Source organism: Phocoena phocoena, chromosome 21 (genome assembly GCF_963924675.1).
Source record: "Phocoena phocoena chromosome 21, mPhoPho1.1, whole genome shotgun sequence".
NCBI classification, from domain to species: Eukaryota; Metazoa; Chordata; class Mammalia; order Artiodactyla; family Phocoenidae; genus Phocoena; species Phocoena phocoena.
The window spans coordinates 7,081,209-7,150,174 of NC_089239.1; the positions used below are offsets into that span (position 1 = coordinate 7,081,209).

General features: G+C 54.5%; 2 protein-coding genes across 2 annotated transcripts; one reads left to right on the forward strand and one right to left on the reverse strand.

Moving 5' to 3' along the window:
* Positions 1 to 8,992: 8,992 nt before the first annotated feature.
* On the forward strand, positions 8,993 to 13,673 carry BRF2 (BRF2 RNA polymerase III transcription initiation factor subunit). The gene is made up of 4 exons (XM_065899917.1): positions 8,993 to 9,242; positions 9,960 to 10,019; positions 11,164 to 11,485; positions 12,317 to 13,673. The coding sequence occupies exons 1-4, from the start codon at positions 9,089 to 9,091 to the stop codon at positions 13,053 to 13,055; spliced, it is 1,275 nt and encodes a 424-aa protein (XP_065755989.1). The 5' UTR covers positions 8,993 to 9,088; the 3' UTR covers positions 13,056 to 13,673.
* A 1,616-nt stretch (positions 13,674 to 15,289) lies between these two features.
* On the reverse strand, positions 15,290 to 47,895 carry ADGRA2 (adhesion G protein-coupled receptor A2). Its single transcript, XM_065899921.1, has 19 exons — positions 47,633 to 47,895; positions 35,423 to 35,494; positions 25,570 to 25,641; positions 25,238 to 25,309; positions 25,033 to 25,104; positions 24,566 to 24,729; positions 23,955 to 24,168; positions 23,178 to 23,342; positions 22,392 to 22,590; positions 21,770 to 21,919; positions 21,481 to 21,642; positions 20,573 to 20,797; positions 20,173 to 20,389; positions 19,391 to 19,599; positions 18,485 to 18,612; positions 18,085 to 18,208; positions 17,516 to 17,661; positions 16,796 to 16,885; positions 15,290 to 16,562 (listed from the first exon to the last, which is right to left on the reverse strand). Exons 1-19 carry the CDS (start codon positions 47,893 to 47,895, stop codon positions 15,290 to 15,292), a joined length of 4,017 nt encoding a protein of 1,338 aa, XP_065755993.1.
* Between the last annotated feature and the right edge of the window lie 21,071 nt (positions 47,896 to 68,966).

Genomic DNA, 68,966 nt, shown 5'->3' on the forward strand with positions numbered 1-68,966 from the left:
TATTGGAATTGGAATGTTTTCTGTATTACTCATTTTTTTCTCCCAGTTGTGACAGAATCTCATCAAATCCCAACATCTCTCCTGGGAGGAGAATGTCACAGGTCAAGTGGGTGGGCAGGGGTTGAGATGAGAGCGGTTATTAAATGGAACGCTCTTCTGTGTTCATTCTTGTTATATTGAAGTTAAGAGGCAAGGTGATTGGCAGCGGAATCCCTTTTCAGGATCACGTTTGCTGCCACATTAAGTTAATATCAGAGCACTTTAATCTGAAGGATGATACTGTAACTTGATTTAGCTAATTTGCTTTGAATTATCGATAGCTCTTTTATTTAATACCCTCCTACAGTACTGGGGACCACTGTAAACTTCTCAGATGACTTGTATTTTTGTAGCGCTATGAGATTTACGTGCATCCCTGTAAAGAGAACTGGATATTCGCTGGAACTCTGCAAATGCACGTGTATATATTTGTTCTGCAATGTGTTTTACTTGATGTCAATGTACTTTGATGGTGATGCCCACGTGCACTGGGTGGCGGTAGCGCTGAGTGGTTTCACCTCGGAAGAGCCGCTGCGGAGACCTGCATGCTTCCCGAGAGCTGGTTGTTGTGGAAAGATCTGCTGCTAGGACCTCGGGGATGGGAGCCGGTCTCTGTTTGAGAGGAACGTCTGGGTGGAGGAGCAAATTCCTCTGCTCTGTATGCCACTCGAGAACTCTGGAGAATGAAGGACAATCTACTTCAAGGGTGTCTGGTTTCTACCACTGCTGGGAAAAAAATTCCACAGGTAGCATGCCTGCACCTCTCAAGGTCACCGGTTAACACCTGTCCTTGAGGACTCTGCTGTGAGGGAGAACTCAGCTAGGAAAGCTGGAGCCTGCTCTGAGCTGTTGGCAGGGGCAGGTGGACCGGAGGGCTGGAGCTCCTGCAGCCGGCGTGGGTCTGAGGGCTTACACCCAGCCGTCTGTACCAGGAGAGCCTGAATTAGCCTCTAGCTGCTGAAAGTGCTCACCAAACTGACGGGCCCTAGGAGGAGGCCGTGCTCTGCAGAAGCAGGAGCAGCTCTTTCTTGGCCTTGCCCGGCTGACCCCCCAGAAGACCAGTCAGTACTTCAGGGAAGCATCCGATGAAATACCAAACACCTTGCGATGAACTTCAGTGGGAGGTCAGCGTCCGGAAAAAAATGTCAACCCTTTGCCCGGGTGTTTCATATCATCTCAGTCCTTGGACTTTGACAGATGTCCTGCCCACCCCTTTCATTTCCTGTGTGTCGGCCTCCCCGGGTAACAGAATGGAGGGGCAGGAAGGTCTGTCCTTTGCCACACGAACGGCGTTGACCCTGAGTGGAGGGTGCGTGCGTGGGTGAGTGGGATACGTGTGTGGTTCCCAGCTCTGCTAACAGTGGGGGCGCGGAAGGGCACAGAGGGAGGAGAGTCCACGACACTCAGCCACCTGCCGGATTGAAGGCCAGAGGCAACCTGGTGTTAAATTAGGCACGGTCTCCCCTCCCTGTGCCCCTTCTTTTTTAGAACTGCTAACTAATGGTCCCTCAAGGCTGAAGGATCTGTTGCCTTAGGTGAGTGGAGAGCTTAACCTCCACACCAGCCTCAACCCTGTGGTTTCTCAGTATCTATCATGTGAGCTGCTAACTTGACCTCTTCCTCCCTCTGACTTGAAAGTTCACCCAGCATCTCTGGATTACAGAATTCTTATTTCCTGCTTTGTTACTTCGGGAATTTTGAACTTCTTTGCTTTTATTTTTAAGAAGTAACCTAAAATTTCCTACAACACTAAATAAAATGGCACTACCTTTCAAAGATTTGTGTCTGTGGTGTCGTACGGGTGCAATAAGAATTTCTTCTGTCTTCTTGGAAAACCTTTCTTGGGGGCGTGACCGGCGTCTCTCACCCCATGAGGGGTCTCTTGCCTGGGTTCCTGCTGCTGCCACGCTGTCTGATGCCCAGGGATCCCAATGCCTTTTCTCCTCCAGAGGTTGGGACATCTCTGACCCTTCCCTATGACATACCCCATATTTTGGCCTGGAAGGGACTATGGTGTTTACCAGATGAAGATCATTTGAATTTCCTGACCCTAGTGCTACAGGCTGCCACCTTTTCCTTGGCAGTGGTCGCCTTCAGCTAATCACATGAACAAAGACACTTTATTGATTCCCTCCCCCATGCCAGCCCCTGCCTCCTCACCCCTGCCCCACTGATTTCCCAGAGAGTGACATCTTGACCTTTGGAGCATGAGTTGAATTCACACTGGGTTCAGGAATGCCCAGATCAGTAGCAGATCTAGGTTCCTGGTTCCATCACCTGAGTTCATTCATTTCTGAGTCGAGGGAATTCTGGCTGTAAAGGCCTCTCCTCCTGAGCTCGTTCTACCAATCTCCCACTCTTTCCTGATGAGGTGAGAGGTCGGCCTGCCTCAACCAAGGGTCCCAACCTCTCAAAAGGGAGGAGATGCTCTTTCTTAGAGATGAAAGTCACACTGTAGAGGCACAGAGGCAGGCAGCACCCGTGAAGCCCCTGGGTGGGCTGGGGGGAGCTACCTGAAGGCCTCCCTGGTTTGGGTGAGGGGCCTGGTTACCCAGCCAGATGTGGACGGCAGGGCCACCACGTACAGTGATACAAAAGCGGCTTCTCTTGACACAACAGCCTCCCAGGTTTGCTTCAAACAAATAGAAAGCCCTCCAAGGAGAGTCTCTAAGGAAGGAATGTTTACACAAATGACCCCCAACTCTCCCCCAAGATTCATTTCCCTTGCTTTTGGAGGGGGCACCCTGCCCACCTCCCCATGGAAAGTGTCATTTACAGGGTACAGTTACCACCGTGACCATGGCCAAAGCGCTGGCAGCACGCGCTCCCCTAGCCCTTGGACCCCATCTCGAAGCCGATGGAGCCCGTGCCCTGGCCTTCTCTTTGGGGGTGTCATCTTTTGGCTTCTGCAGGCTTCCCCTCCTGGGGAGGCAGGTGCGATCACTTCCCATTTAAGTTCAAAGCTGGCTTAGCTGAACTCTGTGGGACCAGCGGATCCCAAAGCCACAGAATCTCCTGAGGGAGGATGTCCTCATTTAGCCTTTCGACGTTTGACCCTTACACACCTGTATCCCAAGCCCTGGAAATAGTCACCCTGGTGACACTGACAAGCCCTCAGAGCTGTGAGAAAGCTGCTTCATTCTTGCTTTATCAACTGCTCACTTCAGGCTGAAACTTGGTCGCAAAAGGAAGGCCTGTTTATTGAGTTCCTGCTCATTCACTAAGCGCTGCTGAGTACTATTTCCAATTCTCAAGGTAGATAATATCTCCATTACGCAGATGAGGAAATGGAGACTTTCAGAGGCATCAGAACTTAAGTTTGCCTGGGGTCCCACAGCAGGTAAAGAAAGGATTTGCACTCCTCACCTGTGCGACCTGGGGTTCTAGAACAAGCGTCAACAAACTATGGCTTCGCTTTTGTTCATGTAACCCTCAAGCCAAGGAATTTTTCCTGGGAGTTCCCTGGCAGTCCAGGAGTTAGGACTCTGCGCTTTCACTGCTGCGGCACCGGGTTCAATCCCTGGTCAGGGAACTAAGACCTCACAAGCCTCCCACAAGCCATGTGCGGTACGGCCAAAACAAACAAAAAAAAACACGATGATTTTTCCTTTTTTTTAAAAAATGTGGGATGAACAAGTGGCCGGAATGATGACCACAGTCAACAACACCTCACTGAACACTGGAGATTTTTACAGTTAAAGAATCAAAATAATATTTCATGACACATGGAAATTACATGAGATTCAAATTTCATTGTCTACACAACTTTATTGGAATACAGCAGTGCTCATTTAGGTAATTGTCTACGGCTGTTTCCACGTTGCAACGGCAGACCTGAGTGCTTAAAACAAAGACCTTCTCGCCCACCAAATCTAAATATTTGCTCTCTGGCCCTTCACAGGAAAAGTTTGCCGGCCCCCAGTCTAGGCCCCCAGACTAGGAGGCCCCAGTCTCCTCTAGCCTTGGGGGCGGAGGAGATAATATTCTGAATGACTTGACATCCTGGAGGATGGGCAGGGAAAACGGAGGGCCTCAAGACGAGGCCTGATGAGCCATGGCTCCGAGGAGGGAAGGTCCCTCTGAGGCGACTGTGTTTGTGTTCTAGGCCTGTGACCTCCTTCTCCGAGTTACCATGTGCCTTCGTTCCTGGGAGATCAGGAAACCGAACACAGCGATCCTCAGCCCAGGGGAGGGAACGTGTATTGGGGTCACACAATAAACAACAGGAAAGGGGAAAGTGAATATGAATGAGGGCAGGGACTTGGCACAAGGGTTTAGGAAGTACTGGCCGTGCCCTGTACTGAGGCTGTTGTCACCCTTGTGTGCCAGAGAAGAATCATTGTCTACTGAAGAGCTGAGGTGATGGGGACCCAGTCAGAAAGGCTCCAAGACTCATTGTGACGAGGAGAAGGGCGTCCTCTGGGCTCAGAGTGAAACTGGGTTAGAGTCATCTGAGCTGGAAGGAGCCCAGGGGGAGGCCCTGAGGGCAGCCCAACTCCCACTGGTTGCTCGCTCCAGATTAGAAATGATCCCATCTCTGAGGAATCCCGTCTGTGTTGCTTCTGACCGGCCCTCCCAGGACGGGTGTCCACCAGAGCTGGACAGCCTTTCCGGAGCGTAGCAGGCACTCCCAGGACACGGGGATGAGAAAGCCAGGTCATTCCCAGGGAGACTTGTAACAAAGACAGGTAGATCCCTAACACATTCGCACATGTCACCAAGGGACGGCTGGCCTGGGGCTTCCTTCAGGCCCTCAGTGCCCTCCTCTCTGGCCTCTTCTCTAGAAAGAGCTCTGGCCTTAAGGTCAGTATTTCACATCTGGACCACGTCTGAGGCATCCTTTCCAATGGCCGTCCCTCCCCAGTAGCTTTCTGCTCTAATCCAGCCCATCCTGGGCACTCAGCATTCCAAAAGCCTATGTGCCAGGAACCATGTGGGCTCCAGCCTTACAGACAAGGAGCATGGCTCCAGCTTCACAGGCTCAGGGAGGAGTAGGGGAGAGAGGTTGGAGGAATAGCTGTTAAACAGATCATCATGGGCTTCCCTGGTGGTGCAGTGGTTAAGAATCTGCCTGCCAATGCAGGAGACACGGGTTCGAGCCCTGGTCTGGGAAGATCCCACATGCCGCGGAGCAACTAAGCCCGTGCGCCACAACTACTGAGCCTGCGCTCTAGAGCCAGCGAGCCACAACTACTGAGCCCGTGAGCCACAACTACTGAAGCCCGTGCACCTAGAGCCTGTGCTCCGCAACAAGAGAAGCCACCGCAGTGAGAAGCCTGCGCACCGCAACGAAGAGTAGCCCCCTCTCACCGCAAATAGAGAAAGCCCACGCGCAGCGCCGAAGATCCAATGCAGCCAAAAATAAATAAATAAATATCCCTTAAAAAAACCCCAAAAAGAACAGATCATCACTATCACTGAATGATGGTAACTCTTGGTAGAGTCTGTAGCAGCAGGAAAGGCACCAAGGCTGATGTATCTGTCCTGATTTCCCAGAGGAAGGCAAATAAATTTCCTAAATAAACAGATTTCTTCCTGAGAACGTGAACCCCAGACTTGCATGTCTTAGTGGAGCGCGCCATCTTCTGGCCTGGGTCCTGCCCACCTCCTAGCCTGTCTGTGTCTGAGGGCGAGGCTCTCTTACACTATCACATACCTGTGGCTGGAAGAGAATCACCCCTCCACCCCTAGAGTTGCTGGTAGGAGAATCATAAAGCTGCTCTTCCACTTTACTGTGAGTAGTGTTGGGGAAAGCAGAATTCCAGGGGTTCTGTCATAGGTAGATGACTCTGTAGTAAAATCCCACTTTAAAAAAGTGCAGTGCAGTTCAAGATCTGTGCAAAATTGGGGATGAGAGGAGTCTGATGCTGTTCTGTATGGTAATGTAAAGAACTACTCCCAAAGAGACACATGTATATGTATAACTGAATCACTTTGCTGTACACCTGAAACTATCACAACATTGTTAATCAACTCTACTCCAATATAAAATAAAAACTTAAAAAAAAAAAGAAACCTACTCCTGGCCTTCCCTGGTGGCGCAGTGGTTAAGAATCCACCTGACAACGCAGGGGACACGGGTTTGAGCCCTGGTCCGGGAAGATCCCACATGCCGCGGAGCAACTAAGCCCACGCGCCACAACTACTGAGCCTGTGCTCTACAGCCCACGAGCCACAACTACTGAGCCCGTGAGCCACAACTACTGAAGCCTGCGCGCCTAGAACCCGTGCTTTGCAACAAGAGAAGCCACCGCAGTGAGAAGCCCACACACCGCAACGAAGAGTGGCCCCCGCTCGCCACAACTAGAGAAAGCCCGCGCGCAGCAACGAAGACCCAACGCAGCCAAAAAATAAAGTAATTAAAAACAAAAAACACCTACTCCCAGTGCCAGTTATGTTGCTTTTAGGGACCTGTTTCCCGTCCCCAGTAAGGATGTCGACTGCACTGTCTGAAACTAACAGATGTCTCTGAGAGCTGTGTGTGCACACATGAGCACACAAGTGTGTCCCCAGTATTGATCTGCTGGACAACCAGAAATAAATCCTGTCATACCTTACAGTAGTGGGGAAGTCTAGGAAAGAGGGAACTTGGGGCACCAAAGCCCACTCAAGCCCTCGCATGGCGTGGGGCTAAAGTGAGTAATTCACACCTTGGGGAATGGACTGTTAGAGATTATTGCATCACTTGGTTGGGGGAGGGGGTGGATCCCTCCAGTGGGACCAAGCCCTGTGGTAGCGGTTGAGATTTCTCTAGGAGAGCGGTTCTCTTGCTCTGAGAAAGCAGTCTCTGGGGGACCGGATGGGACCCTTAGATGTGGCTATTGAGGAGAGAGGCTTGAGGAGAGTGTGGGAAAGAAGGCGCTGACACCTTTTGAAGGTGTTTTTGTTTGGTTTGATTGGTTTTTAATGCTTTCCTCTTGACTGTGAGGGGAATCTTATGAAAGTTCCCATCTCACTAATATGTTTTCATTTATATTATAATCACATTCAGTTCTTCAACCCTTCAGTATAGCCCATTAACCATCTCATGTGATGCTGATGTGGAAAATGAAAAAATGGAAGTCTAGCTGCTCTGTGTTCACTGGTCAGCTAATACCTGGAATCCTGACAGTTCACTGAGGTCCAGGGTGCCAGAAGTTCTGTTGTGCAGTAGGAAGGGAGGGGAGGGTTTGGAGTAGCCGTGAGCAGAGCGGAGGGACTTGTGAGCCAGAGGGGCTGAACGGACAATTCTTGAAAGGTACAGCATCTCTCCCCCAATTTATATTAGAGGGAAATGGCATTTGAAGCAGAGAAGGCTGCTGCGTGGATTACAGACAAGAGGCAATCTTATTTTGGTCAGAGATGCTCTTGTTCTGCACTGTGGTCCAGAGAACTCACAGTCTCTTAAGGCATAGAGTCCTCTGTACCTGACCACTGGTTCAAAAGAAACTATAGCTCTGCCTGATCAGAGCCCTTTATTTTTGAGGCTCAGATCCTCTGTTTGAGGACGCACTGGGTACATGGTCATTATGTTGCCTCATCTCTTCATACTAATAAGTACCGTTTTTCTGTTGAAAACTTTTCATCTCTAGGATGCATACTTTATTGGTCTTCTAAAGAAGACAGCTGTGACCTGTGTCTTAATCCTCAAGGGAGCATCCCTATCTGTTAAGGGGCTGACAAGACACCCTTTTTCCTCAATTCAGTCTGGGCAGGAGCTGTCCAGTCATTTTCTGTTCTCAGTGGGAAGTGCTCACCGTTCACCCCCAAGTCCCTGTGCACAGTTGAAATTGAGCCCACAACAGCTCCCAAGATCTGCTAATGCCGGACCTGCCTGAAATTCTCCACCACCAGACTGAGAAGCAGAAATTCCTCACCTAATTTCAGTACTGGCTATGATGACTTCCATCTGTTGTCTTGGAGTCAGAAGGGACTGGCCTTTGTTTCTTTGTCATTTAACTCAATTTTCTTATTTTTCAGACACAACTGATTCTAAAACTTTCAAGTGTTAAAACCTTTTGTTTTGTTTTGTTTTGCCACACCATGCAGCTTGTGGAATCTTACTTCCCCAACCAGGGATTGAACCCAGGCCCTCGGCAGTGAAAGCATGGAGTCCTAACCACTGGACCACCGGGGAATTCCCAAAACCTGTATTCTTGATGAGTGCAATTAGGATTTACTTATGAGAAAGCACACTCTCTTTCGTCATGTTTAATTTATATTCAAACATGACATACAAAATCTCTCATGTGTAAGCTTGCTAGAGGCACTCTTTTGCTCAAGATTCTTTTATCTATACTATCCCATGCTAGGAACTTTGGAGCTAGAATCTTGGAGCATCTTAAAGGTCAGGTTTAAAAACATCCGAATCTGCTTGAACCCTTCAGATTGCCAAGAGTCTCACCACCGCATATTCTTTCTCTCCAACTCCCTTAGACATTCCTTGCCTAGCCTCTGAAAGCATCCGAGGTTGCCACTCTGGATTTTAATTCAACTCCTTCATTCTACAGTGGAGGAAAATAGACTGCAAATAGAGGAAACAACTTGCTTGAGGGGAAGCCACTCTGGAAAGAGCACGATTTCCTGCTCTCTTGATACAGTACTCTCCCTTTTAGACACAGATTTTGTACTATGGCCAAAATCAACATCCGTCACCAAAGAGAAAAGGAGAATCTGCGATTCCCCTAGCGCTTTAGAAAGAAGAGTTGTTTGCGGATGGCAACAATATCTTGTCTGTTATCCGTGTCCATGCAGGTAGAACGCTCACTCAAATGCAATCCTCAGTCGGGCCCACCTCAAAGTAACTACAGATTGCGGGGAAGTCGAAGACACAGTCCAGAACAGGAACCTCCTCTCATAGATCACGTTTCTACCCGAGCCAAAGAGGAACGGACCGGAAGTGCCGCGCAGCCGCGGAGGAAATACCTATAGTACAGCTGTTACGCTGGCCGGAAGGGAAAGGTGCAGACCTTACAAGGCTCCGCTCCTACTTCCTGTTTCCGCACAGTTGCTGCTGTCGACGTGAGGGGCGGGTGTTGGAAAGCTTCCTCGGCTTTGGACGGGTTGTGAGATGCCGGGCGGAGGCCGGTGTCCCGATTGCGGCTCCACTGAGCTCGTGGAAGACTCGCACTATTCGCAGAACCAGCTGGTGTGCTCCGACTGCGGCTGTGTGGTCACCGAGGGAGTCCTTACTACCACCTTCACTGACGAGGGCAACCTCCGAGGTACCTCTGCGGGCTTTTCCGGGGCCGTGGGTACAGCCTGGGGCTGTGGAGGGATTGACGTCAGAGTCTTCTTATCTCCTGCCGTCTCCCTGTCACGTGCACCCTTAAATATGAGAGAAAACAGCCTAAAGTGGATGAGCGAGCTGCAGAAGGTCAGGGACTGCCATTTATCTGTGTTTTTCTAGCACCATATCTGGTATATGTAGTAGGTATTAACAGATGTTGAATAAATGAAACAGAAACAAAGTTCCACTCAGTTTACCTAGTCTGGGCATGGTCGAAGAATTGTATTGATAGATCAATTCTTTACGAATACAGAAAATACTGTTATCCCGAAGTAGTTTTGAGCACTAATTGGCAAAAGCATCTTTTTTTTTTTTTTTCTTTACTTTGCTTTCCAAGTCCCTACGCAATGCAGCTCTCAGAATCTGCAGGCAGGAGAATTGCCTGAACTGGATGTACAGGAGGGACAGCTGGAAATTTGGAACACTTGGAGTTGCTTTAGGGCAGTCCTAGTCCTCTTTAGTCTCTGTGTGTTTGGTATTGCTTGTGGTCATGGAAAACCAGGTGGACCTTTAACTTGCACAGATGGGCACCTTCTGTGAGACGAGGAGCGGGTGCACGATGACTGGGATTCTGCTCCCCGGTTTTGTGTGGTGGGAGGGCAGGGATTTGGTGAATAGAGGCTAAACAAGCTATTTGTTCATTATCTTACAGAAGTAACATATTCCCGAAGCACAGGGAAAAACGAACAAGTTAGTCGCAGCCAGCAACGAGGTGAGTATCAACCTTTTATGACACAGTGGCTTTAAAGAAAATTCTCCTGATGGTCTAGCCCAGTGGTCCCCAACCTTTTTGGCACCAGGGACCAGTTTCGTGGAAGACAGTTTTTCCCCGGACTGGGTTGGGGGGAGATGGTTTAGGTAGTAATGCGAGCGATTGGGAGTGGCAGATGGAGCTTCGCTGGCTCCCCTGCCGCTCACTTCCTGCTGTGCCACCCGGTTCCTAACAGGCTGAGGACCGGTAGTGGTTGGTCCGGGGGTTGGGGACCCCTGTCTAGCCCATCTGCTTGTCTTTCCTGTTTTCAGCATTATTGGGTAAGGTAGAAAAGAAGAGAATGGTGATTAGAAATAAAGGATGGAGATGGTTCTAAGACAGGTGGCAGTTAGGTGGAAGGTTTACGTTTGCTTGGGGGGTATGTCTGAGGTAGACTCAAGGAACCCACCTCAAACTTGGGCTTGGCCACAAATCAAACCAGCCTCCAGAAGATGGGGCACTGAAGTGTGACTTCCTTTCATAAATGTCTTTGTGCCTTTTGAATGACCTCACCAAGTGTCACTCTTGTCATTGTAGAGAGGTCCATTATTTGTGCTTCTGGTATCTGAGGCGAGTTGAACAGAAATTGCTAGGAGCTGCATGGTGGCTTCTTTGACCCCTCTATGTACAGTATCGTGTCATCTGCAAACAGTGACAGTTTTACTTCTTTCTTTCCAATTTAGATTCCTTTTATTTCTTTTTTGTCTCTGATTGCCATGGCTAGGACTTCCAAAACTATGTTGAGGAAAAATGGCGAGAGTGGACATCCTTGTCTTGTTTTCAGCTTTCCACCATTGAGTATGATGTTAGCTGTGGGTTTGTCATATATGGCCTTTATTATGTTGACGTATGTTCTCTCTATGCCCACTTTCTGGAGAGTTTTTCTCATAAATGGATGTTGAATTTTATCAAAAGCTTTTTCTGCATCTATTGAGATGATCGTACGGTTTTTATTTTTCAATTTGTTGATGTGGTGTATCACACCGATTGATTTGCAGATATTGAAAAATCCTTGCATCCCTGGGGTAAATCCCACTTGATCGTGGTGTATGATCCTTTTAAGGTGCTGTTGGGGCCCCTCTAACTCCTGCTGTGGGTTTCTTAGGTCTCTGCCGAGTGAGAGACCTCTGTCGAGTTCTGCAGCTGCCACCAACATTTGAGGACACGGCAGTTGCCTACTACCAACAGGCATACCAGCACTCTGGCATCCGTGCTGCCAGGCTGCAGAAGAAGGAGGTGTTGGTCGGGTGCTGTGTCTTAATCACCTGCCGGCAGCGCAACTGGCCCCTGACCATGGGAACCATCTGCACCCTGCTGTATGCAGATTTGGATGTGTTTTCTGGCACCTACCTGCAGATGGTGAAGCTCCTGGGGCTGGATGTGCCATCTCTGTGCTTGGTGGACCTGGTGAAGACCTACTGTAGCAGGTACCTGCCTAGTGGGAGACATGCGGATGGGATGGGTTTAGACCTGAATCCTTTTACCTCTGGCTGGCTGTTTTTGACCAAAGCCCATCTACAAGGATGTGGGAGAAAAAAGTCTTCTCCCTTTCCTGTGCCTAGCACTCACTAATCAGGTTAATCCTGTTTTACATTTCTGGAATGTTACAATTTTCAAATCCCTTTGCCCTTAGAGCAACCTAATGATGTAGGACGGAAGGTGTTAGCCTTGACACGGGGCTCCTGGGTTCCACCACTCATGTTGTGTGTGGCCTACTTGGCTAGATGGAACAGCCCTGCCTCGACAGGATCATGTGTGATTAGAGCTGAAAGGATATTAGCAACTGAGGGAGCTGGAGTTAGAAGCCAGTTTTTTTGATTTTTTTTAAATGAGTAGCTGTGTTCTTTTTTTCTGACAAATATGGTAGAAAGCAAAGACTATTGGTGTGAAACAGTCTTGGGTGTGAAGCTTGGTGACGTCCAAGCTGGATGACTGTGGGAAAGTTTTGTGTCTGTGAATGCACGTGACAGGCTGTGGAGTAGTAGATTAAAGGAGAACTTTTGTGAAGCCCTCAGAATGGTGGCTGATGGGGTGGGGGGAGGGGCATCGTCAAGAAATGTTAGCTCCCGTCTGCATTCTCCTGCCCTTTACCTCTTCAGCGGGAGACTCACCCTGTCTTCTCTCGGTACCTGGATAAACTTGCTGCCCAGCAGGCTTGAGTGTTCCCGGGAGGATAGCATAGCTTGCCCATCTTCTGCGCTTTGAAAGAGCGGTCCTCCAGAGGTATTGAGATCAGACCCTCATTTTGGTTATTTCAGCTTCAAACTGTTTGAAGCCTCCCCGTCTGTGCCAGCCAAGTACGTGGAAGACAAGGAGAAGATGCTATCGCGAACGCTGCAGTTGGTGGAGCTGGCAGATGAGACGTGGCTGGTGACCGGGCGGCATCCCTTGCCTGTCATCACCGCTGCCACTTTCCTGGCTTGGCAGTCGCTGCGGCCTTCAGATCGGCTGACGTGTTCCCTTGCCCGATTTTGTAAATTGGCGAGCGTGGACCTGCCCTACCCCGCTTCCTCCCGCCTGCAGGAGCTGCTGGCTGTGCTGCTGCGGCTGGCCGGGCAGCTGGCCTGGTTGCAGGTCCTGAAGCTTGACAAGCGGTCTGTGGTCGCGCACGTCGGCGACCTTCTCCAGCACCGCCACATGTTGGTCCGCAAGGCCCTTCGAGACGGAACAGCAGAGCCAGACGCACTGGACGCCCGGGAGAAGGGGCTGCAGGGGCCGGGCCAGGGGCAAGGATGGGGAAAAGAGGACCGGGGCGATGGCTCCGTTGATTTGCCCGCAGGGAAGCGGCCAGCGAGCCCCACCCTCCTCCTCCCACCCTGCATGTTGAAGCCCCCAAAGCGGATCTGTCCCACACCCCCTGTCTGCACGGTCACTGGAGATGAGGACATTTCTGATAGTGAGATCGAGCAGTATTTGCGTTCCCCTCAGGAAGTTAGGGACTTCCAGAGAGCCCAGGCCGCTAGACAGGCTGCCACGAGTGTCCCTAACCCTCCCTGATGCACAGCCGGGGTCTGCGGGGTGGGGGGGCGCGGGCGCTTAACCCCACCTGACGGCGGCTTGCTAACAGGCCCGATGTAGCCAGAGAAATCAGTGTATACAAGTCTTTAGGTATCTCCCTTCTCATTTAAGGAACCCAAGAGGGGCTCTGCAGTTATTGGACCCCAGGTCCCAGAGTCGAAGTCAGAAGGAACACGGGGACGCCTGGGTTGGAAAGCCCCATCCCTCGGTCCCAGACAGTGGTCGCACATACTCCTGTTCTGTGGGCTGGCTTTCTCTTGGACTGTTGGGAAAGTGCCAGGTGCTCTCCTGCTCTCGCTTCAGGTTGGATACACCGCAGCTGCAGGGCTGGCGGGGCCTCCCTGTTGGTGTGGAGCAGTGCGCATTCCGGATGGTATCAGCCCTCAGAGGATGGAACTGGGCAGCCCTTGGCCCTGCGTCCATTCACAGGCCTTAGTGGGTTCGTGTGTACAGTGTCAGAGATCCTCTCCCTCCTAACAAAAGGACCGGGGCTGGAGTAAGCTCATAGCTCAAAGGGCTTTGCAAAATTTTAATATATTAAAACAAGAGGCATCTGCTAGAAAACATTCTATTGTATAAAACCCGAGCTTTTAAAAACATGTTTTCTTTGGCACTTTTCATCCCCTCCCTCCCCTTTCCCCAGCGTATTGCAAAAAGCTCTCCAGTGCTAAGGCATTGGCGGGGTATGTAAACAGCAGCCAGCATAAGTGGAAGAATAATACGAAGCTTTTTTTTTTTGGCCTTTTTTTTTTTCTGTCTATATTGTCTGTGCGGCAAAAGCATAAATAACAGGATGCATCCCAAGGCGTGTGGGTTTTCTCCCTTCCCCTCTGTCTTCTCTTGCCTTGGTGATCAGGCTGGGGTGATACGGAGACGGGGCCGGGTTTCCCTGTGGCTTTTCATGAGGCCCAGGGTTCCCTCCACTCGCACTGCATCCTGTAACCAAAGGCTGGTGGTTGCTTTTTAGGTTGGGAGAAGTATGCGTGCTGGTGTTTAAAAGCAGTGAAGGTGCGGACCCCAGGTGAGCTGCAGGCCTCCCCCGGCCCCACTACCCTGGGGACTTGGCTTGGGCTTACGGGAGGCAGGAACCTGGTTTGATGTTTTGGAGGTTTCTCCCTAATATGGAGCTGGAGATCAGATCATTGGAACGGTTCTCCTCTATGGCCTCACGTGGCAGGGGGAGTGCGCTTTGTCAGTCCCTCGGTGTGGAGGGCCGAGACTGGGGATATGGGCCTGTGATTGGACAGTAAGTGCTTCTCCAGCACCACCTGCAGCCTGGCGGTGGCGCCCCTCTTCAGAGCGTTTTGTTGTTTTTGTTTTTTTATAGGATTAGGTTTAAGGCAGGACTAACTTCAGCTCCAGATCTTAGCACTAACTCTGCTTCCCTCACATCATCTCCAGGCATCTGTCAGGCAGCTTCTTAGGTGTAGGGCCTGGGCTTTGTCCTGAAGTGCCACCTCTGAGCCCTGCCGTGTGGTGTGTGTCCCAGTCCTGTGGTAATGGCCTCCAGCCCTGATGGTGCACCTTTCCACCTGCCCCCCTCCCAGAGGGCTGGTTGATCCCTGCAGCTGCCTTTCACCCTGCCCCACCTTCTCCTTTTGCATAGTTGATCCGAAAAGCAGCACCTTGTTTCCTCCCACTGGTCCTGGTCACCTGGCTCATCTGCTAGGCTGGCTCCCTAGTTAGCCAGAACTGGGTGGGGGAGAGGCCCTAGGATCTGGGCACGGGTGGGTGACTAAGAGGAGGGCAGTGAGGCGAGAACACCTTACTCAGGCCCCCATCGCCCGTGTGTTCCGGGTAAGGCTGATGGCCGCCCGTGAGCGGGGCGGGGGGTGCGGGGAGTACCTTAGGAGAAGCCCGCCTGAGCTGTGCTGTCCCTGCCGCCCTTGCTCACTCCGCAGCCCCACAGGACCTTTCCCCCGAGCCTGGACGGCAGGGGCTGCCGAAACCAGCCTGCGCTGGGACGGAAACGTATCCCGTCTGCGGTTCGGGGATTGTCTGTCGCTACCCCAGAGGGATGGCCCTCTTCGCGTTGGCGGGCCTGTGCCTGTCCTTTCCCCAGCCTCCGGGACTAAAGCTGGCGAGCCCGGGCGCAGCGAGGCACCTCTACCTCAATCCTGGGGACGTACCGATCGACGTCTCTGAGGGCCCCCGAGAAGCGGGGTCTCCTGCGCGCGCGGCCCTCCCGTCCTGAAGCGGCGCCCGCCCCCAGCCTAGACGGTGGTCTCGCTCTTCCAGAGCCCCGTCTTCATGCAGCCGCCGCCGCCGGCCGCCTCGGCGCCGCTCAAGGTGACGTCGTCGTACTTGCCACCCTTGGGGGCGCCGTTCAGGCTGGCAGCGTTGAGCGGGTACGAGCGGCGCTGGCTCTCCTTCTCCAGCGCGCCGCCCCCGCCGCCCTTGAGGTGGTCGCGGCCGGCGCTGCGGCGCTGGCCTGGCCGGCCGGCCTCGGGGAGCGGCGCGGCGCTCGTGTCGCTGCCCTCCGACGGCGTGAGCGTGCTCTCGCCCTCGAGCCGGGGGCCGGCGCCCGGGCTGTTGCGGCTGCTGCCCGGGTAGCTGTCGGACGGGCTGTTGTGCGGGCTGCCACTCTCGCCCGACGGCAACTCGGCCGCCCCGGCCGCGCCCCCGCGCGGCGCCCTGAGCCGGTTCCTGCCGCCGGCCTCGCCCGCGCGATGCCCCTTGGCCCGGCTCTTGTGGCCCCGGCGGCCGTGGTGCGAGTTGTTCGGGTGGCGCGGGCCGAGGCTCCCCCGGGGGCCCGGCGTCTCGGGCTCCGCCTCCCCGCGGGCCGCCACCCCCGCCTCGCACGCCTGGCTCTGCGCCAGCTGCAGGTTGGTGAGCTTGCAGGGGCCCGGGGGCGGGGCGGGGCCGCTGCTGCCGCTCGGGGACGACTTGAGGGACGCGGGCCCCTCTGCGAACGCCGGGGACCCGTCCTCTGGGGCGGCGGGCGCGGCCCGCGGGGAGGCTCGGGAGGCCGAGGCGGGGGGACGGCACGCGCGCCAGGAGGCCCTGACGTCCCTGCGCCTGGCACAGTGATGGGTGAAGACGAAGAGGCCCAGGGCGGAGGCCGCCACTCCGTACAGACAGCTGCACACCACCCGGGGCAGCCAGCGCTGGGACACACTCAGAGCCCCGCAGGCCCACATGGCCAGGTAGAGGAAATGCGTGGTCACCAGCGCCCCCAGCTGGGCTCCTGGAGAATAGAGACCGTCACCCTCCTCCGGGGGCCCAGGCGTCACCACCCCTGCGCTCCCAGCGGCCAGAAGGGAACCCGAGTCACTCAGGAGGGGGCCGCTGCTCCTGAGCCTGGTGGAACTCCTCAGCTCCTCCCCTGGCTCCAGGGAGACCCTGCTGGTGCCCCCCTTTGGGCTCTGTGCCAGAGGACCCCGTAAGCGCAGCGCCGCGCACAGGAAATAGATCCAGGTGATGAGCAGAATCAAAGCCACGGGGATGTAGAAGGCTCCTAGGCTTGGGCGCCACACTAGCCAGCAGCTGAGGGGAGACACAGGCGGCACGCGTGAGGTGGGGCGCGGAGGCTGGGTGGGCGGGAAGGGAGGGTATGGTGAGTGGAGAGGCGGAAGCGGCTCAGTCAGCATGCAGGGCTTGGGGCTGGGTGACGGGCTGGGCGGGTGTTTGGTGCCGCCGCTTTGGAGTAGGAGGCATGGGGCAGGGCGAGGCATCCGGGGCAGGGCGGGGAGGTTGGGGCAGGCGGGCCGTGCACTCACTAGGGGCTGTGGTCCCGGTAGTTGTGGATGTTGACAGCGGCTGTGATGCCACAGATAATGAGTGGGATCCCTCCCGCGATCAAATAGAACCTGGAGAGGAATGGGTTTGGGGGTCAGAGAGTTGGGGAACAAGGAGGGGGCCAGGTGCTCAGAACCCTGACCTTGGGGTCTCTGTCCTATCCTCTTTCCCCTAGAAATTATGTCAGAGTTTGTTTGCCAGGGATGCATTGCCTCTCCAGGGCAGGTCAGTAGGTCCCTAAGGGATTTAGCCAAGACTGTTCTAAGGGACAGTGGCCAGAATTGCTTTCTGTCACCCTAAACAGTGCAGAAGCCAGGGGTGCCACTTGGGTTCCCAGGATCCCTGCCCAATGCTCTTTGAGGTCGCTCCCTTCCTGGCCTTGTCATGCCTGAAAACCCCAAGGATGCACCCCCTCCATGGCACTGGGCAACCTAGTGCCACCCAGGGCCTTGCCTCTTCTGCCTTTTATTTTTTTTGGCTGAGGGATCTTAGTTCCCTGACCAGGGATTGAACCCCGGGCCCACTGCAGTGGAAGCACTGAGTCCTCACCACTGGGCCCCCGGGGAACTCCCCACCTCTTCTGTCTTGGGAGTGTGATCTCCCAGGACCTTGGACCCCTGGGACAGCATCCACCCTGGGAGAACAGCTTTTGGTGTCCTCCCCCGACACCTGAGCCCTTCCCCCCTGCAGAGCTGACATACCGGAGCATGGGTCGGGGGGCAGGCAGGGCAGCATCCCCTTCTTGTGGAGGTGGTGCCCTCCAGGTAAGCTCCTTGTGGAGGACACGGGCCTTCACCCCCATCCAGAGCAGTGTGGACAGTGAAGAGTAGTGCAGGGTGATGCCCACCTATAGGGTCAAGGCACTGAGGCTGGGGGACTGGCCGTCCCAGAGCCTCAGCCCCGCAGTGCTCTCCCGTGCCTCCCTTGTGCCCAGCCTCCAGCTCCACCCAGAACCTCCCCAGGGTTCTGTCCCTGCCAGTACCCTCTCTACTTCCAGCCCAGGGTTCTCCCCCGTGCCAGGGACTCTCCATGACCCTGTCATCGCTGCCTGGCTCGTCCCCGACCTCTCTTCCATCGCAGGATCCCACTCTCCACTTTGTCCTGTCTCTTAGTTGCTCTGCTTCTTACCTCCCCTACTCTCATGCCCACCTCGCCCACAAGGCTGGACACGAAGAGCAGAGCCCCCTTCCTCCCGTGCGCCTCCCTCCTGTACCCCAGGCTGCTGTCTCCGATCCTGGAGACCCCCCACCCCAGCCCTTCTCCTGCTTACCGCCTGGCAGACCATCTGGTAGTTGGTGAGTGTGATGCCTCCCGCGAAGACGGCGGAGGTCATGGCCATGTGGAAGCACAGGTTCAGCAGCATGTGCCAGCCCTTCCGGGACACGCGGACGGAGCTGCCCCAGAAACAGTCTTTAACAAATGGGCCACCCGACCCAAGTCAGGCCCACGGGGGTCTCAAGGCCACTGGGAGAGTCAACGAGGAGAAGGCAGACATCTGTATGCACGCGTGGGCGTGAATGGGATGGACACCTTAACCCCCAAACGCATTTTCCAGTTGCAGAACCTTTGAAGGAAAGGCTAGGCAAGAGCCTGGGAAAGGAACACCCACTTTCGCCTTGCCAGTACTTAGTAACACCCAGCATGCCCTCCCTTCCCGCAGGAGCTCTCACCTGTGGTGGAGGATGTAGGTGATGATGGTGGAGAAGAGGCAGAGCAGCAGCAGGGCCGTGCAGGGGTACACGACAGGGTGCAGGCCTGCCCCTGAGCCCTCCACCTCCCTGGGGAAGGCGCGCAGCTCCTGGAAAGAGCAGAGAGAAGTGAGTAAGGGGAAGCCGGGAGCTGAGAGGCCGCCCTGTGGAGTCCTGGCCGGTCCCCCAGGCCAATTTTCCTCTTCCCAAGCCCAGTCAGCTTTGGGCCCCAGCTTTGGCCTTTGGTCCATCTGGGTAGCAAAGATGTAGGCACCGTGACACCCTCTCTTAGAAAGTCGGCCTGGGTGGCGTTAATGATCTGCCTTTCTGGGAACTTTCCAGGTTCCCAGCCTGAGAATCAGAGAGGAGGGAAGAGGGGCAGGTTCTGTCTATCATACAGCCGCACGCCTGCTCAGGATCTGGAAAAGCAGGCTGTGAAGTGTGGTGCGGGCACGGGCGCTGGGCAGGGGTGAGCGAGGAGGGTGACTGGGAAGGAGAAGCGTTCCCAGATTTTTTTTCACTTTAACGATCTGGGTGTCAGAAAGTGCAGGATGTGGAGACCAGGCTGGGTGGTCTCTGATCCATCTCTCTCAGTATGGGAGTAGAGGCAGGACCTCTCTTTTTTTTTTTTTTTGCTCTGGGGCTGCTATTATGGGGATGACCTGATAGAGGGCCTGAGGACCTGCCTGTCTTCTGAAAGATGAAGAGGTATGGGGGAGACCAGAGGGCCATTTATTTCCCTGCGAGTCCTGACCGTTACGAGGCCCGATAAGGCCTCTGTTTTTTCAGGATTTCTGTGGCCCCAGGCGCTCAGAGTGCCCCTGGTCCCCCCCACCGGCGCCCCTTCTGCGTTCCCCTGCCCTCCACCCCCGTGCCCGCTACCCTCACCATGAGCACGGCCACGTTGCCCAGGTGCTGGCACTGCAGGGAGCTGACGTGGGGCTGGCTGGAGCGGAGCTGGCAGCCCTCAGAGCTCCAGCCCCCGGGCCCCCCCGGCCCCTCCTGGCTCCACCAAGCGGCCACGGGCTCGGCCCCCTCAGCCCAATGCCGCAGCGAAACGGCCACCGGCTCAGTCAGGTTTCCCACGCTGCAGCCACCTACAGGGGAGGGGGTCCACTCAGGCTCAGTCAGGGCGTGCGCTGGGCTTGGGGAATAGAGTTAGATGCCAAGTGCGGGCCTGCCCCCCAGGGCCTCAGCCTAACTGGGAGACACAAGGATGAATCAAAATAAAGGCACCTGGAGGTGGTGGCCCACCTAAGTGCCAAATGAGTCGTGGCGACATGCCCAGGAAGGGAGGACTCTGCGGTCCAGGACGAGAAGGTGGAAGGTGACGTGGAGGGAGTGGAAGCCCGGATGAAGGGAGGATTCAGGAGGGCACCCTGAGGGGGAAGTTGGCACCAGGTGACGAAGGGGGACGGAAGGAGGCCCAGGTGGGTGGAGGGTTCATGTTATAGCCCTTTGGAAATCTGATGTATCTGGGCTGTGAAACCCAGGGTCTCTTGAGCCTTTTCCCCACCAGTTCATTCCTTCACGGGACATCCCTGCCCCGCACCGCCCGAGGAAATGGTGCAGGGCCACCGCCCCCGGCCACCTCCAGCAGGGCGCGGGGGGGTGGCGCAGGGGAGGGCTCCCGGGCGGCATGGTAGGGCGGGCGGGGTGCAGGCCCTTACTGGTTCCCGCAGAGATGACGGGGGTGGCCACGCCGCGCCTCTTGCCAAGCCCAGCGGCTCCAGGGCGGGAGGTGTTGCCGTGGCTGCGGAAGAGACGGCCGTTTCGGAAGACAAGCAGCTGCAGGGTGCAGTCTGGGGGGGCCGGGGGGGCCAGGGCAGCCGGGAGGGACGAGAATAGACTGGGCGGCAGCTGGATGGAGGCCAGGGCCACGCTGTTCTGGGGGGAAACAGGAGTTCCTCAGAGACACCCGGGGTCCCTGGGGCTCCGCTGTCCTCCAGCCCCTCCTCCTCCATCCCCTCACCCCCTGTCTGAGTCCTGCATCCCCTCACACCATCCACCTGACCAGGCGCCTGCACCCCGTACCTGCCCTCTCAGCATCCTCCCTCCCCCGGCGCCCACCTTGATGTGGAAGGACGACAGAGAAACGTTGGGCCTCCCCGTGGTACAGCGGAAGCGGAGCTGCTGGTCGGCCAGGGGCTCCGGCTCCAGGGACGGGTTCTGGCCGGGACCCAAGGGCCGGGTGCCCGGCGCACCGGCCTCCCTCCTCTGGAAGGCCGTGCAGGTCAGGCCCACGTAGCTGTGCGGCTTGATGAGGTAGGCCTCCAAGGCCACGTTCCTCGAGTTCTAGGGACAGGGACCTTGTCACCCCTCTCCTGGCCTTCTCCTGCTGGAGACCGCAGACCTGCTCAGGCCAACCCGCCGTCCTTGCTCATCACTCAGGGCCTGGCAGCCTCGTGTCTGCCATGGAGTCCCCTGAACCCCTGCTCTTCGGCCCCTCCTCCCGCTCGCTCACACCCCGTCCTGGAGCTGGCCCAGCTCTTGCCACGTCCCAGTCCTGCTGCCCCGGCTATGCCGGGGAGCAGGGTCCTTGCCCCCCTCGGATCTCCCCCGGCACCCAGCACAGTCTCACGCAGAGGAGATGCTGTGCACTGCTTGTTAGCTGGTTCGCCACCCACCGCTGGAAACTCCCCCTCTTCTCAGGGAACAGAAGTCTCCGTCACCCCTTCCCCACCCCACCCCCCACGTGCTTCCATCCGGCTAGCCCTTCAGCTCGGTCCCCGCACGAAGCCCTGTGTAACTTCTCCGATGTCGCCGGCCTCCCTCTCCTCTGCCCTGCTCCCGACAAGTTGGAATTTGATGCCACACAAACGGAACCCTAGTCACGTTCGGTGTTCTCGCTAACTGGGCGCACGGCTGGTGCACACTCGGAGGACTTGCTCCTGGATGACAAGGGCTGGCCCCCGTCACCTCTGAGTCCCTCCCTGTCCCTCCCTGGGCAGGGCACCCTCCCAGCCGGCCCACCGTACCACAGAGATGTGCTGGGCGTGGGCGCTCAGGGCGGCCCCCCCAATGCGCTCCAGGGCGCCCACGATGCCGCTGCAGGCCTTGTCCTCGCGCTGGGCCAGCCACAGCAGGTGCTCGTCCACCAGCATCAGGTTGCTGGCCATATCCACCATCACCTCCACCAGCTGGAGGCGGGGGCGGAGTCACTGAGGGCAGGAGGGGGGCTGGGGACCCAGAGGCTGGGGCGAGACCGGCTTCAGCAGGTGGGGGCAGGTGATTTCCAGGGGCCCCAGGGGCCCGATCGAATCTCACCTCTTTGATCTGGTCGACGTAACCCAGAAACTTCTGGATCATCTGAGCCACGTAGACAACGTCCATCATGTCGGAGAAGCTGGCGGCCTCGGCCGTGTATACTCGAAGCTGGTGGGCCAGGGTCAGTGCGTTGGAGGCATTGATGGGCATCTGGGGGTGTGGGGAGGAAAGGGCACCGTCTAATCTGGCTCCTTCTCCCCCAGAACAGCGCGGGGGCCCGTCCCCTGTGCTGATGCTCAGAGCAACGGGGCCTAGGGAACAGGGTCTAGCCCACAGCGGGGTCTGATCCAGACAGGAGGCGAAGGCAAGGAGTGAGCCCTTCCCAACTCGGGGCCGTCCACTGGTTATGCCACTGCTTGAGGACAACGGGCTGACCTCACGCTGTCCCTGCTTTCTGCTTAAGGCTGTCCTTGCTGTACTGGGGACCTTGGGGGTGGCCCACATGTCCCAAGTGTGGCCCTGGGGTTCTGAGTCCCCTGGGAAAGGGAAAGCTAGAGGAGAAGAGCATGAGACACGGTGACCACGGCCCCTCACCATGCATCCCAAGAGGCAGCACAGCCCATGAGGCCAGCAGGCTTCTCCCCTCCCCCTTTCCCGCACCCCTCCCCTCTCCTGGCCTCACCAGCACGAAGGTGTAGAGCACCCTGGTGATGTCGTTGGTGTACAGACAGTGGGAGTAGTCCCCCGGCTCCCAGCGGCCAGCTCGGTCACACCGGCGGGAGGCTCGGGTGCCAGGGGCACCCCCGCTCAGGGGCACCGAGGTGAAGGGGTACTGCAGGCAGGACTGGTAGGCTGTGATGCCAGCCAGAGTTCGAGGCCACCTGGGGGCAGAGGCGGGAAGTTGCCGATGACCTAGGCTCCTCAGGTCGAGAGCCCCTCCCCTGCCCTGAGAACTGTGAGGCCAGACTCCTTGGGAGCTGCGGACGGGCCCAGAGGAGGGTGTGTGTTTGGACGGGACTTCAAGGGCTTCCCAAGCTCCACCTCCTTTCTAAAGCTGTGTTTGTTGGGACAGTGCTGTCACTGGTGCTGCGAGGCTGGACTTGAAGTCCTGAGTTCAAGTCACTTATGCTTTCTGGGCCTTAGTCTTCTCGGCTGTACGATGGGGAGAATAACTCCTCCCCTGCCTAAGTGAGAGGCCACTGGGATATGAAGTGTGGCATCCGTAGTGGGAGAGCTTTGTCAGCTACGCATGTAAGGAAGAAAAAGGAAAAAAAACCCTTTTTGTTCTGCACAGCACATTCGGAGGGTGATTTTATACAAAAGGATACGGTCTCTGTAAATATGCCAGCGGGACCTGGAGCTGAATGACAAAAGGCAGTGTCTTCTCCAGCTTGGAGTGGGTGGGGGACCGGTCACCGGTGGTCCCAGGGGCAGGAGCGGGGTGTGGGCCGGGGCCTGGGTCTCGAACCTGAAGTCCCCGCGGTTGTTGGCGACTCGCTCTGCGGGGCAGTAGGAGGCCGAGGTCTCCAGCACCACGATCTCCACCTTCTTGCTGGCGTTTCCCTGGACCGTAGACACGGAGCACTCCCATTCGCCTGAGGCCCACACGCCGATGTGAGACAGGGTCAGCTCACTGTGGGCGGGCGGGCAGGCGAGGGCTGGCTGGAGGCGCTCCCAGCGGCCAGCCACCCTCCCCAAGCGCCCGGGGGGCCACCCTGGGGCACGCAGGGCATCAGCTTCAGGCTCATTTCTTTAACTGAGCCAGGGAAACACGTACACACTTCTTTAACTCTGATTGGCCTTCCGTTAGTGTCTTTCTTTTATTTGGCTGTGCCGTGCGGCTTGCAGGATCTTAGTTCCTCGACCAGCATGAACCCCGGCCCTGGTAGTGAAAGCGCTGAGTCCTAACCCCCGGACCGCCAGGGAATTCCCCAGTTTCCCCATCTTTTATCACAGAGATAATATTACCTCTCTTGCAAATCTACTGGAGAGATCAAGTCCAATAATACAGGTGAGAGCCGCTATATCATTGTACAAGCACTGAAGAAACGTCAGAAATAATCGTTTTCTTCTATCAGGCGTTCAATCTGTCCCTCATCCAGACCATTTCTGACTTAGTCCTGGATGTGTGTCAACACACCCGCACGTATCCCCAGATCAGGCCATCTCCTTTGTGGGGTGCATGAGGGTACTGTGGTCACCCCCGCCCGCGCCATGGGCCCAGAAGGGGCCGCAGGGCCTGTACCTGGTGATGAAGGTGCAGTCGTGGATGAGGCTGTCGCCCAGGAGGATGCCCGCCTGCTCGTCGCCCTCCACAGGGGCCCGGTTGTGGTACCAGCGGACGTGGGTGTCATTGCCCAGGTAGCTGGCCGAGCACTGGAAGGGCAGCCGGTCGCCCTGGAAGACCACTTGGCGGAGGGATGGGATGAGGTGATGTGTGTGCAGCTCCAGGGCCCCCTCTGTGGGAGGGGACACTGGCAGTGAGGCTGAGCGACGGGTGAGGGTCCGGTGGGGGCAGAGCCAGGCCCCTCTGTCTGGTCTGGAGCCCGCCCCAGCTCGGAAGGAGAAGGGGGGCTGGAGAGTCTCCGGAGATAAGAGCGCAGGAGAGGAGCAGGCGGGTTTCGAACAAATAAAGATGCTTCTTTCCACCGCACACTTGTCACCCCAAGAGGTGGGACCAGATGGAAAACATAAACAAGGCAGCGGCCCCAAAGGAAGTTTACAAAAGCAGATGGAGAACCAGCCCCCAGTGGGATCTGAGGGAGAGGACGCCCTGGAGACCAAGCCCAGTGCACAGGGAGCCTTGAGCCAGCAGGGGCCCCTCAGGAGGGAGCCTGAGGGTGCGGGTTTGCTCACCGCAGCGCAGCTGGGCCTCCTGGAGGCCGCCCAGGGTCTGGGCGTGCAGAGTGCTGGGGTAGGCACAGAGCGTGCGCTCCGACAGCTGCACGGAGCGATTCCGGGCCCAGGACAGCAGCCAGCGCAGGCGGCAGTCACACGTCAGGAACTCAGTGCCCAAGTCCCTGCAGGGCGGTGGAGGGGCCACTGGGTAGAGCAGAGGGAACGCGGGCTCCCCGGGGTGGGGATGGAGCCCCAGGGAGAGACTGAGGCTGGAGAGGGCCGGGAGGGCAAAATTGTGCATGTGTGCCCTGCTGCCACCATGGCCGCCACGGCAAGCACGGGGAGGCGCATGTGGTGGAGCTTCAGCCATCGTCTGTCCCACCTCCTCAGAAGGCTGGCCACGTGGGCACGGTGCTTATGCGTCTCCCTCCTGGGAAGTGGGAGGAAGCAGGGCCTGACTGCTGGGGCTGGGGAAGGATACTCACACAACCTTAAGGGCTGGCAGCTCATCAAAGACCCCCGGTGGCACACTGGAGAAGATGTTTCCAGATATGTTTCTGCAGGGAACAGGGAGAGGGGATCTTAGGCTCCCCCTGGGCCACAGGGGGTGGGTGGTGAGTGACGAGAATGTGGGGACCCGTGAGGCTTTGGGGAGCCTTCCCTCTGCCCCCCTCCCCGCCCCTCACTCACAGCCGGAGAAGCCTGGGGAGGCCTTGGAAGGTCTCAGAGGTGAGACAGCCAATCCGGTTGTTGGAGAGATCTCTGGAGAGACACACACGACCTCAGCAAGTCGGCCACGTGGTAGCGCACGGATCCGCTTGTGAGGGACACACGCGTGTGGGCGGGGCTTGTGGGCGGGAGCGGAGAAAGACACGGTGCTGGGGCATGAAATGTCTGCCCCCAGCCTGTTGCGTGCGGGGAGGAGAGGCAGTGAGGGAGGGTGAGTGGGAGGGTGGCAGCACCCACGGGACCGCCTCCAGGGACGAGGGGGCTGGGGCGTGGGGTCAGGACAGGCCACTCACAGGCGCTTCAGCTCCCCCAGACCCAGGAAGGCGCCCGCCTGCACTGTGCTGATGACGTTGTTCCTCAGGTCCCTGTGGGAAGCAAGCGGGGGCTTCACACCTCGCCCGCTCCGGGGCCACGCGGCTCCCCGGGGCGGGCGGCCTCACCGCCGCCAGTGCCGGGCTCTCGGTTTCCCTCTAAGTCCCTGCTCGCCTCAGCGCGGCTGGGAGGCCGGATGAAGGACCTGGCCTCTCAGACGGGTCCCCCTCCGCCTCCCTGGGTCAGGGAGAATGCAGACACCGAGAGATCTGGGGGGAGGGCCTCGGATGAGGAGGCCGGCGCGGCGGAAACGGGAGAGGAGCTGGCCCTGAGCCGGGAGTCAGGAGGCCTCGGTTCCCGGTTCCCACGAGCTGCCCTGAGTTTCTCAGTCTCAGGGCTGCTGTAGAATCGTTTGAAAATGGGTGTAACCGCCCTTTGTCAACTGCTACACAAAGGTAAGGTCATCTTGAGCCTGGCCGCAGGGAGGTACTTTAGAGCCATCGGGCGGACGCTCCACCTGGCAGGTGAGGAAAGGTCCCGGGCTGGCTAGTGACCCTGTGGATGCTGCCCCGGGGGGGTTGTCCATCACCTGGCCCCGCCCCTCAGCCCTCAGATGAGGAAGCTGAGGCCGAGGGGGTCACCTGCCGCCCTCCCCCCAGGCCTCCTCGAGCCCCTAGTGCAGAGAGAGGGTGGCAGGGGAAGTGCCACCTCGGGTCACAGACTGGACAGAAGATGGCAGTTGGCCCCCAGGCACCACAGGGCCAAGGGTCACCCACCAGGAGGGACGAACTGCAGGGAAGTTTTCAGAGTAGCTTCTGTCCCAGGCTCTGGTGGCTCAAACTCCATCACACGGTCAGAGTGCCACCCTCCCTCCACTTTGTCACATCCTCCCGGGGCAGCAGGGGCGGGCCGAAGGGACAGTCCCGGCCCACTGGGGACCGGCCGGTGCCCACATGGCCCCAGCCCCCCACCAGACCCGGCAGCCCTCTGAGACCACTGAGGCCCAAGGCGATGGCTGGCCCCCTGGCCTGCCCCAGCACCCTGTCCTCTCAGGCACAGCCATGGGGAGAGGCACCAGGCTGACCCAACACTTGCCCACCTACCCAAGGCCTACCTGGGTCTTTCCCGAGCCAAACCAGAACAGGCTCGCGGCCCACAGAGACCTTACCAGGAGGCCTCACTGCCCACCTGGGGGCGGGGAGGGCTGCAGCCTCCTGGCTAGCTCCCTACGTTCCAACATCCTCTCGGGCCCACCCAAGCACCCAGGAGATCATGAGGCAGAGGGCAAGGGTGGGGGGTTCCTGGAATAATCAACTTAGGTTGGCCTGTGGGGTCAGCCTGCTCTCCAAGGCCCTGCCACCCCCCACCTCCCACCCCCCGGCCCAGACCCGCCTTCTTGGCTCTGCAGGCCAGAGTCTCAGGGGCAGCTCCGGATTATGGGCAGCAGGGGGTTAACTGAGCCAGCTCCCTTCTGGGGGGAGAGGAAATGGGTGTCCAGGATGGGGAGGTGCCATCCCAGCAGGGGGCCTGTTTTCACACAGACAGTCCCTGCTGGGGACAAAAACACCCAGAGAGAGAGACAGAGACAGAGACAGAGAAACAGAGACAGAGAGACAGAGAGAAATGCAACAAATCCCCTGCCCAGCCCTGCCCCTGGCCGGGGCTCCTCACACCTCAGCACCCTCTCATACCAAGGACTTGGGCTGCATAACCCTGCGCCCCGCTGAGAAAGAAGAGGAAGCCCCCGGAAGGGCCGCTTGGTGCAGGCAGGGAATGTGCGAGAAGGCAGCCCCTAGAAGGCTCCTGCAGAGAGGAGGCTGGAGACGGCGGGGAGAGCGCCCGCCTGCCCAGGGTTGCCCCCCCACCCCACAGCCCGGTCCTCCGATGCTGCGGCAGCCCGTGCCCCCGGCCCCTCTTGGGTTCTGGCCATTCTCAGGGCTCCGCCTCCCACCCGTGTGGGGGACGAGCAGAGGGAAACACATTCCTCATTGTGTCACTTCCCTTCATGGGCTGCCAAGGGGCCCAGGCTGCAGCCCCCCGCCCCTTCCCTCTCCGCTCACTATGTTTATTCTCATTTCCTCCCTGGCCCCCCTCGAGAACCCCCCGCCCGGCTGCCCCACTGATGCTCTACAGATGGGAGCACGGCAGCCCGCTCGGGCCCAGCCCCTTCCTGCCCTGGGTTTCCTGCAGCCCGGGCCAGCCAGGGCCTTCTGTAAGGGGAGCTTCCAGCAAGTGTCAGCGGTCCTGACCTCTTGTCTCACACCCGCAGAGAGGCTTCCGGGGTGACCAAGGCAGCCCTCAGAAGGAGTGCCCTCAGAGATGGCCTGCTGGCCTGGAACCAACCAGTCTTGGGTCCTCTCCGGAGGGGCACAGGCCAGGGGCGGCTCCTGGCTGAGCTGGTAGCCCGATGGGGGCTGGCCCCTGGGCAGCTGAGGCCTCCTGGTCCCTAAGGTGGGGGACGCAGCTCTGGGGCTGTACCCTCCCTAGTGGTAGGAGGAAACGCTAGCATAGAACCTGGATGTTACTGTGGACCCGCGAGGCCCCTATAGGTTGGTGGCTCTGCACCTTTCTTGCTTAGCACGTCCTTCTGAATATCTGATGAGGGCTATGGAGTCCTGCCCTAGAAGAATGCACTGCCCCCAATATTGTGCATCTGATTCCAGGGGCTCGTGGAACCCAGGTTACAAACTCCTGCTCTGGACTTGCTCGTTGGATTCCTTCATTCCTTAGGTGAGGTCGCAAGGACGCACAGATGCTTCTATGATGTGGAATGTCCTGCCCTCTGTCTGCTTCCACAGACCTCTGGTCTTGGAACCTGGAGAAAATGCAGCTTATGGGTGGAGCCTCCCTCCCTACACCCCCTTGCCTAATCCAGACCAGGCTCCTGGATCAAGATAGACCCCTCTCCCTGTACCTATGTCCACATGGAGGGGAAGGACACCCTATGGCAGAAGTTGGGGGGCGGAGGATACCTGGGAGCAAATCTTGCCCTATGTCCTTCTTGGGCAAAAAGCAGCTCAGGAAGCTGAATGTGTAAGACTGAGTGTATAAGCACAAGCAATAAAAGAGCAGATTGAAGACTTCCCTGGCGGCGCAGTGGTTAAGAATCTGCCTGCCAATGCAGGGGACGCAGGTTCGATCCCTGATCCGGGAAGATCCCACATGCTGCAGAGCAACTAAGCCCACAAACCACAACTACTGAGCCCGCATGCCGCAACTACTGAAGCCCGTGTGCCTAGAGCCCGTGCTCCGCAACAAGAGAAGCCACCGCAATGAGAAGCCTGCACACCGCAACGAAGAGTAGCCCCCGCTCGCCGCAACTAGAAAAAGCCCGGGTGCAGCAACGAAGACCCAACGCAGCCAAAAAAAAAGAGCAGATTGATATGTTACACTTGAAAATGTTAAAGTTTTGCTCTTGAAAGGATACCACCAAGAAAGTTGAAAGACAACCCCTGGGATGAGAGAAAATATTTGCAAATTATATACCTGATAAGGGACTTCTATCCAGAATACATAAAGAACTCTTACAACTCAATAATAAAAAGACAAATAGCCCAGCTGAAAAAAAATGGGCAAGGGATTTGAATAGACGTTTTCTTCAAAGAGGATATACAAATGACCAATTAATGCATGAAGAGGTGCTCAACACCATTAGGGAAATGCAAATCAAACCCACAATGAGAGACCACTTCACGTCCACTAAGATGGCTATGATTTAAAAAACAGAGATTGGAATCCTTATATATTATAGATGGGTGTGTAAAATAGTGCAGCCACTTTGGAAAACAGCTTGGCAGTTAAAGTTACCATATGACCCAGCAATTCCACTCCTTGGTACAAATCCAAGAGAAGTGAACATACATGAACACAAGAACACATATAGGAATACTCATAGCAGCATTATTCATAAGCCCCAAAGTGGAACACCCCAAATGTCCATCAACTAATGAATGAGTGAACAAAATATGGTATCTTCATACAATGGAACACTATTTGGCCATAAAAAAGAATGACTTGCCGATACATGATATAGTATGGATGAGCTTTGAAAACACTACTCTTGCTGAAAGAATCCAGTTACAAAAGATTACATACTGTGTGCTTCCTATTTATATGAAATGTCCAGAATAGGCAAGTCTATAGAGACAGAAAGTAGATGAGTGGTTTGCTTAGGGCTGGGAAATGGGCGGGGAGGGGAGGAACGGGGAGTGATTGCTAATGATGCAAGATTTCTTTGGGGGATGATGAAAATGTTCTAAAATTAGATGATGATGATGATGGCACGACTGCAAATATACTCAAAACCATTGGATCCTACGTTCTAAACGGGTGAACTTACGGTATGTAAATTAAGTCTCATTAAAGCTGTTAAGAGTGAGTGAGTCTGTATGACAGCGTGTGTGTATGTGAGTGTGTGTGTGTGTGTGTGTGTGTGTGTACCCACGCTTCGACAGGGTGGGGTGGCACGAAGTTGGCTCCCTCTGGCCCCCAAAGACCTCCCTGCTTGTGGGTTTGAAAACCGAATTATAGGTTTGGAGGCCGCACAGCAGCTCCCCTGGGCCCTCTAGGACTTTCAGGGTTCCTTAGAAAGTGGGGGAGAGGCTGGCTGAGGAGTGGTTAGAACCCCACGCCGCAGGTCCAGGGGTTGCCTGGGGGGAGGGGAAACGGAGAGACTGTGGCGACCGGGAGGAAACCCCAGGCGGTCCTAGGCTCCCTCGCAGCGCCACGCCCCGGGCCCCTCTTGTCTCTGATCTCATCCAGTAGGTATTTATGGAGCACATACCCGGTGCCAGGCATTGGGCCTACAACAGCGAGCCGGAGAGCCGTCCCCGGACCCACCGGCCTCCCTTCCCGCGCCCTCTGCCTCGGCGCGGCATTCCTCTCCAGCGCCGAGGGGCGGGGGAGGGGGGGCAGAACCCGGCCGCCTGACCCTCGGCCCCGCCCCCAGATTAATGAAAACCACCTGGCGGGTGAGCCGCACGCACCGCCCCCGCCCCCAGGCCCCCGCACCGTTCCCTTGAGCATCTGCGTCTAATGAGTGCCGCAGCACCGCAGCATACCAGCCCCCAGGGCTCATTAATCTCATTAGGCAATGACAAATCATCCTGGGGCTGCCCAGGCTCCCGCCCCGGGCCCTCTCCTCCAGGCGTGCACAGGCCTCTGGAGGCGTGTGTCCACACAGATCCACACGCAGGCCTGCACGCCCAGTCCCGGGCTCCCTTGACCTCTCCTGGGGGCTGTCTGCCCCGTGGCCGGCTCGGTCCACGGTCTGGGGGCTTCTCGCTGTGACTGGGTCACCCTGGAGTCCAGGAAAGTCTTCAGGTGGCCAGCCCTCTGCTGAATGCGCGGGGAGGATCCGGGCAGAGATGCAAGGGACCCGAGGAATGATCCATCCGCGAGTCCTTTCCGCCCGTAGACTTCATCTACACGACCACCTGCCTAGGGCTGGGGGCTCTGGACGAATCTAAGCGGTCTGGGGCGGCCGGTGTGACATCTTGCCACCTGCAACTCTTCCGACGAGAAGGGGACGGCCATTTACTGAGAGGCCGAGGTGTCCCCTGCTCTCTTCCTGGGTGAACTCATCTACCTCCGTGGCCACCTGTCAGGGAGCCGTGCCTTGCCCCTTGGTCCAGGTGAGAGCCTGAACAGGCACCCAGAAGGTATATGGAGGTGGAATTCAATCCCACTCTCTTTTCACTCCAGGCTGAAGTCCTGTGCCCTTTCATCGCCTGCCCCTTCACTCCCAAAGCCTTTCCTCTGGCTAGTCTGCTGAGGGAGGCGGGACACAAAGGAGGGCTCAGAGACAGGGCCTCACACACCTCTGGGCCCTTCTGCACAGTCCTGGGCTGGCCTTGAACTCTGCTGGACTGTTTGAGATTCCCCAGTTCAGCCTGCCTGCCTAAGGTGTGTCTCCCCCATCCCACCTCACCCCCCAGTTCTCTGGAGCGCGGGTCCTCCCGTGGGATCATCTCAGGCACATTCCCTCTCAGGGCCCTCTCTGTGTCTCCTTCCTGGCCTCGGGGCCCTGCACTGCACAACAGGGGAGCCCCCCACTTACACCCCACCTGTTTGCAGAGGCCAGAGGGGTGCTCAGCAGGGCGGGCAATGCTGGCACTTTCTGGAGCAGCCCACATCTACTCAGTTATCAGACAGGCCGCTAACTCCCATGGGACTTGCTGCATGGACTGTGGGATGTGAAGCTGCCACAGGCTCAGCTACCCCAGCCTGGACGGCTGAGTCCAAGAGGACAGAGAGATCAGTGTTTCCTGGCACCAACTGCACGCCAAGCCACGGCGTCTCGTTTGCAATGAATAGGCCCACAGTGCAGGGGTCATCTGGTCCACTGGTTCCCAACCCCAATGAGCCTGAGAATTGCCCGCATACCTTGTAAACAATTCCCAGGCCCCTGCTGACCTGATGAATTAGCATCTTCAGGACCGGGGCCCAGGACCTCTCCCTACCTCTGGGGTAGTGGGTAGTGACTGTGATGATTAGTTTTATGTGTCAGAGTATAGCCCTCGGTGACTTAATCAATCACTAATCTAGGTGCTGCTGCGGAGGTATCTTGTAGATGTGGTTACCGTCTACAGTCAGTTGACTTTAAATAAAGGAGACAACCTCTGCTGACATGGGTGGGCCTCACCCAATCAGTTGAAGGCCCGGAGAGCAAAACCCGAGGTTTCCCAGAGAAGTTCTGCCTTAAGACTGCAGCATCAGTTCCGGCCTGACTCTCCAGCCTGCTGGCTGGTCCTACAGATTTTGGATTTGCCAGTCCCCACAATCACATGAGCCATTTCCTTAAAATACATTTCGTTATAAAGAAATAATTTCTTGGAACTCCCTGGTGGTCCAGTTGTTAGGATTCATCACTTTCACTGCCATGGCCCGGGTCTGATCCCTGGTCGGGGAACTAAGATCCCGCAAGCCGCGTGATGAGGCCAATAATAATAATAATAATAATAATAATAAAAAAGAAAGAATTTCTTTGTATATTTATATAAGGACACAGCCACATACATCTCCTATTGGTTCTGTCTCTCTGGAGAAGCTTGACTGATAACACTGGTGACCAGCCTGGCTGGAGACCCTGGGCTCCTCCAGCCCCTGCACTGCCTCTCCATCCCAGGGAAGCGAGGCCAGGATGCTGAACCCAGCACCCCTCTGCCCAGAAGCCTCCCCTCCTCTGAAAGCCCGGCCGTGTCACTGGGCTTTTTGATCTTTTCCTTCTCCTGCAGCTCTGTGGGTATTACACACACCCAAGGATCATAGAGTTTTAAATCCAGAGTGCACTTTACAAACTGCCCTGTCCCCCCACTATTTTTTTGGTCTTAGTTCCTCGGCCAGGGGTCGAACCTGTGCCCCCTGCAAGGGAAGCGTGGAGTCCTAACCATTGGACCGCCAGGGACTCCCCCCCCACTTTTAACAGATGAGGAAACTGAGGCCCCAAAGTGAGGCATCCCTCTGACCCCACCTCCCACCACTCCCCAGTCACGCTGCCCTTCTTCTGCACCTCAAGCTCACCAGACAGGCTGGACCCCAGGGCCTCCCCCGCTGCTACTGCCTCTGCCTCTAGACAACTACCTGCCCGCCAGGTCCCTCCCTCCATCACCTCCAGCGAGACCTTAACCTCATTACATAAAATAGCGGCCCCCGTTCCAGTGCTTTCTGCCCCCCTTCCCCTGCTGCTTTGTTTTCCTCTGCAGTGTTTATGGGCTCCTGACCTACTATACATTTCTTTGCTACGTTCTGGGTCCCATCAGCAGCAGGTAAGTTCCCCAGGGCGGGCACCTGGCCTACCATGTTCACTCTGGATGCCCAGCACGCAGCCTGGCGCACGGAGGGGGCTCAAGAAACATCTCGAGAGTGAACGACTAGATGATTCCTAACGGGGCGGGGGCTCCAACTCAGGACCTAGAATTCTCACTCTAGTGCCCTTTCTCCTCCCTCAGCATAGGTCGTTGTTCCCGTCTCCTCTCCCACTTTGCTCTGCTTGCCTCCCGTGGTTTGAGTGCACCTGCAGGGTGCTGATCTAGGCTCCCGGTGCCGTGGGGAGGGGTCCAGTTGGGTAGGCTTGCGTGGGGGGAAGGAGAAGCCCATCGTCTCATCTTCACCAGAAAATCTACCCTCATGAGATTGAAGGACCACCCAGCAGACCCAGCGAGGGGTCAGACCCAGCAGATTTTTGGCGGATGAGGCGAGAGGGTAAAGATGGGAAGATGTCCCAGAGGCCTCAGGAGGCTCTGGGCAGCTCTCGCTTGTGCTAAGGAGAACAGAGACGGACGCTGGGCCGTGGCTGGCCCTGGTTTGGCTGGGCCAAAGGACTGCGGGCAGCTGCGGTTAGTTTTTCTCCAAAAGATCCCAGGAGGGAGCGTCTGCTTTCTGGCAATTCAGTCTAAGACCAAGCCTGGGCTGAGACAGCTCCTGAGTGCTTAGCTGCTCGAGGAGGAGAATGTTGGTACCTAATGAGTCTTCTAAATAGCAGCTCGGGGGCAGCCCTTCCTCCCTTTTGGAGCAGAGAGTCAGCGGGACCTGGTCACGGCTGTCTGCGCGCACCGTGGCTAACATCCCGGGAGCCCTCCCACCCCCAACATGCCCTGATCCCACAGAACGTGCTCCACCTTTCCACGCCAAACGTGGCTGTGTCCCTTTCCAGCCGCCCCTAACCCAGCCAGGCCACCAAGCTTTCCCCACAGGCAGCTTGGGGGAGAGCCTTGCCCTTCCCTTGTGAAGTGGGTGTAATAGAGACAACCTCGTAAGTTGTTGTCCTGGTTAAAGATCTACACTCCATCATGTCGGTACTGCATCTCTATTACCCTTGAACTTTCTAGCCTTCACTGATCCCTCCTTTGGCCTTTACAGAAACCCCGACCTACTTCATTCCTATATATATGGCAAGGTCTCTGGTCTCACTAGACGGTGATACCTTTGGCTGTTTGAGAGCAGGCGTCTGCCTTATTCGTTTGTATCCCCCATCACTCTGATCCAAGCCTTTCAGGCAAAACGGTAATAGAGGGGGCAGGACCCTGTTGGAGGCCTTGGGAATGCCCAGCAGGTGGGAGCAGAGCTAGGAGACAGGGGCTTGGATGTGAGGGAGATGGCAAGGATCCGGCTCCAGGAGGGACCGGAGGCCCAGGGGTCCCGTGGAGGAGACAGGACCCAAAGCTGTTGTACAGGCTGTAGATCGAGAGTTGCCAGCTGAACGGGGACTCGAGAGAGGGGTTGACTCAACCCCCTCCTTTGGCACGGACTTGCCCGTGACCGAGGCAGGTCCCCGATTCTGGGAAGGAGCTTCTCTCGGGCTAGCGGGGCCCTTGCCGTCCGTCCACAGGGCGGCCAAGGATGCTGTTGCTGGTGCAGCTGTAATCCAGGGCAGGGGGGATGGAGGGGGGGAGAGAAGTGGATGTGACCCACTGTCCCCACCCTCAGCCCAGGGCTCTGGCCCCTTGGAGCTTTGTTTGTCGACTGTGTTTAGGGAAGGAGGAAAGAGGCCTCAGTCACACTAAATGCTCCCTCTGCCCTTTATGCTGGGCCCCCAGCTGGGACGGGGAGGCAGCTTCTGGACAGTTAAGGGGCTCAGCCCTCATAGCTAATTGCTCATTAAAGAGTGTTAATGAGCTTCCCACAGCCCCATCCCTGCCTGGACCAGCGCCGTGTCCCCACTTCTCTGTGCTGTGGCTGGTGAGGGAACTGGTCTCTCTCTCCCGGACCAGTCCCTCCGCCCTCCACTTGGTGGTCAAGTCCGACCGTGGTCCCTGCTGGGCCAGCAGGTCCCGGGCCCCTCAGCAGCCGGGATTCCTCACCCTCCCTGGCCCGACCTCTTGCCCAAACACTTACAGTTTCTCCAGCAGCGGCAGTCCCAGGAAGGAGCCGTTCCGGAGCCCCGTGATCTTGTTGTTACTCAAGAGCCTGGAGGACAGGGGAGAACACAGAGGGGAGAGTGTTGCCTTCTGTGTAAGCGGCGCCCCCTGAAGCTGGGCAAGGAGCCGCCCCACCCTGGGCTCCGGGAGACCACGGGGAGGGGCCAGCGAATGGTTCGGGCAGACTGGTCAGCCCACTGAATGCCAGTTCGGACGTGTCACCTGCCCTGGGTCTCCCCACAGCCTGGATCTGACCTAGGCTCTGTACGCAGGTGAGCTGAGCAGGTGTGAAGTTGTGATGACCCGTTGGAACGTTGGAACCACAGGGCCGAGCCCACGGCACCCCCTTTCTGCCCGCCACAGCTCTGTCTCGCTCAAGCCATTGGCCCAGTTATCTGAGGACAGTGCTGGGGAGAATGGTCTGGCAGGTAGAAGAGGAAGTCAGGCAGGTGCGAGGACCTGCCCTTCCTCGGGGTCTCCATCACTCCGGGAGCTGAGGACCACCAGAAGGGGAGCCCTCCCTCCCCTCAAAGGCCCCCAACTCAGAGGGACGGAGTGCCCACGCGTCCCCAAGCCTGTCTATAGCCTTGACCGGAAACTGATGGATTCCTCGGCCCCGGGGGAGCCCAGGCCTCAGCCTCTGCCTCTGCCCACTCGGAGTCTTGTTTATTTACTCGTTTGTATTTGTGGAAGCAGAAAGGGGCCCCAAGCTCCTGACCCAACCCACTCTGCCCACCCACTCAGCCTTTCTCTGTCAGGCTCCCTGCTGGGAGGAGAGAGTTCCAGGCCAGCCAGAGGGCTCATCCCTTGAGTTAACTGCTTATTAAAAAGCTTTAATGAGCCTCTCAGCTCCAGCTCTGCCTGCCCTGCGCTGAGGCAAAGGTTTTCCCATCTTTGCTCTGAATGGTGGAGAACGGACCTGGGAAGGCCAGAGGTGCAGGCCTTGGGCCTCCCCTCCAGTGAGCAGCCTCTGGGCTGGATAGTAAGGGAGAGGGCAGGGGGCAGGGGCAGGGCCTGGGAGGGGCTGTCAGAGCTCTGCCCCAAAGCTTAATGGAAGTGGGTGGGTGCACATACCAGACTGGCAGTGAGAGGACCCCAGGCGTCCATGCTACACCACGTTCAAGGGCACATGGAAAACAGACCATGGCCGGGACGGAGTCAAGGGTGGAAGGGGGCTTTGTGGGTCAATGGGAAGACGTGGACCCCTCATCTCCTTCCTCCCTTCTCCCCTTTCCAGAGAGGCCCCTCCTCCCCTTCGGGTCCCCCCCTCACTGTCCTTCCAATGGTGACATTTCCCAGCAAGGTATCAAGGGTGACTGTGTGGAGGGTTTCGAGGGAGTGCTGGGTTTCCAAAGTGCTACACACACACACACACACACACACGCACACACACACACACGCACACACACGTGCACGCACACACACACATTGTCTTGATATTTCAAAAAGCACATCACAGTAGCCATCATATGAATAATTAGAACTTTCTCAAACCCCTTTATTCTAATTTTATGGGTTAGGATAGTTTTATTTCACGTTACCTGTGGTGGCCAATTATAAATAATCTTGTCAGTTCTTAGGGCCTCGAATGGTCTCATTCAGGCCCTGGTGGGGCTGCGGTGGTCCCCTGGGTGGGGACAGGCTCTTGATGGTGTGAGTTTTAAATCGAAGCCCATCCCACCTCATCTGTTGCTGATTCCCTCATACACCCTCAGAGCCTGAGGTTCAGGGGTTGCATTAAATGTTGGAGAAGGCGAGAGGACCCCTCAGTATCCTTAGTAATGTTGGGAGGGGCCTGAAATGTCAGGAAGAGGGGTGAGAAAGGGCATCTGTTTTAGCCCACCCAAATCCCAAGGGTCTCTCGCAGGGACTGCCCCTCCCTGGGTCTTGGGGAGGGAGAAGGATGGGGATGTTAATTGGGGCGGGCACAGCGGAGAGGTAGGGGGTATGGAAGGTTAGAGGAACAGGGGGAGCCAGGTTATCACAGCCCCGTGCATGTAGGGGGAAGCCTGAGAACATTACCAAACTTGAGTGGAGTATGGACCTGTTAAAGGGAGGGGAAATGTATTTCCTGCAAATATGTCTTAGGATCCCAGTTTGAGAAACACTGACTTTAGAAATGAAAATCTTACACTATGAAAATACCTTCTAGTAAAACATTATCTCAAAATTATAGGCAAAGGGGCTTCCCTGGTGGTGCAATGCTTAAGAATCTGCCTGCCAATACAGGGGACATGGGTTTAAGCCCTGGTCTGGGAAGATCTCACATGCCGCGGAGCAACTAAGCCCGTGTGCCACAACTACTGAGCCTGCGCTCCAGAACCCGCAAGCCACAACTACTGAGCCCGTGCGCCACAACTACTGAAGCCCGCGTGCCTAGAGCCCGTGCTCCGCAACAAGAGAAGCCACCGCAATGAGAAGCCCGTGCACTGCAACGAAGAGTAGCTCCTGTTCACCACAACTAGAGAAAGCCCGTGCACAGCAACGAAGACCCAACGCAGCCAAAAATAAATAAAAAAAATGAAATTTAAAAAAAATTATGGGCAAAAAATGTTTTGCTCAAAGATCATTGAATTGAAAACAGAAAATTAAACAAATTCTCCAACTCCCAAATCCCCGATATTAAAACCCGGGATCCTAATTGGAGAACCCTATCCAGACAAGTCTAGTGGTAGTGTTGGGGGTATAGGTACCCCACATTCTCCAGACTCTTTGTCCTTTTACCCTTGAACACCTTTCACATACCCCAGATTTAACCCAGAACTGGCCAACAGAAGTACAATGCCAGCTGCATACGTAATTTAGAATGTTCTAGCAGCCACATTGTTTAAAAGTTAAAAATTAAATTAATCTTAATAATATACTTTATTTACCCCAATGCACCCAAAATGTTATCATTTCAACACATAAAAAATATATTATTATATATTATAAATATACATATATTATAAATTATATAAATAACAAAAAATATTAATGAGATATTTTCCCTTTTTTGGTACTAAGTCTCGGAATCTGGTGTGGATTCTCCTCTTCCAGCACAACTTACTTAACTCAGACCAGTGACATCGCAAGAACTCAGGGCCACATGGGGCTGGTGGCTTTAAGTCTTATCCCTGATTTAGTCTCCTTGTAGTCAGCACCTTCCCAGGAAGAAGTCTGGGCTGCTGGGGGGATACTCAGGTGGCCCGGGGTGGGGTGTGTGTGTGTGTGTGTGTGTGTGTGTGTGTGTGTGTGTGTGTGGCCTGGGAACAGAGCAAAGGATGGGGACCAGCCCCCAAGGCAGGAGAGGACAAGCCTCTTGTCCAGAGCAGCTCATCTCCTGGCTGCCACCCCCCAAGGCCCGCCTTCTCTGAGGCAGCCTCTGTTGGGCTGGGGAGGAGAGGGTACAGTAGGGTGACGCTGGGGTCAGCTGCTGCCCATGCTGCAGGCTTGGCCAGCCCAGTGTAAACTCCATCCTGGAGAGTCTTGAAATGAGATTTTTTTTCTCACTGCGAGAACACATTCCTGATCGCCCACCCTCTAAGCCACTCACTAAAGCGGGGGCACCAGGCAAACAGTGCTGCTTCCTTCTCCTCCAATGGGCCCCTTCTTGCCACGTCTCCAGTTCTTGGACAGACTTCAGCAGGTATCGGTATGGTTTAGTCCCCAGATACCCAGAAATGGATCTTTTGGTCTTAACAATCTAGATCGGGCTGAGGGAATTTTACTTCAGACCTAGATTAGGGGGAGAATGGCCTCAATTATGCTGGTAGGTTCAGTCCTCTGGAGGTGAAGGCAGGGATTTGGGAGAGTGTTTGGGGCAGGTAGGCAGTTGGCAGTTACGGGGCTGCTAGTGGGGTAGCTGAAACACACACACACACACACACACACACACACACAAACACACACACACACACACACACTCATCCAACAGGAAGAAAAATGTTCCCGCCATGCTAGGCTCTCATGGGAGGAAAACAGGCAGGGCAGCCCCACGCTTCTGTCCAGAGTCACAGACACAACGCCAGTCTCTGCCCCCTCCTAATTGCCTCCCAACCCCGCCCAGAGAGCCTCAGCCCCACCGGCCTCCCCCCAGCACCAACACAGGGCGTCTGCCAGGTGGGTTTGCTTCCCAGCCATGCCTCCCATCCCTCAGACCCCAGGCCCGCCCAACCCAGCATCCTCAGCTTCTCCCTCCCTCCTGCGTCTACCACCCAACATCACATTTTCACAGGAAGGGGGGCCAGTCCCTGGGGGCCCCTGTTCTCTACCCCAGAATCTGAAATCTGGCCAAGGAGAGGGGACACACCGACTCCATTCCAGAACTCTCTCCCGGCTCGGGTCCTATTTTAGGGAAGAGCAGCAAGCAGTTACCACTAATGAGGCTGGAGGCCACGGGAGCGAGTGGCTGGCATCTGCAGAGGCCCTGTGGCCTCTGGGCAGCCACAAACGCTCGCCAGATCCCAGTCCGACATCAAAGATGACCCTATAGGGGTCACGTGGGCACCGCCCCATTGGGCACGGGGCCAGCACCTGCCCGAACAAAAGGGTTCTCACATGTGCGGGGAGAGTCATACATGTCAGCCCCTCACCGACCCCCCAGCCCACCCCAGCACAGAGATGCAGGGACCACAGGCCTGGAGGCCCGTGCTCTCCAGGAATTCTGAGCCCGGAATTTAGGCCACTGCCAAGGCCCTCTGGGCTGTGAGGGACCCGTCTCCAGCACCTGCTGCTGGCACCTCGGCAGTGTCTTCGGGAGACCATCAGTGAGGGGAGGAGGGTGGTCTGCTTGCTAACACCAAAAGGGCCTCAGGCCCGTTACCAGCTGCACCTTCAAGGTGAAACTGTACTCCCAGCCCCGCCCGCAGGCACAGTACCCAGGGCCTTGGAGCATTTCCAGGGCCCACAAGGGCATCTGAAACCTAAAAAAAAAAAAAAAAAAAATCACCACTGAAATATAAATGCTACAAACATAAATTAATGAAGACTTAGCTATAGAACTACCAAATGTCATGTTATGCCAATTAGCAATAACCGTTCTGCTTCATAAAGCTTGTGGATGCCGTTTAGCCTGACTGATAGGACAGTGGGGCCTCCAAACAGGAGACTACCTCTGGTCCACAGGCCCTGCTTTGACACACACCTCAGGCTAAAGGTTGCCCTTCATGTGTACCGAGCCTGACTGCAGGGGACATAGATGCTGGGGAGGACACACAGCACCTCCACACCTCCTGCCATCCCTCCCTTGGCTGGAAGCCTGTCAGCCTCCCTCTGGTTAGGAGGGCACCCATGTGGGACATCTTTTCCCCAGACTTTAGAGAGCCATATCCTGAGACAGCCTCTGACCTCAGCCTTGAAGACGGGCTGTCCAGGCAGGGCCTGAGGTCAAGGTCAAGAGGGAAAACTATTTTGCAACGGCTCCTACACATGGGCCTTCCTTCGGTCCTTTTCTCTACCCTCTCTGCAAGGTCACAGCGTCCTGATGGTCGCTAGGCAGAAACCAAGAAATTGGGGCGGGGATGGGAAGGAGTAACCTACTGGTGTTCATGGTGGGTGGTCGGTGTGGCTTGGTGGGGATTTGGGGGCCCCCAGCACTGGAATTAATTCTGCTTTAATCGTTCACCCTGGGCATCGATTCATTTGGTCTTCGGTCCTACGTGAACACATACTGTGTGCTCGGCCTTACGGAACACATCAGTACTACAAACACAAATGAGACCTGGTGTTTACCATCTCCCACTCGTGGAAGGTGAAGGGAGATGTGTCACACTGGGTGGACTGTTTGCGTGCGTGTGTCCCCGGGGCTTGAGGAAGCTGGGAAATTACTTGCAATCCACCTTAAGCACTTCGTGCGCTCACAGCCCAAAATCTCACCATGGGGGAGCCAAGCTTTCAGGTGAAGAAAGCAGGTTTCTTTAAACACACACATAAACCCGAAAGGATCTGTCTGTCATCAGTCATTTACACCTAAGTATAAATTAGTCCTTTAATCCTTCCAGCCCAGACGTTTTCCTTGGGAGCTTGGAGGCTCCTGTCCTGCTTGGTGAGCCTGTATCCAGTCTCCATGGTGAGACTGCAAGCCCCCTGAGGTCCAAGGCCAGCTCTCTCACCTCACAACAGGCACTGGTGGAATGGGCGGGCGGCTGTCTGAAGGGGCTGAGCTCCAGGGAAGGTGGGGTTGGTCCAGGACCCACGCTTATTCCCAAGTCGGGAGGCATTTTTTCCTGCCTCCACTTCCCACCAAATCCTCTGTGAAGTGATTTTGTACTTAGTGGTCCCCTAAGTACACACGTATCGTCGCGGGTGGCGCCCCTTTCCCCGGCTCACTATCCACGGGGGGGAAGCGGATTGGTTATGTCCCTGCCCTGTCCCCAGGGAGGACGGCTCTGATTGGTCAGTGTGGGACGGGGCTGACTCGGAGCAGGAGCCCTCGGGTCTGGCTAGGAGCTGTGTGACCTTGAGCAAGTCAGCCCCTCTCTGGGGGTTTTCTTCTCGGTAAAAGAAGGGTCTGGACCGAAGATTACCACTCCGTACGTTTGATGGCTTTTCCCATCCTGGATGCCGAGTCTCCTGAAGTCTAGAGTTTCTGCTCCAACACACAGTTCCCAGCAGGCAAAGCGCCCTGGGGGAGCGGCGGCCGGGAGAGGACACAGGGAGGAGGGAGCTTCGACCTCCCCTTTGCTTTCCAGCTGGGAGACGTCTGGCCCCTCAAGCTCAGGCTGGAACTCCCTCCTGGGGCGCTCTCTGAGGCCGGTTCCCTGCTACTCCGTGACAGATTGGTCCCCTGCCCCTCACCTGGTCCCATCCATTTTACACACCCTTTGCTCCCCCAGCCCGGCTCCCCAAGCCCACCTCTCCCCACTCCCAGGGCTGGGAAAGCTGGGCCCTGGGAGGCTGCCGCGTTAGCTACACTCCACAGTGTCTCAGCTCTCCCACCCCATCACCCAGTTCTAAAAGCAAAGGAATGTTCTGGAGTTTGGGAAGGATGGGGGCCCCCCGGCGGAGGGAGGAAGGGGAGGAGGCAGCTTTGTCCTGTCAGTGTCTGAGCTCTAAATAGAACGGAGCGGCTGGGCTGGGGGAATGAAAATAAACAGCCCCTCTGAACAGCCCCTTCCTAGCAGTTAACCGGATTTTCCTTCTGGTTCCTCAGCCCGGGGCCATTTCCCTCCTCTCCCCTCCCCTCTTCTCTGTCTGGTCCCACGGGGGTGAAGGCTCTACCTCAGGGTGATGGGGGAGTGAGGGGTCCTGGTCCAGGCTGCGTGGCACGGGGGAACTCACCTCCCCTCTCTGGGCTTTGGCAAGGAAAGCTCACTGAATGGAAGGGCAGAGATCAACTCCGAGGTGGCTGGAACTCTTTCTCCTTCAGGAAAGAGTTCTTATCCCAAAGACTCCCAGGTGACATAAACTTAAGAACCCTCGCTCCCTTTAAAAACATGACCCCAAATTTAAGGGTCAATTTACGGTGAGGCTCAAATTACACCGGTTTGCCCGTGCCTTTGGGGGAAATTCGCAGACTCACCAGGACTAGGGATTGCATCCCTCCCAACCCTAACCCAGAGGGGTGATCACAGTAGGCGGCAGGAAGGGACTTCTTAGGGGTCAGGAGTGGCTGGGTTCTTGCATGGGTTCTGAAAAATTCAGGCCAAATAACCCATTCTGGGTCCTGGTCCCACTGGGGGCCTGAATTATAGGTCCAGTCTCTCTGGTGCAAGAAGGACTCAACCAGTGAAGCACGGAGGGCTCTGCTCTACGCCTGGTGCTCTCCTGAGCTGGGACCCTGGGCCCCGACGTCCTGCACAAGGGGCAGCCCTCAGGGCAGGGTTCCTAACACCTCCAGGAAGGGGCTGATGAATCCTGGAACCTGGGCTGGTGGCCTCCAACTCCTCCAGTAGGTAGTCGGGGAGATTCCTTCTGAGTCCCTCCCTTCAGACCAGCGGGGGGCCGGGAGCCCACATGGGGGCGCTGCAGCTGAGACCCCCCCTCCGCCCCTCCCCCGGCACCGTGGGGAGGGTAAGGGAGAGTGTGTTGGAGTCTCCAGCCTCTTCCCTCCTTTCCTTCTTTCTCCTCGCTCCCTCCCCCTCCCCCTCCACTCAGGCACAAAAGCTCTCTGTACACTGCCACTTCCTCTGGCTGCTGTCTCTGAGCCCAGACCTTATGAGAACCATATGGGGGAAAGAGGGTGGAAGGGAAGGGGGTGGGGAGGCCGCGCGGCCCGCCCCTCCAGCCACCATCTCCCTCCGCTCGCGCTCTGTGCAGGCGGTTGGCACACTTTGCCCCAAACTCCCCCTAAGTGGACCCCGGGGGCTGGGATGTGGGGCACTGAGGGGTGGGCCCAGTCCAGAGCTGGAGGTCCAGAGGGACGCCTGTGCTCAAGAACTGCTGGGCCAAGCATGGGGGATGGGCTGGGAAGGGGCCTCCCCTCCCTCCCCTCCCCTCCCCGTCCCCCGGGGCTCCCAAAGACCACCAAACTCCGAGCAAAGGGCCCCGGCCTCCACTAGGCACATCTGTGTGGAAACTGCCCCTTCTCCCCTATGGGGGCAGCCTACGTGGTGGGCAGCTCCCCCAGATGGGAGGCTGAGGGGATGAGGGTTTGCGGGCCCTGGGAGAATCTGGACCGAGGGACCGTCCCATGCCTGCCCCTCTCTCCACCCAGCCTTGGAATGTTCCCAGGTCAAAAGGGCCTGGGTCCTGCTGGGAAGGAACCGGGTTTTTTTAAAGCAGGCTTTGTGTCCATTGGGTCCCAAGTCCAGCTAGGTGAACAGTGAGTCTCTCACCTGAGAGGAAAACTAAACGAATCCAACCAGCTAATCCTGACGCTGGCGTCAGCTAAGCTGTGTGACTCTTGGCAAGACGTGGCCCTCTCCCCATCTGGCCTCAGTTTGCTCAGCTGTCACACGCTGATTTAGGGGCATCTCTAAGGCCCCTTTCGGCCCAGGGGCCCAGGAATTTATGACACTGCCTGGTATCCTCCGAGGGCCTGCTCAGATGTCCTGGGAGGTCCTCATAGGAGGTTTCCTTCTAGAGTTATCCATTATCAGCCCTTTCCTGGAATTCCTTAGTATCCCCCTCACTTGAACTCCCAGAGCCCAGAACCAGAGGGCAGGCCCGTCAGCTGCTGCCAGAGCGGGCAGGGGGGTGGGGGGTGGGGTGGGGCTGTTGACAGTGGTCTGCGTCTCCCTCCTCCAGCCGGGTTCTCCCTGTGCTAAGCCACCTCCGCCCCGCTGCACATGAGACCCTGTCCCTCAGGGAAGGCCCATAAAGGCTCCTGCTCTGGACAGGACATGCCCACAGCTGCCCTGTGCACTAGGCCTTGAGAATGGGGGCTGGGGTGGGGCAGGCGGATCAGGAAGGAAGCCAAGAGTTCAGCTTTCCTGGAAAACCGCGAACGAAAATCCATTAGAGGAAAGAAAGAAAGAAAGAGAAAAAGCCAAGCGTGGGGAGAGGGGGCCTGCAGTCTGCAAAACCAGAGGGCAGAAGCCGAGATAACCGAGTGGAGGTGGAAGGGTTTTCCGTGAGGTGCACAGGGCTGTCCACAGGATTGCCCTCAACGGCTTGGAGGCTTTCTGAGCAGAGACGGAGGCTCTCTGCAGACAGGCACCTTATCTAGCACTTTCCCTGCCTGAACAGTCAGCCGGGCTTCCCAAAGCAGAGGCCTGACTCTCCCCCTACTCCCCCAGGACCCACGTGGGCAGGGTGGTGTGTGGAGGGGACTGGGAGATGGTGGTCCATTCTGGAGGAAAACAGGGGAGGCGGAGGGAGGGGAAAGCAATAACGCAAAGACTATTGGCTCAAGTCCTGTTGTTTGCACCAGGTGATGGGCAGAAAGGGGAAAGGGGACATTTGGAAAAAGAATAAATAAATAAACGAGGAAGGAGGAGGAGTTTGGGAGAGTGTGAAGGTTTTTGTGCTCATAGCCTCTCTCTGCTGCCAGGCTGGAGCGGCAGAAGCCCCTTCCCAGCCCATCTTTTCCTTCTTCCCTCGAGATGCTTGCTGGGTAGGGGTGGGTTTGCTGGGGGAACTGAGCCCCCAGAAGAGAATCCCTGCCAAACTTCTGCTGAAGAAGAACTTGCGCTCTTTTTCCTTCAGAAGCCAGCTTGGGGGAGGGGTTGTAGTCAGGATGGGGATTAGGTGGAGCCTGTGGGGGGTGCCTAAGGCATATGTCTGTGGCTGCTTTTAGTCACACCCCCGGCTGATGGGCCAGCGGGCTCTCGGGCTCTCAGGGGTTGCTCCGGCCTGACCTGCCCTGTCTGTTGTTCCTGCGGAGATGTCCAGCCAGGCTGCGGTGGGGGGGGGGGGGGCTGTTCTTTTGGAAGGTATCTTAAGCCAGGTAGGTCAGTGGCCTGGGACAAAAGAAGGGCCCTTCCTCTGGGGATGGTTTGGGATGGGAAGGTGAGCTAGCAGTCCTGCTGGCTGCCACCCTGTCCTGATATATTCTCGCCAAGAGTTGGCCCCGCTCTCTCCCTGGAGTGGCGTCGATGGGAATTAGCCGTGGCTGGAAAGCATTAGTTACCAAATCATTCTAAAATGTACTGCAAAACCACCTTTAATGTTTTCCCTTCTTTCTGCCGTCAGTATGTTAGGATCCCCTAACCCCAGCACAGAAGTGTGAGCTCTGCTGCAGGGTCCACGGCACCCACGCTCCTCTCAGAACTGAATGACTGTGGCCCAGCGGGGACTCACACAGACACCAGCCCAGCCATCCCACACAGCAGGCATTTTTCTCCTCCAGAACTGAGTGGGCTGGGGAATGCCCAGGCCTGTCTGGACGCTTCAACCCCAGTGGACACTCAGAGGGACCTGAAGCAGCTGGCACAGCTGCCTTCCCAGGCCATGGCTGTATCCCTGAGCTGCTGGGACGTGGGAGAGAGCAGAGACAACGCTTCCACCCCCCTAATGCACACATGCACACACCCACCCCAGCTGGGGAAAATGCAGGCCAGGCGGACAACGTCAGAGGCTGACCAGTCGTGTCCTGTCAGGAAGCGGGCAGCCTCTGAACTCACCCAACCAGAGGCGTTACTGTATTGTTCTGGACACAATCGGATAGACTGTGAGCCAGCTCCAACTCTGGGCAAGGGGCCGTGGGGAAACGTTCGCCGCTGGGGTCAGGAGGACAGGGAAGGGGAAGCGGCTTGGAGGCTGGATCCAGGACAGGAAAGGAAGGGGCTGTCGCCAGGGCCCGACCCTGCAGTCCACGGCGTGCGTGGAGCTCCAAGCACGTGGTCTGCGCAGGAAATCTCTGCGGTGGGGAGGGGTCGCTAATTCTCCTGCAGTTGCGGGGACTTCGGACCCCCATCGAGGAGGCTTGGGGTCGGGTTGCGGGCGCAACGGGCCGCGCTGGTTGCCAGCGAAGTGAGGGCTTAATAAGGCCCGGGCTTGAGGAAGGAAAGGGTATGACGGAAGGAGGCTGGGAGGCAGCCTCCTTCCCCTCAGCCAGGTTTCTTTCTCCGCACTCTTTTCGCGAAGAAGTCAATCGAGAAACAGCCAAAGTTCGTTTTTATAACTGAGGAGGGGAGGAAGAGGGAGGGATGCAGGATCCAGAGCAGAGCTCAATTCACAGATGCGCACGGCGGGGAGAGGGGTCCTAGTGGGAATCGGAACGCCGGGGTCTCATTCACACCAGAAGTGCCTGCACCCCAAGGACAGACTTTTTCGAGCCCACCCTCCCGCCAGCGCTAGAGAGACGGGCTGCAAGCGGGGCTGGCAGGCTCCCGGCCCCGATGGGGCGCCCCCAACTGGAGGAGCCAGGCCGGCGGGATGAAGCCGGGAGACTCCTCCAGTGCGGCCAGGGACGCGTCCGCGGTGGTAACGACCACAGCCATCTACTGGGCCGCGGGCGTCGGTCTTCCCTGAGCCTTCCCCCCATCCAAACCCCGCAGGTCCGCAACACCAGCCCTGGCTAGAAACTCAAGGGGCGCGGGCGTCCCGCCAGCGCGCATTCCCTGTCACCTGTGCAGGTGAGTGGGCGCCCGCGGTGCCTCACTTTGGGGCGCCCCCGCCCCCCAATGCTCCTTCCTCCCTCCACACCCCTGGACCCCTAATCCTTCCCTTCTCTTCAAGCCTCCCTTTTCGGCTTCTGGACTCGGGCCTGTCCTAGAGTCTGAAGTGGCACATCGACTCTGTCCCCCATTTCCCACCCCTCCCGTCTGGTCTCCTTTCGTCCCTCGTCGGGGCTCGAGCCGGGCCGGCCAAGTAGGATACTTACAGGGTAACGGTGCTGTTAGGCAGAAGGCCGGGCTCGGGAGGCTCCGGGAGGTCCCCGCCGCCGCACACCACCCTCCTGCGCGCCGGGCTGGGGGCGCCGCCGCTTAGCCCCTTGGGCCGCTCCCCTGAGCACTTGCAGCTGCGGATAGGGACCGGGCAGCCGGGCGCGCCGCGGATCTCGGGCGCCAAAAGCAGCAGCCACTGCAGCAGCGGCAGCAGCAGGCGCGCGGGCGCCCACCGCATCCTGCGTCCCGCGGCGCCCATCAGCCCATCGCCCCGCGGGGACCGACAGCGCTGGGGCCCGTCTGCGCGCCGGCCGGAGGGATCCGGGCGTGCGAGAGGCGTGCTCAGCGGGGGCCCGGGGCGCTCGAGGGCGGAGCGGGGGGCCCTGGGCGGAGGCAAGCCCCGGGGTCCCCGCCGCCGCGCCCCGGGGGCATGTCCGGCGAGCGCCCCGGCGGGGAGGACGCGGGCGCGGCTGTCAGCGCAGCGCGGGCGGGCCCCGGCGGCGCGGCCCGACTGTCTGCGTGGTGCTCCCGGGCCGGTTAAGGCCGGGCCGCTCCTCGTCGTCTGCTCGCTCTGCGCGGGGCTGTGACCTAGCGGATCGAGCCGGGCTCCTGCCGCCGCCGCCGCTCCGTGCCATGGATGGAGGCAACTCGGCTCGGCGCCGCTCCCGCCGCCGCCAGCCCCCGCCCGCCCTCCCGAGAGGGCGCCCTCCCCTCTCCAGCTCGTCCGTCCGCGAGGCCCTAGCGCCTCCCGATGCGCAGCCAGGCCGCTGCCCTCCTCGGAGTAAGAGCGGGCCAGCCGGCTGGAGGCCCCGCGTGTCCCCTGCACCCGCCCTGAGCCTAGACTTCTCCCTCGCGCCTCTCTCCCCCCACCCAGGAATCTTCCTCTCCATAACCCACCTCAGACCTCAAGGCCAACCGCCATCACTTTCCACAAAACCCTCCCTCACTCGTGCCGTCCAGCCTGCACCTCCCGATGCTTCTGGGGCTTTCATTGACCCACGGGCTTGGCCAGAGATGCCCATGTTTTGTATTGAACTTCGTTCACCGCTCTGAGGCTGCTGAGGCTCGGCTTCCCTTGACCCCCTGACCTGATGGGCCAGTCTGGAAGCCGGGGCTCACTCTCACAGCCCTGCTCCAGCCACTGCAGGAGAAAAGGAGGAGGCTAAGGAGGCTCAGACCCTCTGGGTGACCTCGCCCAGTGGGGGGAGCATGTCATTCGGCCAAGGAGGGGTCAAAGGCCGAGGCAGGCCTTCCAGATCTGGCTGCCTACCTTTTCCACATCCGTGTGTGTGTGTGTGTGTGTGTGTGTGTGTGTGTGTGTGTGTTTGATGGTAGGTGGGAATGGGGGGAACACAGCGGGAAAAGCAGGGATTCCCGCTGGGTGTGGAAGGAGCACAGCGCTGGGTCAGGAGGGCCCGTTCTCGGCAGCACTGACAAAGGACACAGCCCCTAACATCCTGGGGTATCTAATCTCGGGGGTCAAAATGAGGCCCTGCCTGCCTGCAAGTTGTGGCCTGAGAATAAGTGAGTGATGGGGGGCACTCGGATGGGGATGAAAACTGCCTTGGGTCTTAGATGGGCTGCAATGCAAGTTGGGAACCAGGCTGGGGACAGAGGGAACAGTGAAGTGTGGCCCAGTGTATCTGCTTCCCCAGTTTGCCCATGAAGGCGGCCTTTTCTGCCGCTTAATGCCACAGCACGTTTGCTGTGGAGACGCAGGCTGCCCGGGTTGAGGGATCCCTGGGCAGGGCTCTTGTTCCCCATCCTTCACTGGGCCACCAAAGTCGTCCCTCCGGTGACTGCCACCTTCTTTCTGTGCCTTTGGCCCTGCTGGGGTGTGTGGCACGTTTTCCAGCACGGTGGCCTTTCAACCGGGTCCCCACCCCCCTTTTCTGGGAATGCTTCTTTCCCTTGCGTGGGCGGCAGACACTGAGCCCAGACGCTGGCTTCTCCTGGCTCCACAAGTCTCTCCCAGTTGCAGGCTCTGGTTCCTTCAATTTTCAAAGATAAATAAATAGTGATTGCAAATGGAAGAAGGGGACCGGCCTCCCCCAGCAGCAGCCCTCCTCAGGGCGGGCACAGGGGCTGGGCCTGCATTCCTAGGAAGGGTCCTCACAGAGCTGCGGCCCACAGGCCAGTCTGCCACCCAACCATCCTGTTCACAGGCCAGGGAAGTTCTCAAAGACAAGAGAAGAGGAGGCCTCTGGCCTGGGTCACACAGCTTCCCCGTCATTTCTTTTTTGCTAAACGAAGCCACTCTAAGTACGGAAAGGAATTCCACTGAAACACCGGCTCTCTGAGGCTGAATCAAGGCCAAATGACATTTAATGAGGCGATGCTTCCCCACAGGTGCGAATGAGGTGCATGGTGGAGACATGTACAAAACACTGTCCTGTCCTGCTGGTCGTCACTTTTGGTCTCTATACCCGTCCAGGAAGGTGAGTGGAGCAGGGGTTACTTCCGCATTTTACAAACATGGGTGAGGGAACCAAATCGCTGAGAGATAAAGAGACAGGGCTGGGAACTTTTCCTCCGAGTCCTTTTAAAATGCTCTTTTGTCTGAGCCACTTAAAACTTTTCGCATAAAAATCCTTCCTGGTTATCTGTCCTCAGAGGTGCAGGGTGGAATGAATAAGTGGCTACACGTTTTGAAGTTTGTTTGCAATAGAAGGATGACTCAGGCTTAATTCCCACCCTCACGACATCTGGTTAGGAAGCTTGACCCTGGCCCTGATCGCCTGTGATAAACTCTTCGTTGAATTATGGATAAGGTACCACGATATAGGGATGGGCTGAATTAATCCTGCCTGAAGCAAGGGAGGGGGGCTTCCCAAAAGCTTTAGTCCAATCTCGCACAGAAGTGTAACCGACCTGACTCTACTAGACCATAATTGTCCCCTTAAGGGCCTGGGGGGACTCACATCCGTTATGCTGTCTCTAAAGGAGTTGGCCTTTGCTGGGTGTTAGCTGCCAACGTCTGTCTCGCCTCCAACTTCAAAGCTGATCCATTCCCCTTTGTCAAGGAGTGGCTGCGGCCTCTTACCCCACGATTGACCAGACCCTCCACTGGGGACAGCTGAGAGTAGAAAATGGGGCCATGGTTGGTGTCCCCTCCCTCTGATCCCAGAGCAGGGCAGAGTTAGCACAGGACAGCCTGCACAACAGGACAGCTAGCATCTACTGAGCGCTTGTCGCCTGCTGGGCACTTGTGACTATGTTTTATAAGAATTAGCTCATTTTGTCCTCACAACAGGGTGAGGATGGCTGTTTTAACAGACAAGAGGGGAAGAGGCACCTTAAGAGTAATTTGCCCAAGGATATACAGCTCAGAAGTGATGGAACCAGGATTTGAACCAGGAACTCCGGATTCCAGAGTCCGGTTTTAACTGCTGTGCTCTATAATTTCTAGGGGAGGAAGGGACTCTCAATAATCACCCCAAGAAATTCCCTCACTTCCCCTTAAGATTTTCTCATTTTGATTCCCTGGCCCTCTCTGAGCTGAACCTTTACAGACGTCCACCCCCAAACCATAGCTGGTGGTAGAAACAGGACCCCCAGCCCTAATTCTTCTAGCAGAGTCAAGGAAGGCAAAAGCTTTCCAAGGAGCTCCATTCCTCGGCTATAGAAGAAAATAGTCTTTCTCGAAAGACTATGAGAGACTATAAACACTTACAGAATCAGAGCCGGCAGTAGCTAACACCGCCCAGCTCCAGGCCCTGGTCTCTTCTCCTGGCTGTCAGGGTGTCCCCCATCCCGGGGATGTTCAAATTTAATTATCAGGTTTCCAGGCTCCCTCTGTGCCTTCTCGTCTTCCAGAGGCAGGATCCTAACACAGACCCAGGGTAACAGTGGATGAGCTCATGGCCCATAATTGGATCGATCATGCAGACGTGACAGCCCTCCAGAGCTCTTTTACATTAGAAGGACACGGAGGCACAGAACCTGTGAACCCCACCCCTTTCTCCCACCTCCCCCCACCCCCATGGGTCCTCTGAGCTCTCTGTCCTCTCCTCCCTGTGGGGACTATGCTAAGCTGCCTGTCCTTTTGGAACAGTCACACTGGGCGTTCAGGGCAGAGAAATGCCCATGCCTCAACCGGAAGGAATGAATAGGAATTGTGGGAAGCTACCGAGAAAAATATTTGGGCCTGCGAGGGCTTCCCTTTGGAGATCAGACTCCACCCCATACAGGGTACCTGTGTATACTTTAGACGCTCTCATAGGAGGGCGTCATAATCTCTGTCTCCATGAAAATATGACTTCGCCTTTAAGTGACATCTGCTCACATTCGCCCAGATGATGGATAACCTCCTGCACTAGGAGTGCCGTGCCTAAGAGCATGAGACTCTGAAGTTTCAAATCCTGGGCTCTCCATTTTATGGATCACGTAACTCTGGGCAACTCACTTAATTTACCCAGGTCTCAGTTTTCTCATCTGTGAAATGGAGATAAAAAAAGAATATTTACTTCAGAGGACTGTGATGATGATGTCAGTTATATGTCAACGGTGCCTGTGTGGTATACTATAAAAATATATTTGGTCTTTGTTCCTGACCCCCAGCTCCTAAAACCCTTTGCAATTCCTGAATGACAGGAGTATCTTCTGTTCTTCATCTGGAGCCTCTCTGGGACACACCGGAGTTTCTGCTCATGAGGGTGGTACTCTTAGCCTCAGGATGGGGGCTGGTCACCAGAAAGACCTAGTGATTCCAGGGTTGGCAGTCAGCCCCACCCACTGGCCTCTGGGAACAGGATGGGGGAACTGGAGATTCAACTTTATAAAAACTCTTGAACACTGAGATTCAGAGAGCTTCTGGGGTGCTGAACAGTCACAGTGCTGGAACGGTGGCACGCCCAGGATGGGCACGGACGCTCCACGCTCCTTCTCCCCATAGCCTGTCCTATGCATCACTTCCATCTGGCTGTTCCATAGTTGTATCCTTTATAATGAACCAGCAAATGTGAATAAAGTGTTTTCCTGAGTTCTGTGAACCGTTCTAGCAAATTATCGAACTTGAAGAGGGGGTCATGGAAATCTCATTTAAAGCCAGGACAGTGACCCCGGACTCGTAAATGGCATCTGAAGTAGAGGCAGTCTTGTGAGACTGAGCCCTTAGCTTGCGTGGTCTGTGCCGGGCAGTCGGTGTCAAAATCAAATTAAATTATAGGACACCCAGGAGGTGCTGGAGAATTGGAGAGTTGATTGGAGTCAGAAAACACTCCGGCCTGACACAGTCACACACTCAGTAAACGTTAGTAGGGCCTGCTGCTGTTTTGTTATTGATCCCTGCTTAGTTTTGTCCTGTGTTATAGTTCACTGTTTACATAAGTCTTCCACTAGGATGGAAGATCCTAGAAGAGGCTATTATTTTCCTTATTTCTATGATTCCCAGCCAGTTTTAGTGCCCAACAAATAGAAGAGACATTTAATTAATTTGTTCAGCAAAGTGTTCCTGAGATCTTACTTATTTAAACAACATTTATTGGGCATCTACTATGTGCCCAATACTGTTTCGGGCACTGAAGATATAGCAGTCAGTGCGTAGAAGGTAAAGTTTGTGGTCTCACAGAGCTAACGTTATAGCAGAGGGAACCAGATAATATGTAAATAAATCAATAAATATGTATAATCCAGTGGGTGGGGATAAGACCAATGAAGCAAAATTAAACAGGGTAAGGGAACAAAGAATGACGGGAGGATGGAAGCAACCTAAGTGTCCATCAGCGGATGAATGGATAAAGAAGCTGTTGTGTACACACACAGACACACACAGACACACACAGACACACACAGACACACACAGACACACACACACACAATGGAATACTACTCAGCCATAAAAAAGAATAAAGTTTTGCCATTTGCAACAGCATAGATGGGCTTGGAGGGTAGTACACTAAGTGAAATTAGTCAGAGAAAGACAAATACTGTGTGATATCACTTATATGTGGAACCTACAAAATTAAACAAACTAGTGAATATAACAAAAAAGACGCAGACTCACAGATATAAAGAACAAACTAGTGGTTACCAGTGGGGAGAGGGAAGGGGGGAGGGACAATACAGGGGTAGGGGAGTAAGAGGTACAATTTTGTATAAAATAACCTACAAGGATATATTGTACAACATAGGGAATATAGCCACTATTTTATAATAACTCTAAATAGAGTATAATCTTTAAAAATCGTGACTCACTATATTGTACACCTGTAACTTATATAATATTGTACATCAATTATACTTCAATAAAAAACAAAAGAATGATGGGGAAGACCTCTCTGAGCATAGGCTCTTGGAGAAGAATTCTGAAGGAATGAGGGAACAGGCCCATGGATTTTGGGGGACAGAGCACTCCATGCCGAGGCCATGGCAAGTGGCAGCACCATGGGAGAGCGCCATCTGTGATCAGTCAAGGAAGAGTTAGGGACCAGCGTGGCTGCAGCACAGGGAGCGAGAGGGAGAGAAAGAGGGCGGTGTCCTCACAGTACCCCTGACCTCGTGTCCAGATCATGTTGGGTATTGAAGACCACAGGAAGGATGTGGATTTTATTCTGAATGAGAAGAGAAGCCTAGAGGGTTTGAAAAGAGAAGTGGTCCGATCTGAATTGGACTTCTACATCTCCTCTCTGCCTCCTGGGCGGATGATTCTGGCGGGAGGAGCACGGCAATTGGGAGACCATGTCCGAGGCCAGTGCGACAGTGCAGTGGACGAGGAGGTGAAAGAGGAGGTGGGGGGAGGCTGGGTCCTGGATGTGGGTGGAAAGCGAGTCCAGCGGGATCCCTGACACAGAGAGCGGGGTGAGAAAAATTTGTCCAGAATGACCCCTAGGTGTCTGGCTTAGGCTGTGGGAATGGAATCCCCACTTAGGAAGCTGGAGAAGACTCAGGAAGGATCAGATCTGGGGAACGAATCAAGAGTTTGGCCCATCACTGTGCTCGGAGCTGGGGGTCCAGCTTGCTGCGTCATGGAGTTGACAGTCCAGCAGGAGAGGCCGGGATGGAACAAAGTAGGACACAGATGAGTCTATAATGACACACCGTGATGAGAGCCGTGAAGGGAAGGGGGCCGTTAGGGGGAATAATGGGGGTGGAAGGCCCTTAGTGTCCACTGGCGATCAGGACAGGCCTCTGAGGAGGTAATGGCTAAGCTGCCCAGAGGATAATCAGGCCTCGGCCAGGCCAGGAGGGAGGCTGGGAGACGACAGGCCTCTGTCACTGGAGGGAGTCGGGGGGGAGGCTGGGAGGGGTGAGGGCGCGCCTTCTGCCGCTGCCTCTCCCTGGCCAGCCCCTGAAGCCCCGCGGTGAGCTGCCTGGCTGCTCAGAGCTCAGGACGGTTGCGTCTCTCTTGCTCCGGATCTCCCAGGTGGATCAGGACCTAGGAGGCCTCTCATCAGGGCACGGAGGGAGGGGCTTTTCTGCTGGGCTGGGGCGGCCGTGCGCATCATGGCCTGGCTTCCCATCTGGCTCTGGGGCTCCTTGGGGTCTGTGATCTGTTCTCCTAGGACCTCCCCCCGTGACCCAGGGGCTGCTCCATCCTTTTTTCTTTTTTTGTCCCTGCCATCAGGAAACTTATATTCTTTTAAAAACAGAAGTTATACATATGCATGGCTTAAAGAAATAACAAGTATTATAAGGTTTTCTATGAAAACAGAAGGCAGCCCGCTACCTTTTCCCCCATTTCTGCTTTCTCAGAGGCAACTATTTTCAACTCTTTTAGCTGACTGTATTTTAGATTTATCTCCATTATCTCTAAGTAATCTTTTTTTTTTTGCTTTGAATTTTATTTATTTTTTTTATATAGCAGGTTCTTACTAGTTATCTATTATATACATATCAGTGTATACATGTTAATCCCAATCTCCCAATTCATCCCAGCACCACCAACCCCCTCTCCACTTTCCCCCCTTGGTGTCCATGTGTTTGTTCTCTACATCTGTGTCTCTATTTCTGCCCTGCAAACCGATTCATCTGTACCATTTTTCTAGGCACCACATATATGCGTTAATATACGATGTTTCTTTTTCTGTTTCTGACTTAGTTCAGTCTGTATGACAGTCTCTAGATCCATCCATGTCTCTACAAATGCCCCAATTTCATTCCTTTTTATGGCTAAGTAATATTCCTTTGTATATATGTACCACATCTTCTTTATCCGTTCATCTGTCAGTGGACACTTAGGTTGCTTCCATGTCCTGGCTATTGTAAATAGAGCTTCAATGAACATTGTAGTACATGACTCTATTTGAGTTATGGTTTTCTCAGGGTATGTGCCCAGTAGTGGGGTTGCTGGGTCGTATGGTAGTTCTATTTTTAGTTTTTTAAGGAACCTCCATACTGTTCTCCATAGTGGCTGTATCAATTTACATTCCCACCAACAGTGCAAGAGGGTTCCCTTTTCTCCACACCCTCTCCAGCATTTGTTGTTTGTAGATTTTCTGATGATGTCCATTCTAACTGGTGTGAGGTGATACCTCATTGTAGCTTTGGTTTGCATTTCTCTAATAATTAGTGATGTTGAGCAGCTTTTCATGTGCTTCTTGGCCATCTGTATGTCTTCTTTGGAGAAATGCCTATTTAGGTCTTCTGCCCGTTTTTGGATTGGGTTGTTTTTTTAAATATTGAGCTGCATGAGCTGTTTATATATTTTGGAGATTAATGTTTTGTCTGTTGATTCGTTTGCAAATATTTTCTCCCATTCTGAGGGTTGCCTTTTCGTCTTGTTTGTAGTTTCCTTTGCTTTGCAAAAGCTTCTAAGTTTCATTAGGTCCCATTTTTTAATTTTTGTTTTTATTTCCATTACTCTAGGAGGTGGATCAAAAAAGATCTTGCTGTGATTTATGTCAAAGAGTGTTCTTCCTATATTTTCCTCTAAGAGTTTTATAGTGTCCAATCTTACATTTAGGTCTCTAATCCATTTTGAGTTTATTTTTGTGTATGGTGTTAGGGAATGTTTTTTTAAAATTTAATTTTATTAACTTTTTTATACAGCATGTTCTTATTAGTCATCAATTTTATACACATCAGTGTATACATGTCAATCCCAATCGCCCAATTTAGGGAGTGTTCTAATTTCATTCTTTTACATGTAGCTGTCCAGTTTTCCCAGCACCACTTATTGAAGAGGCTGTCTTTTCTCCATTGTACATCCTTGCCTCCTTTGTCATAGTTTAGTTGACCATAGGTGAATGGGTTTATCTCTGGGGTTTCTATCCTGTTCCACTGATCTATATTTCTGTTTTTGTGCCAGTATCATATTGTCTTGATTACTGTAACTTTGTAGTATAGTCCGAAGTTAGTGGGTCTGATTCTTCCAGCTCCGTTTTTTTCCCTCAAGACTGCTTTGGCTATTCGGGGTCTTTTGTGTCTCCATACAAATTTTAAGATTTTTTGTTCTAGTTCTGTAAAAGATGCCACTGGTAATTTGATAGGGATTGCACTGAATCTGTAGATTGCTTTGGGTAGTATAGTTATTTTCACAATATTGATTCTTCCAATCAAAGAACATGGTATATCTCTCCATCTGTTTGTGTCATCTTTGATTTCTTTCATCAGAGTCTTATAGTTTTCTGAGTACAGGTCTTTTGTCTCCCTAGGTAGGTTTATTCCTAGGTATTTTATTCTTTTTGTTGCAATGGTGAATGGGATTGTTTCCTTAATTTCTCTTTCTGATTTTTGGTGTTAGTGTATAGGAATGCAAGAGATTTTTGTTCATTAATTTTGTATCCTGCAACTTTACCAAATTCATTGATTAGCTCTAGTAGTTTTCTGGCGGCATCTTTAGGATTTTCTATGTATAGTATAATGTTATCTGCAAACAGTGACAGTTTTACTTCTTCTTTTCCAATTTGTATTTCTTTTATTTCTTTTTCTTCTCTGATTGCCGTGGCTAGGACTTCCAAAACTATGTTGAATAAGAGTGGCAAGAGTGGACACCCTTGTCTTGTTCCTGATCTTAGAGGAAATGCTTTCAGTTTTTCACCATTGAGAATGATGTTTGCTGTGGATTTGTCGTATATGGCCTTTATTATGTTGAGGTAGGTTCCCTCTATGCCCACTTTCTGGAGAGTTTTTATCATAAATGGGTGTTGAATTTTGTCAAAAGCTTTTTCTGTATCTATTGAGATGATCATATGGTTTTTATTCTTCAGTTTGTTTATACGGTGTATCACATTGATTGATTTGTGTATATTGAAGAATCCTTGCATCCCTGGGATAAATCTCACTTGATCACGGTGTATGATCCTTTTAATGTGTTGTTGGATTCTGTTTGCTAGTATTTTGTTGAGGATTTTTGCATCTATATTCATCTGTGATATTGGTCTGTCATCTTTTTTTGTAGTATCTTTCTCTGGTTTTGGTATCAGGGTGATGGTGGTCTCACAGAATGAGTTTGTGCGTGTTCCTTCCTCTGCAATTTTTTGGAAGAGTTTGGGAAGGATGGGTGTTAGCTCTTCTCTGAATGTTTGATAGAATTCACCTGTGAAGCCATCTGGTCCTGGACTTTTGTTTGTTGGAAGATTTTTTTTTTAATTAATTATTTATTTATTTTTGGGTGCATTGGGTCTTCGCTGCAGCAGGGTCTGCTGTGGTGGGCAGGGTCTACTCTTCATTGCAGTGCACGGGCTTCTCATTGCGGTGGCTTCCCTTGTTTTGGAGCACGGGCTCTAGGCATGCAGGCTTCAGTAGTTGCAGCACACGGGCTCAGTAGTTGTGGCTCAAGGGCTCTAGAGCACAGGCTCAGTAGTTGTGGCACACAGGCTTAGTTGCTCCGCGGCATGTGGGATCTTCCAGGACCAGGGCTTGAACCTGTGTCCCCTGCATTGGCAGGCGGATATTTAACCACTGCGCCACCAGGAAGCCCTGGAAGATTTTTAATTAGTTTCAATTTCATTACTTGTGATTGGTCAGTTCGTATTTTCTGTTTCTTCCTGGTTCAGTCTTGGAAGGTTATGCCTTTTTTAGCATTTGTCCATTTCTTCCAGGTTGTCCATTTTATTGGCATAGAGTTGCTTGTAGTAGTCTCTTAGGATGCTTTGTATTTTTGCGGTGTCTGTTGTAACTTCTCCTTTCTCATTTCTAATTTTATTGATTTGAGTCCTCTCCCTCTTTTTCTTGATGAGCCTGGCTAAAGTTTTATCAATTTTGTTTATCTTCTCAGAGAAGCAGCTTTTAGTTTTATTGATCTTTGCTATTGTTTTCTTTGTTTCTATTTCATTTATTTTTGCTCTGATCTTTATGATTTCTTTCCTTCTACTAACTTTGGGTTTTGTTTCTTCTTCTTTCTCTAGTTCCTTTAGGTGTAAGGTTAGATTGTTTACTTGAGATTTTTCTTGTTTCTTGAGGTAGGCTTGTATTGATATAAACTTCCCTCTTAGAACTGCTTCTGCTGCATCCCATAGGTTTTGGATCGTCGTGTTTTTGTTATCTATTTGTCTCTAGGTATTTTTTGATTTCCTCTTTGATTTCTTCAGTTATCTCTTGGTTATTTAGTAATGTATTGTCTAGCCTCCATGTGTTTGTATTTTTTACATTTTTTTCCCTGTAATTGATTTCTTATCTCATAGCGTCATGGTTGGAAAAGATGCTTGATATGATTTCAATTTTCTTAAACTTACTGAGGCTTGATTTGTGACCCAAGATATGATCTATCCTGGAGAATGTTCCATGTGCACTTGAGAAGAAAGTGTAATCTGTTGTTTTTGGATGGAATGTCCTATAAATATCAATTAAATCTATCTGGTCTATTGTGTCATTTAAAGCTTGTGTTTCTTATTAATTTTCTGTTTGGATGATCTGTTCATTGGTGTAAGTGAGGTGTTAAAGTCCTCCACTATTATTGTGTTACTGTGGATTTCCTCTTTTATAGCTGTTAGCAGTTGCCTTATGTACTCAGGTGCTCCTGTGTTGGGTGCATATGTATTTATAACTGTTTTATCTTCTTCTCGGATTGATCCCTTGATCATTATGTAGTGTCCTTCCTTGTCTCTTGTAGCATTCTTTAGTTTAAAGTCTATTTTACCTGATATGAGTATTGCTACTCCAGCTTTCTTTTGATTTCCATTTGCATGGGATATCTTTTTCCATCCCCTCATTTTCAGTCTGCATGTGTCTGTAGGTCTGAAGTGGGTCTCTTGTAGACAGCATATATAAGGATCTTGTTTTTGTATCCATTCAGCGAGCCTGTGTCTTTTGGTTGGAGCATTTAATCCATTCACGTTTAAGGTAATTATCGATATGTATGTTCCTATTACCACTTTCTTAATTGTTATGGGTTTGTTTTTGTATGTTCTTTTCTTCTCTTGTGTTTCCCACTTAGAGAAGTTCCTTTAGCATTTGTTGTAGAGCTGGTTTGGTGGTGCTGAATTCTCTTAGCTTTTGCTTGTCTGTAAAGCTTTTGATTTGTCCGTCAAATCTGAATGAGCCCGTAATCTTGGTTGTAGGTTCTTCCCTTTCATCACTTTAAGTATATCATGCCACTCCCTTCTGGCTTGTAGAGTTTCTGCTGAGAAATCAGCTGTTAACCTTATGGGAGTTCTCTTTTATGTTATTTGTTGTTTTTCTCTTGTGGCTTTCAATAATTTTTCTTTGTCTTTAATTGTTGTCAGTTTGATTACTATGTCTCAGTGTGTTTCTCCTTGGGTTTATCCTGCCTGGGGCTCTGCACTTCCTGGATTTGGGTGGCTATTTCCTTTCCCATGTTAGGGAAGTTTTCAACTATAATCTCTTCAAATATTTTCTCGGGTCCTTTCTCTCTCTCTTCTCCTTCTGGGACCCCTATAATGCAAATGTTGTTGCGTTTAATGTTGTCCCAGAGGTCTCTTATGCTGTCTTCATTTCTTTTCATTCTTTTTTCTTTATTCTGTTCTGCAGCAGTAAATTCCACCATTCTGTCTTCCAGGTCACTTATCCGTTCTTCTGCCTCAGTTATTCTGCTATTGATTCCTTCTAGTGTATTTTTCATTTCAGTTACTGTATTGCTCACCTGTTTGTTTGTTCTTTAATTCTTCTAGGTGTTTGTTCTTTAATTCTTCTAGGTGTTTGTTCTTTAATTCTTCTAGGTGTTTGTTCTTTAATTCTTCTAGGTGTTTGTTCTTTAATTCTTCTAGGTGTTTGTTAAACATTTCTTGCATCTTCTCAATCTTTGCCTCCATTCTTTTTCTGAGGTCGTGGATCATCTTCACCATCATTATTCTGAATGCTTTTTCTGGAAAGTTTCCTATCTCCACTTCATTTAGTTGTTTTTCTGGGGTTTTATCTTGTTCCTTCATCTGGTACATAGTCCTCTGCCTTTTCATTTTGTCTCTCTTTCTGTGAATGTGGTTGTCCTTTCATGGGCTGCAGAATTGTAGTTATTCTTGCTTCTGCTCTGCTCCATCCATAGCCTTTTGTTTCCAGAGGCAGCCGAGAGGATGGGGCCCAGTTGCAGGCCAGCACCCCTCTCCCTGAGCCCCACTGGGGTCAGAGTATTCAGGCCCTGGAGGAAGGAGAAGCAGCTCTGGCCAAAAGAAGAGTTTGTGTGTGTGTGTGTGTGTGTGTGTGTGTGTGTGTGTGTGTGTGTGTGTGTGGCAGGAGGGCTCGCTGGTCTTCTTCCTTTCTGTGCTGTAACAGGGGTGCTCACTGGAGCAGCCTGGCTGGGCCCTAGCTCTCCGGACTCCCCTCTCACTGCACCTGCCGCACCTGCCCCCGTTTGCTGTGGTGGATGAGTTGCATGGATGTCAGTCTCTGGTCTCCCTGTCTCAGCACCGAGGCTCACACATCTGTGCCCATCACACCCCAGGGAGGCCTGAAGCAGCACTGAAGAAAACAGAAGAGGAGCCAAAAGCTGCTGGAGGAGGTCGCGGGCATTATTCTGGGTGGCTGGAGAGGTGGAGGACGACCCAGACTAGCCTGGAGTGTTTGGGGTCACCCTGGGGCACTAGGCCAGGTGGATGCTCTCCCTCTGCAAAGCATGAGGCAGGGAGCCTGACGTCAAGGCAAACCTCAAGCATTTGTCTAGAGCTGAGCCTGCTTCCAGCCCTCACCACTATTTACAAAAATTATTTTTATCAAAGGGATACACACATATGGTGAAAAAATGAAATAGCATGGAAGAGCGTATAATGAAAAGCAAGGGCCTCTTTCCAGTCCTGCTGCCAGAGGCAGCTGTTACCCAGTCCTGCTTTTAGTTCTCTGCTCTTTGTAGGAGCAGCTGGGGCAGGAGGCCTCGGACCTGGGAGAGCATCCTTGTGTGACCGTGGGTTTGCAAATCCAGCTTTCAGGAGCTTCCCCACCCAGTGTCTGTCCTTAGATTCCCACGTCTGATGCTCTGGGCCACTGTTGCCCTCTCCCCAAACTACTGCTCCCTTCCCATGGGTCACTCCCCACCGCTTGCAGCACATGGGAAGCCCCTCCAGTCACAGGGGAGCCTCAGAGAAACGTTACTCACACACAGCCTGGCAGAGTGGATTTCCAGTTTGCTGGAAAAGTCAGTCTTTGCGTGGAACCCCAATTTCCTGCGGCAGCTGTCCTCTTGGCGCCTGGCTGGCCCGTGGTGGGGCAGGGGCTGGGGGTTCTGGAGCTGGCCCTTTGCCGTTTGTCTTGTCACCTCCCTCTCCTTCTTTCCCCCTCTCTGTGCTTTTCTTTCTCCTTTCCTCTCCTGTCCTCTTGTACATCAAATCTCTCTTTCTCTCTGGAAGGCCAAGGTCAGGCTTCTTTGCGGGAGGTGGGCTTTATTCCCTAAGACCTGTCAGGCTGCCTTGGGGCCCTGCAAGGCCCATGGGAGGGGTGGAGGGGAGAAATGCAGTAGCAGGACCCTCGCTCTGGGCCTCCTGTCCAGGGGCTGCACTCAGAGAGCAAGGGTGTGTGGCTAGAGCCCTGATGCCCGGAGCGTGTGAGCCAGTGTCTAGTTTGGGTTTCACTCTGGGCTGATTTTGCTGTTTTTGTGCCCCAGTCTCCAGCTGGGCCTTTCCTTTCAAGCTAGGGGGACTGGAAGGGAGGCTTGGGTTTCCGTGCTCGGCCAGCCTGTGAAGGGGAAGCTGCCCTTTCCACTGCCCCCATCCAGCCTCCTATGTCAGCAGGACTTGGTGAGAGACCCACAAGGGAAGCGTGCCGGGCACTCCGAGCTTTAATTGCCTGTCGGAGGGTCCCCTTCCTCCTCGGCCTCAGAGGCTCGTGTTTCATTTCTGAAGGAAGGAGGCAGTTCTCCCGACGGTCCTTATCTGCTCCGTCCATCAGCGCTCTGCCCCGATGCTGCTCCGTGGAGATTGCAACAGACTGCAAAACCCAGCCGGCTGGGTCCAGTGCTGGTCCCTGATGCTTCCTGAGCGCCTACGATGTGCCAGGTTCGGTCACAAGGACACCGTGAGGCCCTATTTACAGATGAGGGAACCAAGGCACCAAGGGGGTTAGTCTTTGGCCCATGGGAATTTGGCTGGCGAGGACCAGATTTGGGATTCAGACACAGACAGACGGGTGTCAGTCTTGGAGCAAGCCTCGTGGCCATGCGTGTGCGTGCGCGTGCGTGTGCGTGCGTGTGCGTGCGCCCACAGCTCCCCGGCCCCAGCGTGGTTCCTCTGCACGTCTTCCCGCAGCTCCTCTCCCTGGGAGTATGTTCCCACACTCACTGCATAAAATCCTTTTGATGCCCAGGTTCCTTGCAGCGGACACAGTGAGAGCCCTGTTCCTGCTTGCCCACCCCTGCCAGAGGGAGGCTCTGGGCCTCAGTTCAGAGCGCCAAACGGCACAGTGGCTGCCAAAGCGGGCCTGGACCTCACAGGTGAGCGGAGCACGCCGGGGACGGCGCCCACCTCGGCTGGGCCATGTCCTCAGTGATGGAGACAGGCCCTCGACCCGTCACACAGGCACACACAGATGCTGTGAGGTCCGGCGAGGGGAAGAACGTGGCTCTCCTGTGGACCTTCTGGTCGCAAATCTGAAACAGGAAGCGGGCCATACCCGGGCAGAAGCCTCTTCCCACCAGAGGGGCTGCCCTCCACCATCCGCACGGGCCCCAAAGTCCTGGCACCCGCAGCAGCAGGCTCCTGCCCGTGGATGGCTACAGCAGTAACGCAAAGACACTCGAGAGTCCTCAGTCTCGGGGTCCTTCCCATCACCAGTGGTTCGTGGGGGAAAGGTGGGTGGGGGGATCCGAGGGAGAGATAGATGTAGGATGCAGGGAGGAGAAAAGGGAGAGAGCGAACTGGCTGGGCTCACCCAGAGGCCCCCCAATGGAGGAACACCCTCTCTTTCTGCGAGGGAGGAGGTGCCCCCTTTGGAAGCCAGCGGGAGGCAGGAAGCCAGCGCCGGAGGGTCGATCAATGTGGCTGGAGCTCCAGACACCAAACGGCTGCTGTCTGGGCACAAGGGTGTCTGTGGAGAGCCCTGGGGGATCGGCAGCAGCCCCGAGGGCCTGTGGCCCAGCTGGCCAGCCCCTCCCCAGAGCCTGCCAGCCCAGCTGAGGAGTGCCGTTGGCAGGGCCCCCTCTGCAGATCTGGCTGTATCTTCCCCACACATTGAAACCATCAGGCCTGGCCCTCCGAGCAGCCTGCCTAGCCCCGTCAGCTAGAGACACTGAGCTTTCATCCAAACCAGACCTTCCCTCCTCCAGGTCCCCACTTGGGGGAAGGGGGGCAGAGAGCACAGCCCTGGAGCCAATTTCAGAACTTTTTAAACCTTTGTCCCCTATTTTGCTCTCTCTTCTGAAATGTCCACGAGGCCACCTTCCACTCTGGGTCCCCCTCGCTCCACCCTCGTCCTCTAAAGGGCATTTTTGTTGCTACTGCAGAAATAGGGAGTTTGGGGGACCCTGAAGTACGGAGCTGCTTCATCAAAGCAGCAAGGGCTCTTCTGTACCTCCAGTTCTGGAGAAGCCAAATCAAAGGCAAAGCCTGAATGCCTCTTGCTCGCGGCCAATAAAAACCTTGCTTCAGTGCCGGCTTCCTCTGCTGAAATCAGATATCCCAGCAATAAACAAGTCCGAAAGGCAGGGGAAAGCTCTTATTTTTTTCTTCTTATTAGTTTTTCTTCCTTATATATATATATAAAAAAAGCCCTCTCCTATAACAGGATGCCTGCCCCAGAAACTTGAGTGCAGAACTGTGCTCTCTCCCGCTCTGCACCACGACTCCAGAATCCTAACCCCAGGCTCCTGCAGGCAAGGGCGGGGCTTTGAACACTTGAAGGCTTTGCTCAAAGGCAGGTCAAAGGGGGTTGGGGGGACAGGCCTTGCAGCCTGGGTAGCTGGCCGCCAGCTTATAGGGAGAGCTGGGTTCTCGGCCTTTGGCTGCTGGTGGCAGTCAGAAACGAGAAGTGGAGTTAGGACAAATTGGGCCCACTTTTTCCTAAGGTAATCCTTCTGAAGTCCCCTCAATGCAACGCAGGCTGTGCAAAGCCCAGCACCGTGGGGTTTTGTGTTGAGTGCACAGTTGAGAAATCCAGGCAAGGGGGGGTCGTGTGGCATCAGAGGGGCTGGGAGGGCAGAGGACTTGGGGTTTTGCTTCCCCACCAGCTCTCTCCTGGGCACTCCCTCCCATGCCTGTCTGTCCCAGGGCGAGTGGTCCTCCACATATGGCCTGCTGAGGAGCGCCCTCTCCTAAGAGCTGACATCTCTCCCCCTACCCCCACCCCCAAATAGGTTTTTAAGTGACTTTGCTGTCAGAGATGCTATTCTGTTTGTTTTTCCTTCTGACACTATCTCTCTGGAGAGTTTCTGGTCAAGAGAATTATGTCGAGGCTGCAGATGGCAAGAGAATTGCGCCTAATGGGGAACAGACAGACAAGACACCTTTCATGTCCAGCCAAGTTTTTTCTTCCCCCCTCCTCCTTCTCTCTCTCTCTCCCAACTTCTCATCTTCCCTTTTTGGCTTCAAAGTTGGCCCTAGTTTGAGTTAGTTTCTTCGGTACAGCTGGTGAATAAGGTCACACATTGATTTTATTTTGGAGATTGGCAGCTGGGTCAAGCTTAGCTCTGAAGCTGGGGAGCGGCGTGCCTCTGCTGGTGCAGGGGTAGGGGAGCCCCAGCAGGAGCGCAGTAAGCCAGCTCACGGAAAGAACCTTCGAGAAGGCCGTCGGCACTCCAAGGACGCCTTCTGCTCCTTTGTGGTCTCAAATCAGGAGCTGGAGCTTGTGTTCATTTTAAATACGAGTGTTGCTGAAAACACCCCTCACCTCTGTCCCCACTGCGTGCCATGTCAGCTCACTGTGCTGCAGTTGATAGAAAAAAAGTGTTAGTTCTGAGGTCCCCTGGAACCTTGAGGTGCTTCTAGGAGAAACTCTACCTTGTGAATAGCTGCTCAGCCACACGCAGCCCGAGTATCTACAAACTAGGTGCAAGTTGGGTGCTGCTGGGTGTGGTGGGAGCAACGCGGGTGGGAAAGAAGGACCCTCTCTTTACCTCAAACAAGCTTCTTGAGGGGGGAGCAGATTAGTAAAACATCTCGTGGACGGCTGGATTCTTTCGCTCTTAGTCACGAGGCTGATGTAATAGCATTCAACTGATTTCATGGTAAAGACAGCCGCACTTCCCGGAGCAAATCAGTTCAACTGCATCACTGCACATCCATCCTCATAGAAGCCCTCCAGGGACTGGGGGCGAGGCCTTCCTCCTCCAGTGCTTTGGTGGGAAGCCCAGGGCCATTTCTTGTCTGAAGAAGTAGGATGTCTTGGATTTTCAGAATGTCCCATTTGACCTCCTTCCTCCCGGCCCAGCCTTGGGGAACAGAATTCACTGCCCATCTAGCTCTGGGGGCAGGAGGACACAGTCCGCCACACCCTGAGCCCTGCAGCCTGCGGCACAGTTTGAATCTGTTTGGGGGGGAAAAAGGGTAAAAGAAGGGGAAGGCTGATTTCACTCAGGCTGTGTTTAATTCTCTCCTTCCTTCTCATCCCCTCTACTTGTGGTTTCAAAGTTTGCTCTGCATCAAGATGGGTCAGTTCTCAACAATGACTGCAGGCTGGAAAACATACATTTCTATCATGGTAAGAAGGTTCTTTTTTTTTTTTTTAAAGAAGGTTCTCTTAAATGAAGCTTACGGGAGTTCCCTGGCGATCCAGTGGTGGCCCGGGTTCGATCCCTGGTCAGGGAACTAAGATCCCGCAAGCTGTGTGGCACTGCCGAAAAAAAAAAAGCAAAAAAAAAAAAAAAAAAAACTAAAACCAAAACCAAAACCAAAAACCAAAAAAACCCTAAACTAAATGAAGCTTATAAATCTAAGAATATGCCGCTTACTAACTATTAAAGCCTGAGACAACAGAAGAGACCAATGTGGTATGGTGTGGTGACCAAGCTCTGGAACAGGAATTAAAGGTCTTGAGTTTATTTCTTGTCCTGCCACCAACCCACTCTGACCTCAGGCAAGGAGCACACTGAACCTTCTCTGGGCCTCCGAGCCGTCTGCGAAGGGACACCGCCCAACAGCCTAAATCACCCTACCCGCTGCCGTGAGGGCAAAACGAGCGGATGTAGGGGATGGTGCTTTACGTGCCATGAATGATTAAAAAAGGGGGGAGAGGAGTACAGTTTGACTATTAAGAGGTTGCTTTGTTAAGAGGTGCAATGAATCTGGGAGGAAGTTCCAGAGGACAGAGCCTTGATGGATTACTGGGAGCCTCTGAGTGGCACCAAGCAGAGCAGGGCCCAGGAGGTTGACAGTATCGTCACAGAGACAGGCTGCCTGGGAGGGTCCGACCCAGGACAGCGTGCTGTTGTCACTCGGGAAACCCGCTGTGGATACTGTCACGGCTTTGATGCAAATCTGTAAGTACTCATGCCCGGCCCGTGTAACACAACTTTGCCGTTTTCTCTCCGCAAGAGGTCCTGGCCTGTGGTGGGCACACCGGACAGACATACTTTGGTTTCCTTTCCTGATCTGGGTTTGAGTCCGTCTCTCCGGGCTCCCCTGCTTCGTTGTTCTTGATTTCCAGGCACAAGCCAGAGGGCTCTCTTGCTCAGACCCGTTTCTCACCCAAAGGTTCCACAGTCACCCTCAGGACCCTCAGCCGAGTTTGAAAAGAAATGCTGTATCTGGAAGAACCTTGTGACTCTGCAAGAGTCAGTCATATCACTTGGGAGAATCGTGTCCTCCCTGCCTTCTGTTTCTGCCTTAAAAGAAGGGGTGACGGGTGGCAGCGTCTGACTGGAGAACCAGGAGGGCAGCCTGGAGGAGGTGGCGGATGCTGTGAGCAGTGGGCGGGGCGCACTCTTGGGCTCCCGGGCCCCCTACCCTGTACCCACTCCCAGGCAAATTTGAAAAAAAAAAAAAATAAGGGATGAGACTTCGGATGACAGCCTCTTCTAGAGTAGTCTGGGGACAGTGGCGCACCAAAGCTTGCCCCTCAGGTTAGCCAATGTCGCCACCTAGAGGCAGTTTTAAGATTTTCTTACAGCAAGAGGCAACCTCTTTATTTTGCAGTTCCTGAAATGCCAACATTTCACTTTCTTGCTCTTAGAAGTTCAGAATCCCTCTTTCATCCGCAGTCTGGCTTTGGCTGTATCTGTGACCCACAGGAAGCCCTTCTCCAAAGCTGTACGATGCCAGTGACGGGCACACTGGCTTCCTATCGGGTCCAATGCCCCCCTCCTGTTATACTCACTCACTACACCAGATGTAGAAAATAAATCTTTTAATCGCTTTGTAATTGGCATAGATGGCATAATTCAAACTCACATTTTTATTTAATAGACTGAAATATCACACTATAGCTTTGACTGAAACAGTACAGGAATCATAATGGTTTAAGTTTTACAAAATTTCATTTCGGCAGGAGCTTAATGGAAGTTGTTTCATAAAATTAAAGACTGGGGCTTGAATAAGCAAGAAAAACCCACCTAGAAAACAAACAACGACCCAGACTACAGTTGTCTGTTGTGACTATCCGAGAATTGTGCTTTCTGGGTTTTGAAGAGCTAGCTACTCCATTAACGTTAAGACTTGCAAAATTCTGCCTTATAAACATGGTTGGGAGGGGAGGCTATAAATATGCCTAAAAAGTGCTCCCAGGAACAGGAACCTCAAAGCCAGGCTTTGTTGAAACTGTGAGCCTGAACTGGCTTTGAGGGAATCTTTCATATCTGGGGAGCTATGAGATAAGAAATCATCGTAACGGGGACTGTGGTGGCGGAAAAATCGTATCATTTGGTGGTCATCACCGTAGGCCCCAGGGCAAAAGCTCAAAATCCTGTCTCTGGAGGAGGATGTTAGAAAGGCCCAAGGACTGCTTATGTTAGTTGCCCTGTAATTTTCAGGGTCAGCCCCACACGGTGGCTGAGGACACAGCTCTCGTCAGCCACAATGTGGGTCTGGAGGACTAACTCAAGGCAGGTCCTGAAGTTACCTGTACTGCCATTCCAGAGTG

What these genes read in the sequence shown, in the direction of transcription:
- BRF2 (XM_065899917.1), top strand. Translation starts at nt 9,089, where the DNA reads ATGCCGGGCGGAGGCCGGTGTCCCGATTGCGGCTCCACTGAGCTCGTG. An exon ending in TGACGAGGGCAACCTCCGAG is followed by an intron (nt 9,243 to 9,959) that starts GTACCTCTGCGG and finishes ATTATCTTACAG; the next exon opens with AAGTAACATATTCCCGAAGC. An exon ending in TAGTCGCAGCCAGCAACGAG is followed by an intron (nt 10,020 to 11,163) that starts GTGAGTATCAAC and finishes TGGGTTTCTTAG; the next exon opens with GTCTCTGCCGAGTGAGAGAC.
- ADGRA2 (XM_065899921.1), bottom strand. Translation starts at nt 47,895, where the DNA reads ATGGGCGCCGCGGGACGCAGGATGCGGTGGGCGCCCGCGCGCCTGCTG. An exon ending in CCTAACAGCACCGTTACCCT is followed by an intron (nt 35,495 to 47,632) that starts GTAAGTATCCTA and finishes CCTGTCCTCCAG; the next exon opens with GCTCTTGAGTAACAACAAGA. An exon ending in CTGGGGGAGCTGAAGCGCCT is followed by an intron (nt 25,310 to 25,569) that starts GTGAGTGGCCTG and finishes GTGTCTCTCCAG; the next exon opens with AGATCTCTCCAACAACCGGA.